At 42.0% G+C, this 71,321-nt stretch overlaps 4 protein-coding genes across 9 annotated transcripts; 2 read left to right on the top strand and 2 right to left on the bottom strand.

Moving 5' to 3' along the window:
* Window positions 1-34,396: 34,396 nt before the first annotated feature.
* cbx1a (chromobox homolog 1a (HP1 beta homolog Drosophila)) lies at window positions 34,397-39,304 on the top strand. Its single transcript, XM_053850686.1, has 5 exons — window positions 34,397-34,403; window positions 34,688-34,976; window positions 36,680-36,851; window positions 37,124-37,218; window positions 37,778-39,304. The coding sequence occupies exons 1-5, from the start codon at window positions 34,397-34,399 to the stop codon at window positions 37,926-37,928; spliced, it is 714 nt and encodes a 237-aa protein (XP_053706661.1). The 3' UTR covers window positions 37,929-39,304.
* Window positions 39,305-40,242: 938 nt separating this feature from the next.
* On the bottom strand, window positions 40,243-49,585 carry nfe2l1a (nfe2 like bZIP transcription factor 1a). 4 transcript variants are annotated; one of them, XM_053851689.1, is made up of 10 exons: window positions 49,458-49,585; window positions 46,990-47,352; window positions 46,764-46,925; window positions 45,088-45,198; window positions 43,385-43,447; window positions 43,179-43,316; window positions 42,485-42,557; window positions 41,798-42,265; window positions 41,502-41,719; window positions 40,243-41,417 (listed from the first exon to the last, which is right to left on the bottom strand). In XM_053851689.1, exons 2-10 carry the CDS (start codon window positions 47,257-47,259, stop codon window positions 40,797-40,799), a joined length of 2,124 nt encoding a protein of 707 aa, XP_053707664.1. In that variant the 5' UTR covers window positions 47,260-47,352; window positions 49,458-49,585; the 3' UTR covers window positions 40,243-40,796. The 4 variants fall into 4 exon arrangements, with proteins under 4 accessions (XP_053707664.1, XP_053707661.1, XP_053707660.1 ...); XM_053851686.1 differs by adding an exon at window positions 47,738-47,823 and having other exon boundaries at window positions 40,243-41,719; window positions 49,458-49,559; XM_053851685.1 differs by having other exon boundaries at window positions 40,243-41,719.
* A 949-nt stretch (window positions 49,586-50,534) lies between these two features.
* praf2 (PRA1 domain family, member 2) lies at window positions 50,535-53,122 on the bottom strand. Its single transcript, XM_053851693.1, has 3 exons — window positions 52,912-53,122; window positions 52,174-52,391; window positions 50,535-51,916 (listed from the first exon to the last, which is right to left on the bottom strand). The coding sequence occupies exons 1-3, from the start codon at window positions 53,088-53,090 to the stop codon at window positions 51,777-51,779; spliced, it is 537 nt and encodes a 178-aa protein (XP_053707668.1). The 5' UTR covers window positions 53,091-53,122; the 3' UTR covers window positions 50,535-51,776.
* Window positions 53,123-53,629: 507 nt separating this feature from the next.
* Window positions 53,630-62,002, top strand: copz2 (COPI coat complex subunit zeta 2). Of its 3 annotated transcripts, XM_053851691.1 has the most exons (11): window positions 53,696-53,757; window positions 54,357-54,414; window positions 55,236-55,304; window positions 56,295-56,379; window positions 56,775-56,866; window positions 57,163-57,218; window positions 58,101-58,178; window positions 58,399-58,450; window positions 59,654-59,692; window positions 60,379-60,411; window positions 61,532-62,002. In XM_053851691.1, exons 2-11 carry the CDS (start codon window positions 54,412-54,414, stop codon window positions 61,577-61,579), a joined length of 555 nt encoding a protein of 184 aa, XP_053707666.1. In that variant the 5' UTR covers window positions 53,696-53,757; window positions 54,357-54,411; the 3' UTR covers window positions 61,580-62,002. The 3 variants fall into 3 exon arrangements, with proteins under 3 accessions (XP_053707667.1, XP_053707665.1, XP_053707666.1); XM_053851690.1 differs by lacking the exon at window positions 54,357-54,414 and having other exon boundaries at window positions 53,632-53,757; window positions 61,532-62,001; XM_053851692.1 differs by lacking the exons at window positions 54,357-54,414; window positions 60,379-60,411 and having other exon boundaries at window positions 53,630-53,757; window positions 61,532-62,001.
* The last annotated feature ends 9,319 nt before the right edge of the window (window positions 62,003-71,321 follow it).

Genomic DNA, 71,321 nt, shown 5'->3' with positions numbered 1-71,321 from the left:
TTCTTCATTTTTGTACTAGATTAGATAAGTCATCATTTATGATTGCTGTTGTAACTAAGTGGGTATCAGGGTGCACTACAGCAGGTCCCCATCCTCTTCATCCCCTTCAGCCCCTTAAGTGCAGTTTCTTATTATATCAATAATTGTTTTGACACCACCTTCAATAAGTGTCGTTTGTGTAGAGTTAGATATATTGAGATGCTAGAATGTGAAACTGGCACAGACTGGCTTGACTTTCTTTTCACCTGCTGTCACTGGCCCAAGAGAAGGACAAAAAGGCTGAACTCAATCCTAAACAAGCAATCGCATCCTCATGAAGAGGCTGTCGGAGGTCAAAGGTTGTCCAGCACAAACACACACATTGCACTGTGGTGAGTGTGTCACTTGTCTGGCTGAAGATGGAGTCTGTCTGCTGTGTTTCATTAGACACTCATCAATATTTCAGTGAGGCTCTCACACATTCATCAGAGGCTGAAACCTTGTTAGAAAGGACCCCAGCTCTCCCCCTGCCTTTCCTACAACACTTATTAATTAAGCTTCCTTCCATCTCCGCTGCTTCACTTCTTCCACTACAGTTTGTTCTGCTGCCAAAGTGCTAAATCAAAAGTTCGGAGTTTAATGAGCATTCTTGCGCGTGTCTTCACGTTCACACACACGCGCAACACAAAAGTTGGACTTCATTTACATGAGCCATTATGGTAAAGGTAACGTTTGGAAACACAAATGTTTCATAAGAACTACAGGAGTTTACAGGGGTACTCCAGCACTTGGTCCTCACTGGCTGGGAACCCCTCAAGGTGACTCTATAGTATCAGTTGATGGCAAAGGTGGGTCCAACAAGGGGGAGCAGCAGTGGATCCCTCTAAACCCTAGCTGTCCGTGGTCGATTTCCTCTAGTGATCCGATGGAGTTGTGAAGAGGAACAGGGCAAACTGGGCCACATATATCAGGCAGTTAGGATCTACAGAGTGTGTGAAGAGTGTCAACGGCATTTAGGATGAAAAGAGCATCGGAGAGAAACATGGGCTATTTATCAATCTGAAGCATTGAAACGTATTAATACACAGAAATGTTGTTGACAATAATGTTCATGAAGAAGCTTCATCAGTCCAAACCTCATCGATCATGTCAGACAAATGCAGACATGTAATTACATTTTTATTTCTCTCTTGATACATGACTTTGATATTGCTGGAGGTAGGAAGGGACAGAAGCCATCTGGTCACAGACAGGTTACATTTCAGGAGGATTTCAGTCGGGATCACTAGATTGAGATTGAGAGTCCGCTGGAGGGTCAAGGCGAAGATGAGCAGCAGAACTTTTGTTCCGTGACACTCAGTCCCTCAGGTTATGACGGTCTGAGTCATGTGTCAGTAGGAGCAGCAGTTCTTCTTCTCTGTGGGAAAAATACAGCAGCGGCTCAGTGTTAATGCCTTCTGCTGTCAGAGATTGTGTGATTCCTATAAATAACCAGTCAATACTTTAAAACACAGCATGGGTGAGACAAAAAAAAAAAATCACACAAGAGAGGTTTTCTTTACGTGTTCAAAGATGTCTGTGCTTCAGCAACAGCAGAAAGCAGTGTGTGCCACACATTTTTACATGTGAAGAATGGAGGAGGTGTGTTCAGTATTAAGTTGTCCACGATTGGCTGCATCACAGATTTCCAGAGTCCTCCTCCTCCACCAAACTGCCTTTTAACCGGTGTAAATACTTAGCCACATAAGGTACTATAAATACAAAGTGAGAGCTAATGTTCAGTAGTAATGAGAACCCACCATTGTTGACCTGCACGTCCCAAGTCTTCACCCATGTGTCACTTTAGGCACAGATAGCGAACGCTGGACGCAAAAGTCTAATTGAGTCGCAAGTTGACACCTTGGGTGTGAAGTTGAAAATCCTGGTTTGGGGTTACAAAACCAGGAGTTGCAAGAGATCTGCAGACTGGATGGCAACATCACCAGTGGATATAAGTAGTACATGAAGGCAGAAGTACGCCTTTAAACTTGGGGGTCGTGATACAAAAAAACCTTCAGATGTTCTCCATTTTAAGGCTTTGGTTCAGTCCTTGGACGCAAATGTAGCAATTTTTTATTGTATTTATTTATATTTATTTTAATATACAACTTTCCGTGACACTCCAGCAACTTTCCAGGCCATCACCATGTTGAACAGGGACAAAGAAAACTCCTGTAGTGAAGTGAGAAAAAAAAACTTCACTTAAACAAAAGAGCTCCCCATTGCACAACATTGTGTAACTATTGTGCACTTCATTGATATGTTTAATTGGTTTTATTGGGCCATGAATGAGTCAGACTTGAAATAGAAAAGGTTGAGATCTCCTCCTGTGCCATGCTGCCGCCAGACATTATCGTTAAATATGAGCAAGTTCAAGTGCTTGTCTTGTAGAATTAGCTGTGGAGATAAAAACAGCTATAAAACTTGGGAACTGACTTCCGTGTGACTCTAAATGTACAAGGATGTCAGGCAACAGTGAGAAAAGCCTGGTCGTGAGCTTGTTGTTCAGGAAGAAAGGCAAATAATTTACATGGGGACACACTCCTCCAAGACACCACTGCTAAATTAAGACACATAAGTTTTTGTCACACACATTCTCGCAGTAAAATTCATACACACCAGCACACATTCAGTGTTTAATGCCGCTGTGGTTCTGCGGCGAAGGTGCTGAGGGGCAATAATGCTTGGTGTAATGCTCCTTAAGATGGCAATAACACTCACAATAATCACATTTCTCCATTTCTATCTGTCTCCATCTTGTTAAAAATCTCCTTCCTTTGCCTGCCGTCACGCTGGAAGTCGCTGTTGCGCAGCAGTTAGGGTTAGCGACCATTCACCGCTTCTTCACTAATGTTGTCAGTAATTACCTTGCAGCCTTCTTTTCCACGTCTCTGTGCCGTCTATTATGGTCTCCCCCAGCTTCTCTTGTTTTTGCTTGATGTGTGGAGTCCAAAGGAAACACTGGAGTTTCAGTTTAAGACAGCCATGAGGGATTTCTTCTGAAGAAGATTTTACTGGTGGAGGGGAAATATTTATACACTGTAACAGTTTCAAAGGGATTTCACAAGTGTTGCTACTGAGCATGCTCAACAGACTGCTACACAACTTCCCCCCCAGCCCACACCTGCGTTAAACAGTTTACGTGTCTGTTTAATGCGTGTTTTCTTTTGTTTATTTTTGCAGCTTGCTGTGCTATGACTCTCACGTATCAGTTGTGTGGAAATACGCTCTGAACACGCGATCACTTCAATGCCATCACATTTGTATCAGCGCTAGAACATGCATTACATGTATATTATATTTACAAGGTATTGGTAACCAGTGATGCCACTCACCCGTTACTTAGTAGCGTGTTACTTGTACATCCCAACCTTTTTCAGTAACTGGTAGTCTAACTTTAGCATTGCTATTCAAACAAAGTAATCAAATTAAAGTTACTTATCTAAGACACTGTGTGTTGCTATTGTTTCCATTGTCGGGAAGCAAAATATTGAAGTTCGCTTTCTACAACTGCGTTTTTGGGCGTGACGTCATGTGCGGGACACACCAGTCAGGGTTTCAACACGCGGGCAGCTCACGTGACAAGCTGCCGGCTACACTGCAGTAATTAACAGAGACGTGACGAGAGAGATGCACATTTCTGGCTGAAAATACAGCCACTACTTTGAATGAGTGTCTATATATGTGGCTATAGAGTGGCTATAGATGACAGTATTAATCCTGCAGGGTCCAGCAATGCGCAGAAATTATCCGGTTAAAAAGAGCGAAATAAAGTAGCCTTGCAAATGTGTGGAAAGTGTGGACTCCAAACTATGTACCAGTTTTTCTTTTAATCCTCTTGATAGGTCAAGTTAAATGACACTTATGATAGATTTGTATCGATTATTTTTCTTTGGTGTGATGTACTGATGTTGCATTTTGTAAAATAATCATAAAAATAATGGGGCATTCCTTACATTTTATTATATAAATGGCAATATATACATTTGTTTTGTTTTTCATTCTTGTTGCTTTTTGTGTGTGGTTTTCGCTCCAATGTGTTTGAGTGTGTCAAAGTAAAACCTTGACTGTACGTTCATATAACTGAGATTGCGCTAAAAAAAAAATGGAAAAACACTGGACCCCAAGAACTCCAACCTCAAAATTGACATAAAATATATTAGTTAGGCAGTGAGAGCTGCAGTCGGCTGCCAAATGTAACTTGACAAGTAACTTGTAATCTCACTTAGTTACTTTTGAATTCAAGTAATCTGTAAAGTAACGTTACTTTTTGAGGGAGTAATCAGTAGTAGTCGGTTTACTTTTTCAAAGTAACTGCGGCAATACTGTTGGTAACACAAATATTACTTGATGTGGAGACATTTCCCCTGACCGCCCTCGTAATATGACGTAATATGGTTGGGTCTACCGGCTTCACCAGCTGCAGGGCTTAAGTTTTCACAGACAGCATGTCTCATAAGTCCATTAAAAAAATAGCTATTTTTTATTACAGATATGGGAAAAATTGCCAAAAAACTTGAAAGATAAGCAGTGTTTCTAGTGGCCTGGATCAGGTCTGGCTCCGATGCTGCAGATGTGTAAAGGCAATGCGTCTCTCCACATCCCCAAGTTTGACCTCAACAATATGCCACAGCTTCAGGCAAGAGCTAGAGACCGCAGATGAGTGTTGTCGTGTCATGTAGGACACAAATGGAGTCATTCCAGGGTCTTCTGTTTCTGACTGGGTCTGGATTGCCTTTGCGTTGAAACAGACCAATGTTAGCATTTTTCCTCTTCAGTGCATATTCATTTCCTCACCGTCTTGCACATCTCACCTCTTGTCCTTTGTCTGCCTCCATCTCTCCCGCAATTGAATGTAGAACAAAAGTATTTGTAGTCACGGCAACAACAACATTATCGTTAATGGTCGCCACGGAGACGCTGGAGCTGTAATGGCCAACAGTGCTCTGTCGTTGTGGGTTACTTGCCTGGTCTTACAAAAACACCACACACACGCACACTGGGTGAAAGCCCTGTGTATGCCTTTCATTCAAATCCACTTTGCATTGATTTAGCAGTTTGGCTGAAAATGCAACAACTCTGCGTCGCTACCTCCCTGGCTCCACCTAAATCATCCTCACACACACACACGCACTTAGACTTTGTGTTTTGGATGAAGTGGTTTGTCTTGGGGACGCCAGACGTGCACGGATAGACAATTCAAGCGACGCCAGGCTGGTAGCAGAGTATTGGGTCAGTATTGAACGCAAACTCTAAGTAACCTTCTGATGGCCTGTCTGTCCATCTGCCTGTCTCCCTCGCTCTCCTCACCACTGCTGGTGCCTTTATTCATTCAAAACAATACACTTTAATGGAAGTGCTTTTGCTCTGGCGCAGATAACACCCTGGATCATATAGCTATCACATCAGCATAACATGCTGTCAAACATCATTTTCATTGTCAACCAGCCATAGAATTTCAGAATCAGAGGAAGCAGAATCAGAATCAGAATAGAATTTATTGCCATGGGGTCCCACCAATTAGGAAAGTGCTTCGAAATAAAGTGCTGTTAAATAAAATAAAATAAAACAAAACAAAAAAGATCAGTTGATGATCAGTCTTCACGTTCACATTGATGGAAACATGTTGTGGTACGGAGCATCTGTAATTAAAAAAAAAAAAAAAATTAAAAAAATAGGTTGGAGATAAAGAGCTACTGGTTATCCGAGTTAAGTAGTGTGCATTAGAACACAAAAACATTGTTCATGTGCGTGCAACTGTCATACATCCGGCTGCCAATGCTCACATTTGAAAAACCAGTTGGAGGGGTCTGTTCATTCATTTGTTCTTTTGTGTGCTCTGTAACATTACTGCTGCCTGTCGGATGGAGCTTGTTGCATTTAGTGGTGTTTTACGGGCAAATATATATATGTAGGGCAATCATACTGGGTAAAACAAATCACACCGTGGATGGAAATGTGCAGCTTAGTGGAGATATTTAACAAAATAGGCCTCAGCAGACTCTCAATGCTACACAATAACAACACGTGTATTTCCCGTCCCCAACAATTGCTGTGTTTAATATAATATCAACATTATACCAGAGAAAGAGCAACATGCATTGTCTCAGGGAAATATGTTACTACAAGTATAACCAGACTTACGACCAGGATCGGTTCAGATAAGACGTAAGTCGAATGCCATTCAATATAGTCGACGCGAGGGTTATAGGTGCTACTGTAGTGGTAGATGGCTGTGTGAGAGTGAGATGCTGGGATACTCTGCTGCTGTAACTGTCGTACATGATGCCGGGCTGCTATGTGCTGCGGTGCCAGACTTTGAATTTAAAAAAAAAAAAAAAGCATCTGCTGGTCGTGGTCGTAAATACGGGTGGACCTTAGTCGAGCAGGTTGTAAGTCGGATGTTACTTGTAGGGCTCCACAAAACTAACTATACTCCTGCCAAACAACAAACTTGGTGGTCAGAATTTAGGTGAAGGTCTGCTTTGGGAGATGATACAGAAATTAGCCCAAAATAGGTCAAAGAAGACAGAAAAAAAGAGGTAGGGTGAGAGTGTAGGGAGAAAAGGAAAAGCACAAGTGGTGATGTGACTTTAGGAATGCTAAAATAAAACAAGAGTGTTAGAAACCAAGTCAATGGGAAGTGAGGTTATGAGCAGTGGAGATGTATTCAAGGTCTTCTGTCATGTTTATTTTGAAGGAGGAGAGTGTGGACAATGGTGCGGACATGCAAAGGGATTCAGAGAGGGACATGAGCTCGAAGCTCAACATGGAAGGGTCCGGATGAACAAAGTCACTGCTTACGCCGCATGGGTAAGGTGTCAGCAGGAGGGGGACCAGGAGTTCAGGAGGTGATAGAGAGCGTCAGTCAGCGATCTTAATGAATGAGTCTAGTGAGCCGTGATGAGACAGAGAAAACTAAGCTGAAGATTCGGCCGTTGATGTTGAGGCAGTCTCCTTGATGAATTGCTACATAACTGCAGAAAGTGTATCTGTTTCTGCCTCATGGATCTAAACAGCAATGCCACTGGGCCCAGGCTGAGGACGGTAAACCCACTCTATGATCTCAGCAGCTCATGTCCGCTTAGCACTACAGGTAGATTCACTCCACATGGCAGTTCAAGTTGAGGATCTTTACAAACCAGCTGACTGAAATTCAGGCCTGACCAATCCCTCATCCTCATTATTTATGCAAGAGAAATACACGTGCGAGGCTGTCATCTATCCTCTGTCCTGGCATGAAATATTCTCGATTTGCAATGTCTCATTTTATGACTCCTCAAATATTTGGGAAGCGGTAAGGGCCCGCTGGGGTCCAGGCTGACTGGGACCTCCAGAAATATGCCCCCTAACACACACTAAAATATTGACAGCAATCTTTTTTTAATGGGGCGTACGACACTGAATATGACAGAGAGGGAGAGCGAGGATCACTCTGTTGTTTTTATGGCGAGGACTATTAATGTGTCAGTTGTAAATCTGCTGACTCGCATTTCACACACACACACTCACAGACACACTCGGAGAGAGCAAGATCCAAAGATTTCACTCCATTTATTTTTGGTATTCTGAGTTTCGCACTGGATGACAACTGCTTTGGAATCAAAGTCTAGTTTAAAAGGGATTCAATATTTATATTTATTTGTGGACTGTTTTTTTTTTTTTTTTTTTTTTTTTTTTTTTAGAGAAGGACCTCTTCCATCATCTAAGGATCTGGGGTGCAGCAACACCTGGCCCCAACAATAATAATGTAGAGACTGTACAACTGCTTTATATGTGTATTGTCGAACTAAATATTCCAATGCCAAAAATTTGGGACAATAAAATCATCTTTTATTCATTTTTTTTTTTTATGTCAGTGTGAGTGTGTGTGTGTGCATCAAAGCCTATCTGTTGTGGGGACCTCAAGCATTAGTGGGGCCCTTTTTCCCAGACCCCACAAGGTTAAGCCTCACTTAGAGGATAAGGACTTCAAACTAACTGGCTCATCATGATCAGGTTTACGTTTGGTTCAGAGTTCCGCTGAGGGGGAGAGGCTAGGGAAAGCATGGCAGTGAGCGGTCCCCACAAAGATGTGTGTGTGTGTGTGCGCGCCTGTGTCTGGTTGACTCCAGTCAGTGCACAAGGTGAGGAACTTTTCTCTACCGTGTAGTTGACCTGGAAGTTAAGTAGTTAAACACAAAACAGTCATAAATAAAATCCGTCTCCCCCTTATTTTCAATCATGTGCCTTGACATTACATTTTAAAGAGTGTCCAGTTTTCAGTATCACTTTCTTTTCCAGAAATTGGCTATTCATTACAATTTAAAAGTACCGACTGAACACATACAATCTGTCATGTATAAAAAAACATTTATGCCATGCAAATTATTATTTTTTGTAAATATTTAGTTTTTACATAGTAACAGTCGAGTAGAGTATTTGCAAAAAGATCAACAGCAAGTAAAGACAGTTAAATTGTTAAGAATATGTTTAAAAACTCTTTATTAACAATATTTTATTTATTTATTGTCTAGAATAACCTATGCTGCCGTGATTAGGATGTTGAGAAATGTACCGTTTTTGGAAGAGCTTGTAAATTGGAAGTGGATTAAGGAGTTTCAGTCTTATACAATGACGACAATGACTTAGTCTTTTCCTTTCAGTCAGGTTTTTGGATACGCCACATCCGTTCCCACTCGAAGAACAACTGCTGGATAAGTGGTGTCAGAGCGCCTCTCTGTGGTGAAAGTGGAACATCTAGTGAGCTTCACGTGTTTATAACCAGTCATTGTCTCCGCTGAATTGAAGTTTAAATGTCTGTCGTCACTGTATCCAAACACTCACGGAATATGTAGTTACACACCAGATTGACAGTCCGTCCGATGCCGGTTGGCAGCGTGTTGGAAGCAGGTTCCCTCGTTTAGACCTACGTTTGAGATGTGTTGAATGCAGGTATAGTTCATGATAAATAAAAATTAATAAATAAAAATTAATAAAAATTTTGTAGTGTTCTGCCAACTACGATTATTCCATTTTTAAAAACATTGCTATACACAGTATATCTAGCTATCTATCTATTTATCTATCTATAAAGAGAGAGAGATTGATTAAACATATATATATATATATATATATATATATATGTGTGTGTGTGTGTGTGTGTGTGTGTGTGTGTGTGTGTGTGTGTGTGTGTGTGTGTGTGGCAATGTTTTTAAAAAATTAATAATTGTAGTTGCCAACACTATCACCACCAAGATCCCTACATGCATGATGCCATCAGACACTTCAAGAGTTAGGACACCAACTCTTCAGTTCACTGCTGCATGCTCAGAAACACTAAACGTTCCTTTGAAACCTGCTGCTCTCTGATCATCTTCTGCTTTACTTCATCAGGTCCATGGGGGTCAAAGGTGGCAGGTTTATCAGTTAGGATGAGGTCAGTCATCCAGGTGTTCCAACTGAAACATGATTCTTCTTGTTACAGTCCTTGTCTACTCCATCTTTCCACGGTGAGACGCCTCTCACACTGACGCTGGCGTCTACTGAACCATCCCACGTTCACAGAGGACTCCCACATAACAAGATGGAAAAGACACCCAGAATACTGCACGGCACAGCTCCAGTCACGATGTAGACCTGGTATCACTCTGATAGCTTATTAAACTCAGATGCCATGTGTTTTACTTTAGAAGAGGACATGCTGTTGTCATGGCAATGACCCTGTTGATGCCTGGTGCTGATGCTAACACAGCATTGATGACAGTGTCCGCGGTTATTGATGAACAAACTGGCCACCAGGATGGCATTTTTATGATGACACAGATACAGTGAGGAAAATAAGTATTGAAGTATTTGCAAGTTCTTCCGTTTAGAAATGATGGAGGGGTCTGACATTTTCATTTTCTATTCATATCCACTGAGAGAGACATAATCTAAAAAAAATCCGGAATTCAGTATATTTATTTTTTTTATTTTTATGATATGCTGCAAATACATATTTGTACACCTCTCTGTTAGCAAGAATTGTGAGCCCTATTTGCCTTTAAAAAGTCCACCTCCACTCCACCTAAATTAGAAGCACCTGTTTGAGGTGGTCAGCTGCATAAAAACACCTGTCCACCGTGTACAACCAGTAAGACTCCAACTACTAACATGGCCAAGACCAAAGAGCTGTCCAAAGACACCAGAGAAAGAAATGTAGACCTCCACAGGGCTCAAAAGGGTTATGGTCCACCAAGCAGCTTGGTGAAAAAAGAGTCACTGTTGGAACAATTATTAGAAAATGGAAGAAGCTAAAGATGACTGTTCATCTCCCTCGGACTGGGGCTCCATGTAAGATCTCACAAACTGGTCAATGACCTGAGAAGAGCTGGAACCACCATTTTCAAGGTTACTGTTGGCAATACACATGGATTGGATGATCCAGAGGAGTCACGGGGGGAAGTCATGTGGTCAGGTGAGACCGAAATGGAACTTTTTGGTCTTAATTCCACTCGTCGTGTTTGGAGGAAGAAGAATGACAAGTACCATCCCAAGAACACCATCCCTACTGTGAAGCATGGGGGTCGTAGCATCATGCTTTGGGAGTCTCTTTTCTGCACATGGGACACGTTACAGTAACTGCAGCCCTCTGCCGTCTTCTCCTCATCATTGCCATATTTTGGCCATCATTGTCTCCAAATCTTAGGCTCCCTCCTCCACTGCGTAGATGCCTTGGCTCCAGAAGCCTGCTGCTGCAAAGTTGTCCTTTCAAGTGAGTAAAAGTACTCACTCAAGCGCCTCCGAAATATCTCAGATATAATTTGTTACCTCGTCCCCTAAGGCACAATGTGACTGTGGAGAACCGAGCTAAACAATGTGAATCAAACAACTCTACTACTTACCTTGATGTAATGTTGAGAATAGTGTGTTTCTGGGTTCAGTTTTTGCTTCACTTTTCAGTGCATTCCTCCAAACAAATTCATCCTGTTAGTCATTGCAGCCTCACACCTTTCAGTCAAACATTTTTTTTTCTTTTTCTTTGTTTGCACTCTGATCCTCTGTTGACTTCTTATGGGTTTTTGGGTTGTTTTTTTTTTTTTTTGGATCAGACCCTTCATCGTGACCATTAAGATGTTTCAGTCTGGAAGAGATAACATCTTGTTTGAAGATATTACTAGACCGACCCTCTAACCTTTCTCCATTATGCCTCTCCTCTCTTCTGTCTTTCAGCTGTCTTCGTTGGCTTGTGTTCAGCCTCATGTACCTCCTTCCTGTCTGACATTGACACTATAAAACTGTCATGATGCTCATAAGGTGGCTGCCGAGGGCCTCTTGGATCCTCTGCTTTTGGGGGAGTGGGATGGGAACCTGCTTAGACAGCTCAGAATGCGAGTAAAGCCACAGAACATTTTTCAAGTTCAGACATTTGCGCATGGTAACCTGCCTATACTGGTTGTGGTCAGTGGAAGTGACTTAAGAATAATGTGTCCCAAATACAGTGAAATTCTCTCTAAGATGTTCAAAATCATGCCTGCCATTAGAACAGCTATTTGTCTGTTCACAATGCTTTTGACTCACATCCAAACAAAGAGTTTGTGTCAGACACGCGACAAACTAATGTGGCTGACTGTGGACAAAGACTTTGGCTTGTTGACTGTCTTCCTCCAAACCAGACACCTATTCACAATCTTTCCACCCTCTTTTGTTTTCATTGCCTCATTTCCTCCTTCAAGTCTTTCTGTGTGAATGATAGTCAGCAGCAAAGGTCTTTTTTTCTTTTCAGCACTGTCCGCCTGGCTGAGTCTTGCTGGAAGAGTGCTCCACATGCGGATTCATCTAGGTACGAGCTACTGTAACTGCTATACTCACTGTCGTCTTCTATATGTCAACTTCTGTCCACTATGGCTACAGCAGCTCTGACCATCTCCCTTGTTCATCACCATGCTCTTCACTGCTGCCATCACTAACCACCAGTCCAGCCATTCTCCTGAACTGCCTGGTCAATCATTACGCTTCTTCCTATCCTCCTCACTTGCTGTCCGTGTTCTCACCATGTATCCGTTCCTCAAACTTCTCATCTTTCTGTCACACTCTCTTCTGTTGATATCACAAAGCGCCAGTCACTCCTGATCCGCCTCCCTGCCCAGTCATTTTTGAATACTTCAATGTAGGCATGCCTTCTAACAACCTCAGTCTACTGTGTCTATCTCCCCACCTATATTACATTTTCTGTGCCTCCTTTATCCAGTTGAAATAACAAACACCTTTGCTGTTTTCCTCGTATTTTCCCACTCCTGGGAGTGATTCCTTACCACCTGTGCATGTGAACTTCCTTCCTCTACCGCCACCATCTTCGGCTTTGTCTTTACTGCCTTTCCTGTTCACGAACCTCATCCTTTGTTAGCTGAGAACATCCTCTCCGGCACTCCCTTGTAGTCAGTAGCTTTCAGATTCACCATGCTGAACATGAGGCAATCTCTCTGTGAACTGTGTTGTTTCCCTGTGCTCCCCTCTCTTCTGGAGATACGTGCTCACCACAATACCCATCACCCTGTTAACTTAATCCACCACCCTGTGCATCTCTGCCCTTGACTCCCCAAGACCTCCTGATCTCCCCTGTAGCCTTCACTATCATCTACAGTGAAATCTGTTACTGTCAATATTTGCATTCTCAGGAGATTATCTTCCATCACCTCATCTAAGTTTACTCCATTAATCTCTGTTCCATCTCATCTAATAAGGATTTATGATTTGCCATCGTATTCATTCCAGTTTACATCCTTCGCTCGCCTCCACTAGTTCTCTACTGTACATTGTCTTGTTGATGCCAGTCTTATTCCTGTTCTCTTTTGTAAATTGTTATCCATTGGATACTGACACTTTTGTCTGTGACTCTGCCTCCAATTTATGCCATGCACCGAGAAATATCGGCCCAGACGTCATCTTTTCTGACATTGTCTTTGTTGTGTATGACTGTCATAAAGAACGAGACTTTTCTACTGTGAAGTCAGTTGCAGATGCATTTGTAAAAGGGGCAAATGGAGGACTTGAGAAGGTAGAAAAAGGAACAGAAGTTGAAGATGCCTCAGAAAAGAGTGAAGAAAAGTAGCAGAGCTGGAGAGCTGGGCCATGATAAAGCCCTCAGTAATAGTGAGAAAGCATATGGAATTGATGTGTACAAAACCATATTGGTCCACTTAAAGACAGTTAGAAGCACTTCAAAGTGAGTGACAGCTCAGCTTCAATGGTAGAGAACAATCTACAGTCAAAACTCAAGTATTTTGCAGGACAGTGGAACAGGCTTTAGTCTTATGGCAGCATGTGTGGATGACCAAAGAAAGTCAAGAGAGAGAGAGAGAGAGCTGGGTTAAGGTAGCTTTTATTGTCAATTCTGCCATATGCATTACATAGAGAGGATTGAAATGTCATTCAATGGCGGCCCGTGTGGAGACATGTACGACATTAAACCATGTATAAAATACAACATAAACAATGTATATGACCATTAGGTTAAGGCTACTTATCACTGTACATAGTGCAGTGATAAGGCTACTTGTGCACAGTGCAGTAGGATATGTATGTACATGAGTGAATGAATGAACACAAGTAAATCCCTGGGATTCTAAAGTCTGACTATCCATATTGTGGCACAGGTAGAGAGTTCAGCTTCCTGATGGTCTGGTGGATGAAGCTGCTCTTCAGTCAGATGGTTCTTGCCCATAGACTTCGCTGGCTCCTTCCAGATGGTAGCAGATTTCCAGGGAGCAGCGTCTCTATACTGAAACCCAGAAATTTCACCTCTAATACTGATAGATAAAGCGGTCCTGATCTTACTCACTGATTCAAACAGATGCTAATCCGAAATACATACTGTACATGGTAGTAAGTAATTGTACAAAGTAATTGTATCAGTTAAGTTTATAAAAACGACGAGGGGAACTACCCAGGGTCTCAAGCACTGCCATATTGCTCTGGTATACTTTTTGCCAGCAAGGCAAACATCATAATCTTCACATCTGCTGGAAAACGCACTGTGTAAATTCTCCATCCAACACACAGTTGGCTCCAACAAATTAACTTCGCAGCCTTCTCATATCAGACTGATGCAAAGGAGATCATTGGAGGACTGCGGGCAGGAAACATGCCGTTTTCCAGCTGATTAATTTTTCCAATTTCATCGAGACACGACTGCAACCTGCTACAATTAAAGCGCTACTCTGGAGACTGTCTCTTCATTCTGTGTGTGCATGTGGGTGCATCTATGTGCGTGTGTGTGTGTGTGTCTGAGCAAGCTGAGCTGATGGTTGTACTTTATTGAGTGGAAAATTGAATCAAATAGTTTGCTACAAACAGAGTGCTCCGCTCTTACGCGTCCCATGACATTTTCCTCTTCACTCTCTGCCCGCCCTCACACACCAGACATGCACTCCCACCCTTGCTCTCATTAGGACACTAAAAACAGCACCTTAATATGTAAAGAAAAACTACATCCTCTGCCAAAGCTTTCAAATGATAAACTTGAGTTGCGAAATTGGCGTATTTTTTTACATACATCAGAAAATACACAAGAAATGCAGTGGGTCTTAGCAGCCCCTTGTGAAATAAATTCAACAGTCACATACCTTGTATCCCACATCTGGAAAGTTATTAGTTCTAATTCATGTAGGAATGTATTTAAGCGTGTTTCAAACTTGCCGTGGCAAAAAAAAACATCTAAAAAATGACAATTGCAATGCAATTTCAAATCAGTTTTTAGTCTTAAGGTTATGAAGGCAAAACATTACATTTTGGCAGCGGCACCAGGGGCCTCCTGTTTCCCAGCTCGCCTACTGATCTGTTCTTGCAGTCAGATTTTTTATTATGATTGTGATTTTTAAATGCATTGACTCTGCCTTTGTTGAATGAACATCAGGATGCCCTCTGTATCTATTTGTCTATGTCTCTGTTGTACTGTTGTTTGCGCAGTCTCAGTTTCATATCAGAAAGACTCCAACCAGACGGCCACAGTTTGCCGACAGCAGCACAAGAAACATGTCAGAGTAGAATGACACTGCTGCGCCAGTGCGCACCCTTATTAACATGTTAAACGTGAACAAAATAAATATCTCTGGCTGGTTATCTCGCCGGTGTAGATGCCGGGGAAATCCAGGGGCAGAGAACAGCACGGTACGCGCTGGAATGTTACCAAACATCTGTGGCTTCATTGCTCTGAAGCTAGTCCTTAAAAATCTGTATATATGTTTAAGCCACGAGGTTCAGAGAGCGATATAAGAGGAGCGGTTACTCCGGTATGAGTATCCAATCGCAGGATGCATAAAAGTCATGTTCAGCGTGAGGCCACCTCGAAGGCCTCGCTGTCCCCAACTCATGATGTGCTTGGCTATCGCAACTATCAACTAATGTGTTCACTCTGAGCGCACCAGCGCCTGCACTGTTGCTGCTGAAGGCCTTGGACATGACCACACAAGCTAGCTGAATTCTGATTGGATGAAGACTCTGACCTGGAAAAACCACACTGGGATATACTCTGGCATGAGTATGGCTATTATATATACTATATATAATATGTTTTGGGAAGATAGATGAAAAAATAAATTCACTGTTGTCATAAATGTGCTCATGCTGTCTGGTTATGTTAGGCCAGCAGAGAAGCCCTTGCTGGCCTTGATGGTCCGCCACTGGTTTTGACGTTTTGACAAGCCACCTTCTTGTGAGGACATTTTGCTTTGTGAGGTCATTTTGGCCTGTCCTCACAAGGTTTAGAGGGTTAAAACATCTCTAAAAGTAGTTTATTATGACTGGGCTTCAGTTTGGTTCAGAGTCCTGGTTGAAGTTAGCCATCTGTTTTGGATGGTTAAGTTAAGGGTGAGAGGCTGGAGAAAGCATTAGGTCAATGAGAGGTCCTCACGAAAATAGCAAAACATACATGCGTGTCAAAGTGTGTGTGTGTTTGGGGCCTTTTAAGGTTTCACAGTGCTATTGGTATTCACTGGTGTAATTGAGTTGCTCAACAGACCGTCGACCAATTAGCTCTTCCACCGTCACATGCACGGAGTGACTAGTTGTGATCGAAGCTCAGCAATATCTGTCGCTTGCCTTTTTCACCAAAGCTCAGTCACACTTATACACATGAAGCATAGCCAACCATAATTGAACAGATTTTGCTTGTCATTTTACCTGCGTCACGTGCATCCAGCAGATATGTTTTGGGAACACACACGCGCTTCTTGCTAGACGCCTGCAAAATGCAAGGACAGTAAATGAAGGAGAGGCAGAGACAGAGAAGGCAGGATGTGTTCTCATCTCATTTTCAATCTCAACCCAATTAATTGGTCTGAATTAATTTCACAGTGGGCAGACAAGCTGTAACCAAGCGATGCCACACGCAACCACAAAGACACTGCAGTCACTTAAGGATTTACCGATACACACTTGAAGTACCTCGACACACAATTGTCATTATAATGTCTGCTTTCACACCAAAGTAAGTGTTTCAACAATGTGACATCTCTGCACACACACATACACACACACACACACACTCGCAGACGCCCAACTGTGACAGTGCTGGCAGATGGCGCAGTCGGACATGAAATATAGTCCAATTGAATCATCTATCTGTTTGCTTACAGCTGTCCTCGCAGGTCATTTCCTCCATCTCCACTATCTGACTCTCCATCCATCCATCTCTTTTGAGCTCACTCACAGGTTCTTTACCCACACTCTGTCCACACTGTACAGCCACCAGTAGGACAGGGTTTGGTTTACTTTTACCTTACAAACCACTTAAAGCAGTTCATCCGGGAAACACAGTGGCAATGGGTTTGGTGTCCTTCAATAGTGGGATGTAAGTATGCGCAGCTGTAGGGTGAAGGATTGTATTGAGGTTGTTTATGGTCTTTAGATTATTTTGGTGATAATTTATTTACAGATTCTTGTCTACCGTCCCTTGTAAATTCGACTTTTCTGAGGACATGAGACACCTCCATTTCTTCCAGTACAAACATGATTAGTATACATTCACATTCTTACATCACTTACATTATTTTTTCTTTTAAAATGTATTTTTGTTGTGATATTGTATCATAGTCTTATACTTTTTTTTTAAATGAAGATATTTTGCAGCATTTTGCAACAAGAGCTCTTCTTCTTCTGCGTGACTTTCACATTCACGTGCTGATAGGCTACTGGAAAAACATCTATCAATCTGTTTGGATTTCCTTTTTTATTTGTTTCTTTGTTTTTCAAATGAAATTTGAATTGTTTTGCGATGATTTGGTTCAACAGTTCAAGGAAGAGACAGGAAGAACAAGAAGGTGCAAAGAAAATTTTCATTATCATTAATTCATGTTTGTAACTCATGATAACTAAAAACTCAAATGTTCAAACCCAGGTGTCTCACGAGTTTTTAGGCATTGTTTATTTTGAAGAAATAGCTTGAAAGCTCTCCTAGTGCGCTGGTGTCTAAAAGCTTTTTGAATGTAAGCACTTAATGGTCGTGATATTTTAGATTGATTCATATTGTGCTTGAAAACACTCACTAATAACGTAAATTCGGAGCAATATGTTTTTATGTTGAGACTCACCAGTTTTTCACGCAGCCTTTTGAGAGAATGAGTAAAAAGATGAAGGGTCTTACAGTCATCCGAGCATTCAAACGGGAACAAAACAATTGTTCAATCTGCGTCATAAAATATGATTTCGCCAGCATTCAATCTAACGCAGCTCTCGAACGATGAGTTAAGGCCGAGTCTCAAGGGTTCTGATAATTTACATTTTCAATTATTGTGGGGCCTTGTTGCCTATTGTCATAAAGTCTGTTTAAATGTCATTGCCTTAATTAAACCCTATGCCCGTTCCCATTGTTGCCAGGCAACATGTTTTCAGAACGGGGCAATTATATCTGGAGAACCTAAATAAAACAGAGGAAAAACACGTGGCAAACACTGTAGGATGAAAAGACTAGCGCACACAGGGGTCTGGGAGAACTCCAGTTGACATTCCTTCTTCCAGTTCCCCTGCACACGACACCAGTTCAGCGCATCTCGTGACCGCTTATCTTTCATTGAAAAAGTTTTGCGGGGTCTCAGCAGCAAGGACACCTTTATTGTAATGTCTCAATAGCTCTCAGGGGATTAATAAGGCCAAACACACAAGGAGAAATAAGGTTTCTCAGGGCCAGATGCACGAAAGGTCCACGTGTGTAGAACACAAACTGTGCATGCTAGAATGGTAAGGTGCTCTTTACCAGGAGGGCGTGCTTCACCTGCAGTCAGATCAAATGCTGTTGTATTACTTTTAGGACTGGAACGCCGTCATTTTTTAATAATGAACTGCAGAAACAGATAATAAATCAACATAGCTATCACAGATGAATCATGAGTGAGAACCAATTGCGGGGTGAATTCCAGGTGCACCATGCAGATGGAATAGATGCAGATGATGGATGGTAAATTTATGTCGATCACATTTCAGGATAGATGCACAAAAAGTGCCGTTCAGTGCACTTTATGCAGCACTGACATCAACCAATACATAATGAGAAAGAAGAAAGACTGGGTTTACATTCCGAAAAATTCAATAGAATTGTGTTTCCTTATACTGCCATGAAAAACACTGTGATTCCCAAGAGCTTCTCATAAGTGGGTCAAATGCCGCCGCCATCTTGTGGCGTCACTGGAGGAACCAAACACTAGTGCGCTGTGCACTGAAGCAGTGAAAGTAGCAGCAATTTCAGCAAATAATGAGGGATTTGTCAACGGTTTTGGAGGAGGAAGAGCAGGTTCATGTGAATGAGTGACTTGTTTTTATTATGTCATTTATATATATATATATATATATATATATATATATATATATATATGAAGACATCTCCTGTTTATTTGCTTGTATTTAGGGTTTTATCAAACACCCACAAGAAAAACTGTTTAATATCCATGTCGAGGCCATCTGCGTTGTTATTACTCTGCATTATAACAGTAGTTTCTAAATCTTACATAATTCTAATTTTCTCTTGGAATTATGGCTATTTGCATTTATGATATTCATATTTTATCTATAGATTGGGATTTTTGATATTTAGAAAAGCCCCTACACCAGTTACGTCACAGGGATTTCAACGCATGACCAAATTCTCTCTATGGAGAGCAAGGCTGGTCCTCAATGCATCCTACAGCAGAATCATGCTCTCTGGAGCGCTTTCATCATGACCTTTGGCCCAAGTGCTTGAATCCTGCAGGAAGTGAGGGTTATTTACCAGTTGGACAGGACTCTGTGTCGCTGTTTGCCCACATGGACAAAGGGAGAGTTGTTCTGACCTTTGACCCTTTCAGTCATTTGTCTCACTCTTTGCAGCAGCTCCACATCTCATCAAAAATGAATATCATATCTGCATGTTTGACACAGTTCTCATGGCTGTGTGAGCGTGTGATGAAGACGTTTGAACTTTGATGAATGTGAGGTTGCCGTGGTGATTGTCATGTAACATGGCGCTGTTTCCTTTTCTTTGTTGGACTTTCCCTTTTTCTGGGTCTCTGTCCACTTCAGTCTCATGTCTGGGGACCATTTCACCTCTTGACCTGCAGCTAGTTTCACGTGCTCCACGAGCATCTCGACAAAACAAGAGCTGGTCACTCTTTGGTCATCTGACACACATATACATACACTATATAGCTTAAGGAGCCGTGACCTTTGCTAAAAGGTCAGTCTGGGGCTTTACAAGGTTTTCCCAGCAACCGTGAGAAGAGTCACATGGAGGTCAACCCACTGCTCAGGTCAACGGACGGTCAAATGCTCTGTGTGTGCGTGTGTCTGGTTGGTCCCCACTTGTGCCATTGTGGGGACCATTTGGCTGGACCCCACAAATCCAAGCCTCAATTTGAGAATGAAGCAGGTTTAGGTGCTGGTTAAGGTGAGCCATTTGTTTTGGATGGTTAGGTTCAGGGCGAGAGGCTGGGGAAAGTGTTATGGCACTGAGTGGACCCCACAAAGACAGAGTTTGTGCGCGCATGCACACGTGCGTGTGTTTGAAAAACATTACATACTAACTATTACTATAATAATCAAAAGAGGAAGTTTGCAAAATAACTCAATAGGTTAGAAATAAATGCTCAGGAAAGTGAATCCAGTTGACTCCCCTTGGCCTCTGGCATCTTGACCTCAGCGCAGCACGGATTTGTCTGACAATGTAAAATCGTATACAGAATCTATGGAACATTGACATGGATGAAAGTCTCATTATACAGTCTCACTGTATAGTGACAAGTATTGCTAAATAAACACACAAACACACAAACAATTTGAATGATTATTTCACCATTGGATGTCTATGGATGTTTATTGAGTGGACATGTTACTATTATAAAGACTTATCACAGAAGAAACTCTTGTTTCTGCTGTGTCTATATGTTATCACATCCTAATGTCGTCCTTTTTCAGGTATTGCATACGGGATCCTGCCACAGAAAATGACCTGACCTTCAACTCTGATCCTTAGTTAAGGCACTGTGACCCAGCCTTCAACCCTGACATCTGAACCTGCAAGGGGTTCAGTTTGGGGTCGACGCTCATGCTCCAGCAGAAACCCAATGGTGTTGAGGGGGCAGCTTCTGGAAACTTCAGCTACAAATACAGGAATATTCAACGATGATGAGGTGAGCGGGATTTGTTTTTCTTATCTATGTCTTTTGTGGTGTCATGTGACGCAACATGAGATTGCTTTTGTTTGCAGTGATCTGGCCTTTTTTTTCACTCTTGTCCTAAGATAATGACATTTTTCTTCTTCTTCTTCTTCTTCTTCTTCTTCTTCTTCTTCTTCTTCTTCTTCTTCTTCTTTTTATTATTATTATTATTATTATTATTATTATTATTATTATTATTATTATTATATGAAATTTTTCAGTCAACTATTTAGGTTTATTGAGGTTTAGAAACAACACAGTGGTAGAAAATCAATTACAAATGTCACACTATTCTAATCCATAATAAATAATAATAATAATATATATATACTGATCTCAAGAATTAAAACAATCCAATGATGAGATCAGACATACATCGGTTTTTGATACTCTTTAACAAGTATGGAGCAACAGTGAAAATTAAATTTAATACCATTGTCCGTGGTGCTACTAGTCATTTAATATTATACTTAGTGCCAGTGTTAAAATAAATGTGATACATGTTTTGGGTTTGTTGCATTCTGCTTTTATAGCAATAAAGTATTGTGTAGTTCATACATGAATTTTGTAAAATTAAAGATGAAATTGCAATTCTTTAAAAAAATAAATGTTTAAAAAAATGTCTGTTATCCAACAGTAATTTTGTCAGGTATTATATATATATATTTAATATACATTTTTGCACCATGTGGTGACATTGAATTATGCTGACAGTCATATTATAAACATGATGTTCAACCATGTTGTTTGTTTGGTTTTGAGTTGATGTGATATTATTATTATACGATTATATTATTTTCCATCTTTTCCTGTCAAATTTTCAAACACACCTCATTATTTTCTACTGTTCGCACTGTTTAAATTAGTTAAATTATTTATCAGAATTCATTGTTTGAGTCACATCATAGCATTTCATAAAATCTTTTTTTTTTTTTTTTTAGTTTTTCCATTTTTCTTTGTTTTTTTTTACACTTCCATGAAGGACATGAAATACAAGAATAGTTTCCTTTTTCAATTTGTACTATAGCAGACTATGCAGCAAAATGTTTTATACATTAGTTTTATATTAAATGTACAGAACTAAAATTTATTAACAACTGTGATTTGATATTTAAACTGAAAATTATTCATCTTCATGAGATTTTTTTAATTGCAACCAACATCAAACAAAGAGACAAACATTTCACTGAGTCTGTTAAGTCAGATTATTTTAAACTCCTTAAATACATTTTTTTTTTCCTTTTTTTGCATTAAGTTAAAAAAAAATAATGAGACATTAAAAGATTTATTTTTGGTCCACACATTGCATACATAATACACACATGCTAATAATGCATTAATGCATTAACTTGTGCGTGTTACAAAATCATCAGAACATATAGCATTTTGTATTTGATTTAAATGACACGTGATGAGTTTTATCCATTGAAATGATTTACAAAACAATTTGTTTCTGACATACATGTCACAATGAAATGAAACGATAAGATGAAGCGTAATCTAGAATTTTGCGTTGCTGCTCCTGCAGCTGAAACACAGATCGTGTGTGCAGTTGTAGACAGGTGATGGAGACATGCCGACTTAAACCACTGTTTTTACCAGGTCTGGTCGATTCAACAGCTATAAATGTGCCACATATCACACATTTAGAAACACATTTATTCCTCTCAAAGACTTCACCACACAAGTCTTCGTCACCAGCTGGACAGTGGAGGGGATCAGCTAGAGCACATCGGCCACATAGACCCTCTTATGGTGCTGCAGTAGAAGCACTGATACAGTGACCTTTTATTTACATTGGCATTGTTTTGAGGCAAGAAAATATTAATGACAGAAATCACTCAGCACTTAAAAATGTTATCCACTGACTTAGTGAAATACCATTCTCCAACACAGAGAGGGAGGGAAAGGTGGACGGCAAACATGCCGACCGATTACTGTCAATTCCAACGCATCCATGTGCATGTGTATAACGTGTGTGTGTGTGTGTGTGTGTGTGTGCATGTTTTGCTTGTGAGTAGTCTTGACCAGCTTCCTGTGAGGACATTGTGCGACAATTTGGCTTGTCCTCACAAGTTTTAATGGGTTAAAACGTGCAGTGTTTTAACCAGGTCTAGATTGTGTACTTCACATCTAGTTTTAGTGCAGATTGAAGATTTAAAAATGACCATTTAACCAGCTCTGTACAACAGTCAACATGGCGAACTTTGACCTCCAGTGGTGGTGAACTGAGTTCCACCTTTGCACTAACCCGGTGGTGACCCCACCAAACAGGAAGCAAAGCTGTTGTTAGAAAAGAAAGGGGTGGATTTCTATTGTGCCCGATACTTCATCAATACACCGCAGCTTTGTGTGGCGGCAGGAGGCGTCTGCGGCGGGACGCTTACACGCTGTCCCACCGGCATCTGTGTTGGTTTCTCTGTTTTGAAGGTGCCATCCTCCATCACAAGCATGATGGATTTCACTACCACAATTGCTGTACCTTCCTCTTAGTTATGCAGTGCCATGGAATACACTATTCCAAGCACCAAATCTCCATCCTCTGAATGTAGTCTTTGAAATATTGCTCAACCAGATGTTGGGATTTTGTATTTGACAAAAGCGACGCAGAAAGGAGATTGTTTATCGCATCACTTGCGTGTGCATTTAAATAATACCACTTTGTAAACACAAAACAAAACAAAGAAAAAATAAAGGGATGATTTCTCTGCCACTGAACTAGCAATGCCAAGACAAACCAATAAACAATAAGCAAATATGTCTGCTTTCTAAAGCATGTATGACAAATATTCTTAAAACAAAAAGAGTAATCATTTTTTCCCTCTGCATTTCTAAATTACACCTCAGAGAGTGGGAACATGTGATACTCTCCCTCACACTCTCCAGTGCGCCGTTCCACTGTGCCTGAGATGTACGGCCCACTTCCTGTTCGCTCCTGTTGTCAACCATCTGTTAAAAACTGTTTGACTAACCAGTAAGATATTGCTGGATAAGTTTCTGGAATTTTCAACTTTTATCTCTCTCTTCTTGCTTCTACAATGACCTTTCTATTGTACAATGACCCTTATAACGGTTCATTTTAGAATCTTTACAGAAACACAGAAGAGCTGGTTTGAAATCGAAGGATGTTTTCATGTCAAGGCTTAAGACTATAACATAGATGTGAGCATCCAGACGTTGCACACAATTGTATTATTGAACCAGCGTGGCAACAGCAGTTCCTCGGACAGAGACGACATTCTCTCGCAAAGAGCTGCGGGGTTTTATAGCCGCAGAATTGACTGGTTCACCACTGGGTCAGTGGTATCTGCCTCACTTAAGACTGCCATCTTAGTTTACAGTCCCAATTCACTGATCCTGTTGGAGGGGCTGGTTACAAACAAATCTTTAATAAGAACAAATAATAAAAAGCATGTGCAGGCACACACACACACAGACACACGTTTGTCTTCCTATCCTAGGGAGGACTGTCATTGACATACGTTGACATAACCCTATCCCCAGCCTCTCACCCTAAACCTAACCATCTAAAACAAATGGCTAAACTTATCCTTTACTCTTAACCAAACCCAATGATAATAACCCAAATATTTTGTAGTTTTAACCCTCAAAATGAGGGTTGACAAAGTGAGGACCACTTCGCATAAATGTCCTCACTCTGTTGACTAAAAACGCATACAGGATCTCACATAGACAGAAGCACACACACACACACACACACGTCGGTATTGCTATCCACACACTCGTATCCTTATGGCCCTCCTCTCATTGACATAATACGGCAGAAGACGCAGCAAAATCTTGTTTATTTATTTTTGTTCATTGGAAATGGTGATTTGAAATTGATATATATAGCTTCTGTGAGTGTCACAAAATATGTTTGGTATATTATATAAATATTTATACTACCATTTATGTCTCACTACAGTGAAACATAAAAATTATAAAATATAAATCAATATTTGTCCCAGTTTAAAATAAATATATAGTCTTAAAAATCATTATTACTTCAAACATGCTACATAAATCCTGGATTTCTTCTGAGTGTAAATTATATTTATTTATGTTCACTCTAGTTGCATTGTTTTGTTTGATCAGCAATTCAACTGCGTTGCTTGTTAACATCTTATTTTGCAACCTGACAAAATATTTCTGTATTTTACAGTTTTGCTTCTTACAGTTTGTCAGACGCATCGATTTTGATGCTGAGATGTTGAAATCTGCCAAATCCTAAAGCAATTCTGACGACATGGCTTCAGCTCTTGGTGCTAACTTGGGTTCAATCCAGGTTCAAATGTGGGTCAGGGCTCCGTTCACATGGTCTTACATTTGAGCAACATACCTGCTATAATATCAGTCAAATGAGTCGGCTTTTAGTGGCATGATAGGCATCAGTAGAGAGAAACTTTATCTGTGCACTACTGCTTTACTGATGACGAATGAGCAATTGAAACAAGCTTCACTTCAGATGAGGCTGGAGTTGGAGGATGACTAGTTCACCAACTCCAGCGAGACGATGGAAGCACTTGGGGTCAGATGTTGCACAGAGAACTGAAGTTAGTGGTTCATGCTGTGTATTTAATCGTATTTTTGGACCCGATATAAGTTCACCTGCTCAAGTGGTACGTAGCAGATCACACTCCCTGGATCCTGATGTGATACAGTGTATTGGTTGGTATAAATATTTTGTTAATTCTTGTGTCATGTTCAGTGATATGACTTAAAGGGATCTACTATCAAGCTTAAAAAAAGACGGTCTGGCAGGTTTTAACCAGGTTTCTCAGTATTCCAAATCACTTTTCACTACCAGAACTTGTTACATTGTTACAAGCCATGTCACAGGAAAAAGTTAGATGAGACCTCACTCCATGTGGATGTGAACCAAAACAACAAAGTAACAACTAAGTAAAAGTTTAGAAAGAAATACAACAGAAGACCTTAACACATCTGGTTATATTGAAAATAATCTGCAAACAACACTGTCTAACACCCAGAGTGTACATCTATGACTTCCCTCGACACACTGCTAATTGAATATATACATTTTTTTTTTAACTTGACAAATAAATTGGATTTGGAGCAGGTGAGCTTCACAAATGCCGCATATTTTGGGCATTATTTTCAAGTGCGCTAAAGATTTAATGTCATGTTTTTTTTGTTTTGTTTCTTTTAAGTGAAACTGCTGATAACTTGTAGGTTAAATGTGTACACTCATTGAAGGACGCCCCCTCAGTCTCAGAGATCGAGAGCCCAATCATTATTTTCACCCATTTGGGTTTTTTTTTCATGAGCAAAAGGGTTCTCAGACTTAAATCGTGCCGAAGCACATCATCTGACATGACAGAGAGATGGAAGAGGTGCAGAGAAATGCGCAGGGTTCAGCAGCAGGGCAACGACTCTTGTCTGATTCTTCATCACACATACACCAGCGTACACACTCACCCACACACCCCTGGGTTCCAGTCACAGCAGGCTGCGCCGCATTAAAGTGCCGTGTGGATGTGTGTTTGGGAGCCAAATGAGCACCTTATGGTGGCCGTGCTTCAGGACAAGAGGGAACGTGACAGAAAGATGCAAACGAGAGAGCAGAGAGCAGCTGATCACCACTGAGCGCTGACACATCTACAGCTCAGGTCAGATACTCAATAACCATTCGGAATAGAGTGGTGATACAAACACACTGATGGTATTGATAAGCTCGTACACGTGGTAAATGATGTAATAATGATCCAGCTCAACAGTTCATGAAGTGCTGGTTACGTTTGCTATTGAAAACGGAACCTATTTTCACTGCGTACGTGACATTTTTTACACAAGTCATCCCCATGACTGCCATTTTGGAGGCAGCAGAGTAGACCTGAGAGACACTGACAAACTCGCTCCCTCCATGGGGAATTTACTGCGGGAGGCACGCACCAAATCTGAGGCCACCTGCCCAAAGATAGAGGGCCTTTCACGTTCCCATTGCCAGTTACGGAGCAGCTCCTTCGGTGGCAAAATGGCCGCGCCATATTGCCCTGTGAAGGGATTTGGCTTGCCTCTGACCATCTGCCTCTCTCTCACTGCTCCCTGACGGGTACGGCCCTGGCTTTGGGTCGCATGCTTTTGCTAACAGCATGTATTCTTTGATAGCATCCCTTTTGAATTGTATAACCCCGGAGGAGATGAGGGCGGCACCGGTCGCAGCCATTCTGCGAGCGTATTTACAGGCAGACAGTGCAGTCATCAGCCCTGACATCACCACATCACTTGAGCATGTGGCGTCAGGATGAAAAGTTCGCAACAACAAGGTCCTCCTTCATCAACACACACACACACACACACACAACGATTGCATTATCAAAGGCCTGACAAGAGCGTAGCAACCAGCGTGGAGATGACTGACATCAGCCACATTGTCCAGGGCCAGCTAGGCCCAGTGCCTGACTTGGGAATCTTTCTTTTCTCCCTCCTTCCTCCCCACCAGCAGTGTTAGCCCAGGCTGCAGTTTGCTTCTCCCATGTGTGGTCTTCCACAGGTTCTACATTGATGTTCTATGTCAGCAGTGCCATGTCATATTGCCCACTACCTACATGGCCAAACAGAACTCAGAAATCCATATACTCTTCAGCATACATTACGCACAAAGAAACTTTGGTCTGGCTGTTTGTGTTTAGGAGCTGAAAATGGCAAGAGGGGTGGAGTGGGTGTGTCTGTAGGTCAGGTGACCCCACCTGATCCATGTGATCACCATGGAGACACACACACATGAAATAGCTGGTGTGAGTTGAATAGGATTCACAGCATTACTGTGACAGAAATAACAAAAATGAAGCAGAACAGTGTGCAGAGAAATGATCTAGTTGCAAGTCCAATTTTAACATTATACACAACATTTGTCAATGTATCCTCATAGACGATCATTAGGAAAGTGAATGGAGTTCAGTTGTGTGCCTTTTCACAACGTTTTGTTCATTTATTTAGTTTCAACTAAGCCGGTAAATAAATGAACATAAAGTTTACAATTCCACAGGGTAGTTGGGTTTTACGGGGATTATTGCAGACTCATGATTTTGGCCAAATTCCAGTGGTTCTGCCAGCAAAATAAACAAAGAAACACATGTTAATGCATTCAAGGTAACAAAGGAATGTCCACCACAAGCCTGAATCCGTGACATCTCTGCTGTTGTCATGGCAGCATAGTAAAAATGGACTCCATCCTGTCATCATTATTCCCATGCGCATTTAATACTTTCTTTCTTCTTCCTCCTTTGCCAGGTCACTGAGAGGTCAAGAGAAAGAATGAGCCTCCTCGCCTTGTGGGATGAACATTTTCATTTTATCATTTTTCCTCTCTTTTTTTTCACTATTTCAGGCTGTACATCTCATTATTCTTCTTTGCAGTCTTCTCATCTTTAACCATAAACACATCGTATACTGAGAGTTCATGTGACAACTGCAGTATTAATGTTAACCAGACCTTAATGACACTCACCATTATATCTACACCGATGTGCTGATGTAAGGAGATCTAAATGGTTTACTGCTCCTGCTGAAAAATGGAGCAACATCTGGGATGGATCAAACGTTTTCAGTTGTTGATGTTTTCGCGAACTTCTGTTTTAAAAAAGTCATTTGGATATGAAAGTACTTTTAATTGAACACAGTTTAATTCATTTGATACAACGTGATTCAATTTAAGGATTGTTTATTTGCAGCGAAAGGTCTTCTAGGTGGAAACCCAAACCCAGCAGAGCAGGTTCTCTTTGGTCTGTTTTGTAAGGAGCCAATGTTGAGAATTCAACTCGACTCCAAATGAGGAGAAATGAGAAATGTTAAAGGTCTTCTAAAAATGAGATCTTGCATATATTCTTGGCAAATTAATCTGTCAGGTCTTTTTTATTTTGCTTGGGATTGGGGAAGATGCTAATTTTCTCCCTCATCCATTTCTTATCTGAAGTTGCTTTTTTTTTTTTTTTTTTTTTTTTTCAATTTTTGACAATGAGTAATGCACAGAACATCCACATGGCGGCGCTGCGACCACCGAAGCCCACTGCAGCAACTGCAGCCTTCAGTGCGCCTCCACAGGAAATTAGCTGGACACTGAGTTATCAGGTAGGCGAGCACAGGAAATTAACAATAAAGACAATAACCAAATGGCATTAATTAAATAGTCACATTCTTTGCATTATATATGAATTAAATTAAAGTAGTAAATTAATTTAAAAAAATGAAAACTAAAATCACCAACTGTAATAAGGTGATACGTCCCTCACTTCTCAGGCATTAATATACTACACAAGTATTCTATCTATTCAAAAGCCTTTCATTTAAAACATGTAGATGACACAGTCACTTCATGACTTATCTAGACAACATCCATTCTTGTTTTATTGTTGCTAACACGAACATCCACCGTGAACGATGCAAGCAAAAATAATAATAAATTACTCTGAAGAGACATCTGGTGGCCGAAGTTAGTAGTGCATGTGCATTGTGTGTGTGTGTGTGTGTGTGTGTGTGTGTGTGTGTGTGTGTGTGTGTGTGTGTGTGTGTGTGGCTACTTTGTGGGAACCCATTCTTGACAAAACACTATCCTTGTGAGGACTATATGACTTTGTGGGGACATTTGGCCGGACCTTACGAGGTTAAGCCTCACTTTGAGGACGAGGATTTGAAAATGTCTGGACCATTAGGTTTGCGTTTGGTTCAGAGTCCTGGTTAAGATTAGCCGTCTGTATTGGATGGTTAGGTTTAGGGAAATATGCTGGGGAAAGCATTATGGCAATTAGAGGTCTTCACAAAAAAATAGCAAAATGTGTGTCTTTCATTTTGTTTTATTTTATTTTTTATTTTCCCCAAAATTGTGGGAAATTCAGAGTGTGAATTTCTTCAATGTCTGTGGAAAAGTGAGTGAAAAATACTGACTGCACTGCACTCTCAGAAACAATGTTTATAGGTCATACAAATGTCACATGTAACTGCAAGAGGAGACTGAAATATACATTGATTCTATAATCTTACATTTGTGCATGTTTACTTCAAACGATCAACGAACAAGCGCTTTGGAATGCAAATGAACAACCACGTGCACTGAGTTAAAGACGACGATGATGATATTACGATGATGAGGGTAACAGAACAAACAGACATTTAAAAGTAGAACATTAAACAACATGAATTTCGACATCAAAATATAGTCATCTTGTTCTTTTGAAAATTACGTTGGACTCTTCATAGTCGCACCAGGATGCTTCCAAGCACCATCTGGTGGCCAAAGACTGTAGTATGGAAATAATCGAAGAAAATCCATCAGGCATCAAATAGTTGTCCTAAATGTGTTCTACATTACATGGCAAGTCTCTATGAAGAAACACTTACGTGAGACAGACTGCAAGAATTAGGAGCAACGTGTGACATTTTTCAGGCGCCATAGTGGCAACTCCAATGCGTTTCAGCCGAATCAAAGGCTTGCGTGAAAAAATACATTATTATTATTATTATTATTATTATTATTACTTACTTACTTACTTACTTACTTACTTACTTACTTACTTACTGTGACGAATGCAGTGGGAAAATTCAACATCAAAGGAAAGAGCAGTTGACCTCCATGATAGTAGGAGATCCTGTTGTCTAGTAGGAGATGGATCTATTTTTATTTTAGTGCGCTTCCATAACAGTAAACAATTCTTCCTCAGGTGCGCAGAACAAGTGCCGCAGAATGGCGTTTGGCGCATGTGCAGTCAAGGCCTGCTGGCCTAACTGTTATACGACGCACTGACCTATATTTTCTACCTCATTTTTAATGTTTGTGCCAGGAGAACTGCGTGAGTTTATTCCCTATCGTCACTCCTCGAGTGCCCGTCATTTCTCTCAGCCGCTTCCGATGAATTTGTGTGTTTATTTATTTGCTTGTGTATGACCAAAATCAGCCTCGTTGTGTCGCTATTCCTCCTAGGCCTTTCATAATCAATTTCGCTTCTTTGGAACATTAAAAAGGCGTGTTCATATTGAAAAGTCGTTCTTACTGTGTGAGCTAGTATCGAGCTGATATTTATCTATTGCGCTGTACTGGGAAAGTTGAACGTGTGACGGCCGGGAGACACTCACGTCAACGGCAAAAGAAGACTTTGTCCAGTTTTGGGTGCCATGGATGAGAATAATGATGGCTGTACAGTAACCATACATTACATCCATTAGTTATATGGTAGAGATGTAAGAAAAGGAACACCTTCATTATCTCATTTTCGAGCGGGGCGCTATAAAGGTACACGATAATAAATGTGCGCTTGTTTTTTTTTTTTTTTTTTTTTAGTATGTGGGTAAGTGGGTCAATGGGGCACTGCACAGACTCAGTACATGAATTGTCCGTATCTATCATTTGTAATACAAAGAAGGAATCCCCGAAGGTGTGAGGCTGTGAAACATAGCTTTCTCCAGTAGATGGCAGCGTAGGATTCTTTTAAATTCCTTTTATACTCTAAACTAGTTTGTCATTAAATGTAATTCGAGGGTTGTCGCTAGCGATGATACGTCATTCACATTATATCCCGCAAGCGGGCTCTTAGACAGTGAAGTTTTTGTTTAACTAGATGTTTGTTAGACATCTAGTTTTTTGTTTTTGGAAACCAGAGGCATCAGACCGAAATTTCATTGCCATAATACAGTCATATGTTTTTGTGCAATGACAATAAAGAAAGTCTAAGTCTAAGTCTAATGATCATTTATAATACTTTACATCATTTAACCCTAAAGTGCTCATGACACAATGTTGACGTCCATTAGCATGTAATATGACACACAAAGAAAACACAAAATCATTCTTTATTATCTATGTAATGGTTACAAGCAAGGGATTTTGTTTTACTTATTGACACTTTGATAACCCTGTTTACTTTAATTTCCTATTTCCATCGAATCAGCTCACGTTTTCTCTACAGCTTAGCTCCATCACCTTCACAAGGTTCATCTTTTGTGGACGTAAACGTTTCTTGTGTTGAAAAATATCTTTTCAAAATGTTTTAGAAGTTTTAGTAAATCTCAAAAAAAGTCAAAGAACTATTATCACATGGCGAGATGTTATTGACGGGTGCTGCCGTACGATGTTTTGTTTTATTATGTCCTTTTCTCCTCATGCCGTTTTGTTCCAAAACTGCAACATATATGGAAATTGCAACATATATGGAACTTTATGTGCAGTGTATCCCAGGAGGCGACAGGCTTTGGTTTCAATATTATGCAGGCTCCAGGACTCCCTGCAACACTGTATGTAAATGCTTTTTTTAAATACATTTTTTAATATCTGTACCAACCTGTGCTTCCCTCTGTTTTCAGCTGTTGCACTAGACCTATCTACCTGGCCACATCAGGTTCTGGACCTTGCTTACTAAGCGCAACGCGCCCTGATTCCTCCCACCGCTTGTCTGAACTGGAACCAACTAATTCCAGACTAGATGGGCCTGCACCACATACTTGGAAGCTATGATGTGCAGTCGATCACTATTTTCTGTCAGCTGGGCATCCTGACACGCTTTTAAAATGGGATTCAAGAGTGGGAACTGATGGCCTGCAGCGTGCAGACTTTGGAAACCAAAGCAGCTGTCACCTTCCTCAAACACACGGTCAGAATCATAAGATACAGTGGCGTATAAATCAAGCTCCCTCGTGTCATTCACAACGCTGCACTCAACCCTTGACAGACTTCACAAAGAACACCTGTTTGTAATGGATTCTTCATGATCAGAAGATGCATCTTTAAGGTTGAATTCTGGAGCAAAATATTTGTTTTGCAGCTCCTTGGAACACTGAAATGATGAAATGTCTCATCTATCACTTGAAATACTAATGCACTAAATGCACTCCTGTTATCATTGCTAGGGGCCCTAATGTGTGTCCGGAAACAGTGATTTGGGATTCATTCTCGAAATATAACTCGAAGAAATGTGAAAATGTACACAAAGGATGTTGGATGTTTGCCGCTTTCGGGCGAAGCAAGTGTCCTAAACATTCCTCATGGAGCCACAAGGACCAACTTGGCTCAGTGTGGACTCATTGGAAAAAATTCATTTTCAATCCAGTGGTCAGGGATGTAACATTGGGATGTAACAACAATGGGATGTAACATTAACGTGTAGTGTCTCAAATGTGACAAATATTTGCTAAATCTGTGAAAATATTGCCAAAGATTTCTGCTAAATCAGGAAAAAAAATGCGTTGATAATGTCTTCCTAGATCAGACACAAAATGTCTGACTAATTTATCTCATCTTTAGTGCGACTAATGGAGAATAATCCTGACATCCCTCATTTAAACACTGCTCTACTGCCTCACATGGCTCCATCTCAAATACTACAATACCCGCCATGCTTTTCCTCCCTGACGTCACGTCCGGTGGCGCTGTTGGCGGGCAGAATGGGTGCTTGCTAGTTGTCTCTAGCCATTGTGTTATTCAGCGGACGGGTAACGAATTCATATCCTCCCGTGTGTGTGCATCCTCCTCCGCGTTCCAGTCTGCAACTGGCGCACACGGCTCCAAACTCCTGGAGCTTCATTTGGGCCTGCGGCATCCCAGTGACAGCGCTTCGCAGTTTTCTCCTTTGGTAAGATTTCGTTCCGATAGCTGCAGAGTAGCTGCGCGCCGGCCATGTTAGACGCTGCTGCTGCTGCCGCTGCAGGCCGCCCGGCATGTGGCGACGTGGTACCATGCAGAGGAATGCACATTCTCGACATTGGAGTCACCTAAACGGGGGTTCCATTGTTGCACCCGCGACTTTGGTTGATTTACCACTGCAAATCAAGAGTTGGCCCTCGAGTCGTGTGAAGGCGCGAGTCCTGCTCGGTGCCCTGTGGTGTGGGAAGTGGGTTCTATGTAGCTAACCATCTGTTGGAATGGTAGGTCCTAAATACGATGAAGGCAGGAATGTATATTTAGTGGATCAGTGGTGCAGGAAAGACATCTGAGCATTTTACCGTTTAGCCGTTTCTCTTCGTGTGGTACCTAAACGCAACACTTTGCCACAGTCATTCGTTATCGTCACGCCCCTAAACCTTCCAGTTGTTTAAAATGCTCTGTTCTAACCAGCAAAAGGTGACCAAAAGTAGTTGTACCGCTCTTCTTGTTTCATTTGTTTAAAAGCCCAACTGTTGCTGGGGGAAATGGCCAAGTTGATATTCCAGTATTAACTACAGGTTTCTGAATAGATGTTTTGAGGAGCAGCCAGGGGTCGAAGGGGATCCGGTTCGGGAACCACAGAATTTCATCTCTGCTATTTGCGGACGATGTTGTTCTGCTGGCCTCATCAGACCGGGACCTTCAGCATGCACTGTAACTGCGGTATATAAAATTGGAAGGTTGTTTGACGACAGACATATGTTACCCCTTGAATCAACCTTTTTCGTTACGTGTGTCAGTTGTGACCCAAAATGTGTGTAAATCATGGATGCTCTGATCAGGATTTTTGCTGGTCTCAGGTATCGATCACATGGATTGATTTTGAATTTGTATTCAAAATGATGAGGCCTTCTGCGTACGATGTCAGTGAACCATTAAATCATTTTAATTCAGACGTGTTCTATATGCCTCTTAAAATAAAAAGAAAACCTAGTTGAATGCAGCTGCTTTTAATTCAGTGTGAGATGTCACTGTTTGGTGAATCTCCTGAGACTTTGCTATGTCTGAAATGTTTCCATACTGGCTGCTAGTAGCGGGACTCAGCCGGAGCACTCGGCGTGTTACACAGCTTTTGTGATCAGCAATGACAAGTAGTGATCGACATTTAACAATCACCCTGAGACTGGCCGATCACGATCGGTGGCCGATCAATTGGAGCATCCCTAGTGTAAACTTTGTTTTCACGCAGCACTGTGGTACTGTCAGCCATATTTAAGCCATGTATATAGTACACACTGCACATCCCCATTTGCTAATGCTTTTGTTCCATTTGTTGGCTCACCAGACAGTGATCGTTCAGGTTTTTTTTTAAACAGTGCATCAAACAGTGTTGGGAGTGTGCTTTTTTAACATTGATATTTTTATGGTTTATCAGAGACCTTCTCACCACCTGTCAAGCTGGCAGCTGTAGTAGCACCAAAGAAGGCCAAGAAAGCCGACGAGGAAGAGCAGCCACGTGCAGTTCCAGATGCTGCTGTTGCTGCCACAACTGCCTCTGACGCTGAAACTTCGGCCCCTGCACCTGACGCTGCAGATGCTGCCCCTGCTCCACCGCCACCCCCAGAGGAAGAGGAGGAGGAAGAGTATGTTGTAGAGAAGGTCTTGGAACGCAGAGTGGTGAAGGGCAAAGTGGAGTTTTTACTGAAGTGGAAAGGTTTCTCAAAGTAAGTTCAAATCTTCAGATACTTGAGTCTGCATGACAAGGTCAAGTAAGCTTGAAGCTGCTTGGAAATGTTATTCTTTTCCAATTAGAGTCACAATACTAAAATTGCAAACTTGATATTGATACCCGGGAAAATACTTGACGGTTTTCTTACGCCGTCGTCTGTCTTGGTTCATTTCAACATGTGTAGAGTCACCCGCATTAGTTCTTCACTTCTTCCTCATTTCTTCACTTAGTTAGCTATTATATTTAAACATAAACAAATACTGATGTTGGAGTCAAACACCACTAATAAGTTTCATCATAAAACTCTTTCAAGAGGTACTGTCGTGTGTCCAACACATGGAACAGAATGAAAATGTATTTGATCGTGATTATTATTGTTATTGCTGTCATTTTTTTTGTCCATATCGCCCATCCCTAATTCACACTATCCTCACAGCATGTTGAACACGGTGAGAGAGATTACTGACGATTAGGAAGATTTTTATCAGTGAAGAACAGTGTGTTCACATCAGACTTCTGAGCCAAATGTGTGAAAAGCCCCTTAAGTAATAATTAAAAATAAAATTAAATAATGACCGGACTAACACAAGGAACATATTCATGTATGTTTCACATCTTCCAAATATGGACTTTTTTAATAACGTGTGCAGAATACGGCTGCTCTGATCAATCGCCCACCGATCATCATCCGTCGATATTGTGGTAGTTGAATGCCAATCAATACCTGTCATTGCCAGTCACAAAAACAGTCACCTGTGACATCCGGCTCTCTGATGTAGCCCCGCTGGGTGTGATTCGTCCGTTCCTCCCTACTCACTCTTTCAATCTGTCATGTAAAGTTTGCATTGAGTGTGACATTCGGGAAGGCTGAGCAAAGCATCACTATGGCTGATCGGTATCTGTGGTCGGCAGCAAAAATCCTGATCACACCAGAAAGATGTATATTTTTTAGTGGTGGGAGTTAATAATGATTAATTACAACATTATTACAATTAATTACAACCAAAAAAAGAATTACATTTAATAGAACAGTTATATAACTCTCCAGACAACACAGAGCCTTTAAGTGCAGGAGTCCCTGGTCCGCTGATCCCACTGATGCACAAGACACGTTGCAGCTAGGATGATAACAACAACAACAACAACAAACATGGAGGAATCCCTGAACAAAAGCAAAAAAAGCGGTTTACTTTTGTTCAGGGATGTTTTCCGCTACACAATTGCCAGGGTTTCCACTACTCTGAATGGACTTGAAATTCTTATACAAATATAGTGGTACTTTTCCTGTGACTTCAAAAACGTCGATGAGTTGGCTGTGTTGTTGTTCTTTTGCTTCTCCTGGTCACGGTCAACCTCAGACTGAAAACATAAATTCTGCTGTATAACAAATGACAAGCCAAGACAGAGAGCATCTGATATTGTCTGTGTTGCGTGACAGTATGTCACACTGCGTTGGAGGGTCACCAACCTTTTAGCAAGCGTACGCTACTCAAGGTAATGTGTGACCTACGATTGGGACAGTACATGGTTATTACATGGAAGTTGTAATTATGGTCTCTGCAGGATACCTGGTGCCCCTGTGTACTATATTGATAATTGTTATTCTCCTCTTTTCATTATTTTTTTGTAACTTCTGTTGAACGTTGTCTTCACTTTGAAAGTATTCAGGCCATAATAAGTCGGCATGTATGTTTCTAGTGAGGACAACACATGGGAGCCGGAAGAGAACCTTGACTGTCCGGACCTGATTGCAGAATTTATGCAGAAATATAAAGAGAAGGAGGAGAAGAAGAAGGAGGCCAAGAGAAAAGCTTCCAGCGATGCTTCGGGAGACTCTGAGGACAGAGGCAGCAAGAGGAGGAAGGATGAGGTATGTTGTTCAAGTTCAAGTTGAATATTAATTCAGAGGTTGACGGTATCAAATGAGGATGAAACATACTCAACAATATTGCTATTTGTCTTAAAATTTGTCCACACAAACCATGTGGGGGACAAGCTTCTTTAGCCTCAACCCAACAGGTCCATCCTCAACACAGAAACTCTTACAAGAAAATGATTTTGTCACCTATTTCAACACATATTTTCAAGCAGTTGAAGCAGAAGGTGGATGTTGTACATTGATCTTGATGTCCTTGACTTCAGGGTGAAAAGGCACGAGGGTTTGGACGGGGCCTGCAGCCGGAGAGAATCATTGGCGCCACAGACTCGAGTGGAGAGCTGATGTTCCTCATGAAGTGGTGGGTCTGTTTTTCCATTGTCAATCTGCTCTTCATTCATCTCGCCTTAAGGCTCATATGTCGGAATAAGAACTTATTTCCTTGTTTCCTCAAGGTAACAAAATCTTGATGTAACAATCTAGTTTCACAAAGATTTTCTCGTGATAAGGTATAAACTATCATAGTCCAGCCAATATCTGCGCCTCTCAGCACTGTTCTGTTGCACAACCCTGGCCACAGTCACTCTTGAATCCCATTGTACCCTGGAAGCACATCATGGATATAGCAAGTGAATAGGAAAGGAGCTCCGCTCCACTTCAGGTGGGCATCTCAGTCTGGCGTGGTCCTGGTCAGCTCTGCAGAGCGTAGATTTGACTCACTCTAAAGACAAGGAGATCCCAGGGTTTGTAACATCTGCTGTAAAGCATGTATGTGTAGCGACTAATAAATGCTATGAGTCAGCTTTGTTGACTGGGATCTGGGCATAAACCAGGTCAGATTGTCCCACTGTGCTACATTCTGTAGGCATGTGGCCGACCAAACAAGCTTTGATTGTTGATCCACCTCTGTACATGCGCAGGAAAAACTCGGATGAGGCCGACCTCGTACCTGCAAAGGAAGCCAATGTCAAGTGTCCCCAGGTGGTTATCTCCTTTTATGAGGAGCGTCTGACCTGGCACTCATACCCCACAGAGGAGGAAGAGAAGAAGGAGGAGGAGAAAAAAGACTAAAGGGAAAGTGTTGGAAAAGGTGCACCGAGATGAGGGTGTGGCCGTGAGATGTGGAGCACCAAATCCAGATTTGTCAGAAACCCATCAGTGTTCCAGGATGTCACGTGAGAGCTGCAAATGTAGCTGATGGAGTTGGGTGTGCTACAGGCAAGGAAATAAACAGGTTTGAAAAGGTGCTCCATCCAGTATCCTGACAAGGTCCATTTGAGTTTTTTTTTTGTTTTTTTTTAAGCCCTGATTAAATTTGCCATTGTCTGCGACTCTGGTAAATTTATTCTGCCATTGCTCCGCAGCAGTGCCCTGTTCAATCTCTGTTCAGTGGTGGTACCTAGCTGCCCCATCAGGATGGGCTGGCCTTCCTCTGAACCTGCTGCCCACTGTTGAGGGGGCCAACCGTTCACTGGTCAGGACACACAGGACGGACCATCTTTTACCATCAGCATCTTCTCCTCCTCCTCCTGCTGCACAAGGCCTCCCCGCCAGCCAAAACACGCCTCACCTCAGAGGGGTTGCACCAGAATGACGTCATTCCTGTCTCGGACGCTGCTTCTGCTTCTTCAATCATGTTCCCCTCATTCTAAAACGGTGACCGTTCCACTTGCGGTTTAGTCCTCAGATTGTCAAAACTCTGCTCCAACCTGGACTCAGAGCTCCAAGGCATCTACGCTAGCTGGTGATATTTTTAGAAGACACTGTTTTGATTTGTATTTCATTTAGTGGAGATGTATATTCCGTGTGCGGTGATTGCAGCTCAGCCTGAATAAACTCAGTCTTCACAACTGCATGGTCTTCTACAGTAATATACTGTCTTCTGTCAGATCAATGTCTCGCTGCGCCAACGTTCGCTTCTTTATTTTGAATAGTATATTCCTTTTGGACAAATAATTTTCTTGTTGGCCATAGGTGTTTCCTGTCAATTATATACTGATCTATTTTATATTTTGCTCACCAATCATGTGACTCAACTAGGCAACAGTCAAGACTGCTTTTTTTTGTTTGTTTTTTTTTCTTTTTCTTTTTTATTTTTCTTTCTCCTGTCTAATTGAATGTAGCCCAGTGTGACTGTTGTGTTGCTGACCCCAACAGAGCAGATGTCTCCGCATTTGGAGAGAGTCTTTCCAAGTGGGTGGCAGTTTCTGATTCTCAGTTTCCTCATGACGTTCCTGTGATCATCACTGGTTACCTAGTTAGCTTTTCTATCTCTGGATCACTCTCTGTTTAGCAAACTAGCTTGTGTTGTCCTGTTGCATGTTTATCTTGAACTGTCACTGTTGTGGCTGGTCTTTTAATTTTCTTTTTTTCTGACAATAAAGTTGTCATTTTCATAACTGGTGATTTTTCTAGAGATTTTTTTTTCTAAGGTAAACACTGTCTGGGACTAAACTCATGCCACAATAAAATGTGCTATGAATCTGGCTCTGAAGGTTTCAACTTGGGTTTAAAAAAAGCTTCTGGTTTGCCTACAATTCCCCACAGTGTCCTCTAAAGGCTATCGCTCAGTCCTTCATCCTTGGAAAAGTCATGATGACAATGGGTGACTTCCAGGGCGTCTCTAGTTTGAGACTTGCAACCGGGATCGGTTCCGACCAACCGGCCGCAAGTCAGATTGGACCTAAGTCAATACCATTCAAAATAGCCGATGAAAGGGTTATAGGTACTACTGTGTGGGAGTGAGATGCTGGGATACTGTGCCGCTGTAACTGTCGTACACAGGCTGCTACGCGCTGCGGTGCCAGACATTGAATGAAAAAAATAAGCATCTACTGGCCCTGGTCATAAGTACAGGTGGACGTCTAAATCATTCTTAGAGTCAAAATGTTTTCCACAAACCACATGTGACGTTGAACTTGTGTTGTCTATATTTAAGCCAATGTTTAATCTCACGTTTGATGCCTAGCTAACTTGGGGTGGGTCACAAAGACCTGAGGAATCCACTCACTTATACAGAGGTTAAGTTCAGACGCAGGAAAGTCAAAAGGCTTATTGAAGAACTTCAACCTTTTTAAGTCTTTCCAACTAGTGACCTTCAAGAGGGCTAGTGTGGAGTCAGAACATGGAGCCTGCCGACTGAAGAGGTGATCGATAACCTGTTGTCCACACCAAACCACTGAGCTGTCCACTGATGCAGGTGGCTCCCTTGCAGGAAGTAGGGTTGAATGTTCGGCGCTATCTTGACCCTATTCAGACACCATTCCTGCTCACACTCTACACCTCAGACGTACTCCAGAGGTGTCTTTGGCCTCACCGAAGCACCTGTAGTGAGCATAATAGAGCACCACGAAAGCCACAGAGACATAGTTTTCAAGGCAATAAATGACAATAACAATTTAAAAAATTTATTCAACATTTTAACACCTTGGCAGCTTGAATATTCAACGTTTAAACCATTAGTAATAGCAGACAGGACAAACAAAATGATTCCTCACAGGTTCTCTGAAGCATGAGCACATTTCCAAATACAAATACAAAGATAAAAAACACAGTTTTAGATGTGGATGAAGTCACCAAGTCCTGAAATATTGCTGATCCACTCGGACCACAGTAGGACGTGGCTGCCATTGCTTGACCATGCGATGTACCTGTTCAGAACACCCCTGAGGTACTGAGGCATGTGACCCTCACGACTGCTGCACGGCGTCATGTTGACTTCTGTTTGAGCTCCATCTGATCTCCAGACGCGAATGCAGACATTAGAAATCAACCCAATTCATATGAACTGTCCTGTAATCAAGCTGACACATGTCAAACTCAAGTACCTGGCACTTTCTCATTCAAAAAAGTGGATGACCAACATACAACTGTAGCAGAACTGGGACTCTCCCGATTCCACCGGAAGGAGGTATAAGTACATGAACGACTGAGAATAATTCACGTTCTCTTTTCCCTTCGCTTCTTGCGTGTTTTTCCAAACGCACTCGACTGCTCGTGCGTGTGTGACTCCACGCCAACAGTCGCGTCTGGCCCGACATGAATCTGGAACTGTGTGGAATCCAGTGGTCGCCCCAACTCATCTCTTAAACTGGAGGACACCTCCCAGTACAGGGTTCTCAGTTCCCGCTTCATCTCTTTGAGGCTCCTCAAGGCTTCCTGTCTCTCTCTGAGCAGCCGAAGACGACGGTGCCTGAGGGCCGACACCTCAACCTCGAGGCCCCGCAGGACACCAAGCTTCCTCTGTCTACAGTTCTGAGCAGCGATCTTGTTCTTGCCACGACGCCGGATGTCCCTGACCATGGTGAGCTGGTCCTCAGTCAGCTGGTACTCAGCCAACAGGTCATTGAACTCCTCCACAGGCAGGTGAACTATCAGCTCATTCGAGAAAGGGATCTTCAGGGCTCGGGCTCGCCGCTCATCCCGGCTACGCATCTCTGAATCCGAGTGCCGCCTGGAGAAAGGAAGCTTCCTGTGGACATGTGATCTGGTGGATCTGCTAGGTTTGATGGGGGAGGAAGGTCTCCAGGGCTGGTGGTAGGTGTGGTCGTGGCTGACCTCCTGGGTACAGCATGGGGTCAGGATCTTATTGTCACCAAAGTTAGGCGAAAAGAATTTCACATCTTCTGGACAGTGCCCACCCACCGCTCCGAGCTCTTCTTCTTCCTGCTCCTGTTTAATGGTCACCCCAGCTTCCATGTCTGGGGAATCGAACCCTACCTCAGAGCCATTATCCCCATTAGAAACGCCTCCCTCTGAAGTAGAAGGGGAGGAGGTGGAGATGCTTGACACACATGGAGATGAAGGACTGTAGCTGAAGTCCAGCGAGAGACCAGAGTCAGAGTCCACTTCACTCTCAGCTTCTGTGAGGATGAACACCATGAAGTCACCAACACAAATCGTAGAATGTTTTCCTTACTCTATTCCTTTAAAAACCTCACCTTGCTGAGGTCCACTAGCCAGCCGCTGCTCATGTGTTGCTGAGGACTGGGAGAGGACATCATCCTTCATCTCAGAACTGAAGCCTTCTTCCAGAGCCAGGTCCAGAAATTCCATCTCACCCAAGACGGCAGCTTCCTGCAGGAGTTCATCAAACTCCGCCTCATCCTCAACATCTAGCGCACATGAGGGAGATGAGGAAGAAGACAAACTGGAGTCTGGCTGCAAAGCTGATGTAAAGGCAGGATCCACATTTTCATGCAGCTCTCCAGGGAGCAGATGCATGTCAAAGGAGTTGAAGGAGTCTTCAAGGCTCAGTCCCAAGTCTACGCTCAGCAACCCGCTGTGGTCAGGAGGAGTGTCTGTGCGACTCGGGCGGCTGTGTTGTCTGTCACAGGAGGAACTGTGGTCATCTAACTGAGCACTGGGAATGAGTGGAAGTAGACCTGACTCCAGTTCACGCTCCAATCCTGAGGAGGAATAATGAAGATCATCAGAGAAACAAAACACACCAGGTCATTGTTGTTAAAGTCAACACATACACCTCAGGAGGAGTGGGAGATGTTGACAATGACCAAACACAGAGATGTTTCAGTTAGCAGTGAAAGTTGTTGTGGACTGCAGGATCACTTTTTATGCTACTTTAAACTGACATTGTTTATGAACCATGTCTGGGAAATTCTACTCACCCTGTGTTCCAGGAGCTTCCCCATGACTGAAGAGGGGATCTCCAGAATCCAGGCCAAATGAAGCGGGAATGTTCTGGAAGAGAGGACCTTCATTGACTCTTCATTTCCACTTATATTCTCATCTCCCGCTGCTTATCTGGCTCGCAGAGACCCAGACTCTCCGCTCCCCAAACACCCCTCCAGCTACAGCTGGGCCAATACAGCAGTGTTCTAGGCCAACCATGTGACATGGCCTCGGTCTGCCCAAATTAGACATGGCCACAGTACCTCTCCCAAGTCACCTCAACTAGCTTCTCTTAAATGTAGTCGTTGTTCTCCTTTCGTCATGAAGAGCTCCTCGCCTTATCCCGTCCACATGACTGATGATGCAGCAGCAATCTGTATGTCAGTCTGTCCCTCACTGGTGAACTGGACCCTAAGATACTTGAACTCCTACACTCGGGGAATGAGCTCTTCTCCAACCTGGACAGAGCATTCAATCTTTTTTTCCTCCTGAGGACCATGGTCTCAAATTTAGAGGAGCTGATAGTCAAGGTCCAATGACCAGACGGATCATCCTCCACCGGGACCCTGAGTAGACCTGACCGCAGAGACATGTCGGCGTGACACAGGGTTTTTATCTAATTTATAGATAACTGCCATTCATTTCATGTCATTGTTGTATGTATTCAACAACAAAAGGATGTTATTCTACCTGTGGTGTCAAGATAGTTAGCAGGTCCTGCCACTGGAGGTCCATCTCAGAGGTGGACGAGTCGATGTGAGTGATGGGGCCGTGGTACCTCTCAGTAGGACCCTTGTCCATGTCTTCTTCTGCAGCCACATCTTGGAACTGTGGAGAAAGCCCATGAAGTAAATCTCGAGCGACTGTTCAGCAGAGCCACATAGGCAGACAAGTACCTCGACCTCCTGTGAGAGTGGAAAGGTCACCTCCAACAGTCTGAAACACTCCAGGAGGGAGCTCTGGAAAAGAGTCAGACAGAGGAGACAGTTCAGGAGGAAAGCAGAGACAAGATGGTGCGTTGTTTTTCTTGTGTATCATTTCTTTCGTTCTGTCGAGTCAAAGCCCAAACATTGTTAGCTGGACAATGGTGGCACACACTTAAATTTCAGTTTTGGTTTAGGCTTCCTGCTGCTTAACAGAACAGAAATTTTAAAAAATGACAATCCACACACACATATGTTTGTATTGTTATCCCTGTGGTTCCTCATTGCCACACACACACTCACGTATTTTTGGGAGGACCTCTCGCTTTCTCCAGCCTCTCACCGTAAGCTTGACCATCCAAAACAAATGGATAACCTTAACCAGGACTCAGAACCAAACTGAAATCTAGCTGTAATGACCCCACAAGTTTGAAGTTTTAATCCTCAAATTGATGCTTAACCGAGTGGGGAGCTTCAAAGGTTCCCCACAAGGATGTGTGCTTTTTAACAACTGGTCCGCACAAGTGTTCAAACAAATGGCTAAACTTAACCATTTTGTAGTTTTAACCCTCAAAATGAGGCCTCACTCTGTTGATTAAAAACTCATACAGGTTCTCACAACAACAGAAGTACAAGAAAACAAGACACAGACACACAAGGTGCAGCTGTTCAAGTTTGTCACTCCTGTTTCTCTATTCTGCTGAGCCAGCAGCGGTTTTGCTTTTAAACATGAAGCGTCCAGCTCTGATTCCAAGCCCGGCAGATGCTTCACGTATGGCTTGTCAGGCAGGTTGAGTCAATTTTAACACAGTTACTGGTAAGAGGACACTGCAGACTTTTAAAACACTGCTCTGCACGAAGGCGAGGCTGAAACCAAAGTTCATCAAACAAGGGGTTTCACTAGTTTTATCAGGACACTTTTATAATGTATGAACACCTTACAGACGTCAAGTCAAGGACTAACCCAATACATGTTTTAATTGACAAACTCTTGACTTGAAAGGATTGGAAACACCTCAAAAAACACATTTTACCACTAAGTAATACCACAGTGTTTTCCCAATAAACAGTTATAGAAATTATATTTCAACGCATTGTATCACAAGTCTGCGTGTTCAGAGTCGCACAGTTATCGTGTCATTGCCATCCAAATCTCGACAGCGCCCTGACATCAGGAGTCAGGAGCCAGGTGCCTTGCAGTTGCTTCTGATTCACTGACTGCCTGGCTCCTGGGGCATGCTGGGATAGAGAGGACTGAGACACCTGAATGGCTCAGAGGTTCGTCCACAACTTTGTGAGTGGAAGTGGAAGAGGTTTGACTGATGAGAGAAGAAGCTCACACACCCACTGTTACATGTCTTTCACATGATTCTCTTTCTATGATCACCTTTCTCCGATCATGGAGTCAAGGGTCATGTGAGATCATCTGCAGGGTTTCCGTCCCTCTAATCTAAATCTAAATATTATTCACTTCAGTTTATTTTGTTGCCTAGTTCTTTTGGAGTTGGGGTTATATATATATATACATATATACATATATATATATATATATATATATATATATATATATATATATATATATATATATATATATATATATATATATATATATATATATATATATATATATATATATATATATGCACATATATATATATATATGCACACACATTTACCTGGTTCACCTCCTCCTGGTTGGACTGTGCATGTGCCACTGCACTTTCACCTCCATCTCTTCTGACATACTCTTCACCCACTGCTCTTTGTTGATTTGACACACTGCTTTCCTGGATGCAGAGAAAACAACAGGATCAATCAATGTCTTCACAGAAGAATGAGGTCAGAGAGAGTTGTGTTTTGGAAACCTATTTCACTGCGTGGAACCCTGTGAGCTGGAATGTATACCCAGAGACAGACAGCCACGTTTAGAATAACTTTAACCTTCTCCTGACATGTCTGGGAGCTTACAGCTGAACCCAGAGCCCCACAGCAGCTGGTCAGGACTGGCATGTAGGCGGCATTCAACACATTAGGACCATGCATGTGACCCCAGTTGCCACTAAATCATGCAAAATGTGGCTTCAATTGTAATCATTGGGAATAACAACTTCAGTCACTCAAGCTAATATTCAGGTGAGACTGGTTCAGCCTCAACCACCACTACACCCACATTTAATCTATGTTTGTCATGGATTGTTGAAGCCAATTCAGGCTGGTGAAAGAAGGAGCTTCTCCTTCTCTGTATCAGGTCCTTCCTTATGTTTGAGAGTCAATATGAGCTGTGTTCCGCCTTTGACGTGTTCCATTTGAATCTAAATGAGCCGGCTGCAAGTGAAAGTAAAAGTAGTTTTAGGCTGATATGAACAAACCAAAATCATTATTGACTTGAAAAAAATGTTCATGATTTACCATGCAGTGAGACATGTAAACAGGCAGGATTGCAAAACCAGCAAAGCAAATGTGTGTCAGAACGTGGTGCACCAGGAGTCAGGTTTCAAAACAAGTACGGCAGTCACAAGGGCAAGAAGAGTTCCTCTCGTGTGTTTGTCAATGATCTCAGTTTAGCCGGTGGTTCTCCTGTGCTGTGGAAGTCAAAAACACTCCGGTGCTTATGGCAAACAATCATTCTTTAGTTGGGCAATGTTTCACTAGTCTGTAATGTGATAATGAAGTAGCACCATAAGACGTGGCAAACAGGAGATGCACGTAAATGTGACAATTCTTTGTTCAATGGTATCGAACGCAAAGAATGATGCGCGATAAGACGGCTATGCTATTGGGACACATGCTGGCCCTCCGCCTACTGAAGTGACCTCTCTCTTCCTCCCACAAAATCCTCCATCTAAACATGATGGCATGAAAAGCAATAAGACACACTGAATATGGAGGTCAGAGCATGACCAGAAGCTCACACTCACTAAGCGGTGAAAAGGCCGGGACAGACAACTGTGTGTGCTGGTTTCAAAAAGGTGTGTACTCCTAACCAGCCGTCTCCACTGCAAGTTTCACCATGTCTCATCACCAGTCCTTCTGACACAACAGCTAACTCAAGGCATGTGCTGCCGTAGGTAACTGCGTCTCAACAATCACTATTGAGATCGCTTCGACGTACTGGACATGGACAACCCTCCACAGGTAACACAGTTGGAAGGTTGTTGGTTGAGTTCAGCCCAATTGTTGCACCACAATGTTTATGTGGACACGCATGTCTGACTCATATTTTATCTCTATTATTCATACAGCTTGAAATAGCTCTTGCTCATACAAGCAAATGAATAACATATTTTACATTCAACTACTGAAGTGTGTACACCTATTGCAGGGTCATTGTGTATCTGATGCTGCAGCGTACCTCATTCTGCATCTCTTCCTCCACATCTTGGTCTCCTGCTACCCACAGGCTCTGGTTTCTCTCAGTGGCAGCAACACCTCTGGACGTGTGGGTTGTCTGCTCTGGAAACGCAGGATCCGGCTCTTGCTGGACCAGCCATGACACCACCTCCTGTTGAGGAATCTGGAGGGAAATGTTTCTGTTTCAGAAGCCGGAACCTTTTCACAACCTCCACAATCCCTCTCACCTGCAGTCTGTCCGGCGAGCAGATCCAGCTCAGCAGCGTCTGAGTCCAGAAGTACCGGTCCAGATCCACACTCTTGGGGTGCAGGCCCTGCCCGCCCGCCAGCCGGTTGCAGAAGTTGTGGAAGGGAGTGTGGGTTAGCAGTGAGGTCGGGCCAAGGATCATCTCGTGCAGGTAAGATTCCAAACCGACATCCACTCTGACGCCGCACAGACTGAGCAGAATGGCCATCTGCATCAGACTATCAGTGAAGTACTTCTTGAGTGACAGCATGCTCTTCTGGCAGTGTGTGAGAACAATCACACCACCATCGACACAAATAAAATCAAATCCAACTGCGTTTTTTTTCAGTCTGAAGGGTTCAATCTGTAACAACAAAGAGAAATATATCGGGTGACATTTTGCCTTGAACTTATACGTATTTGATAGATAAATGAATACATAGATGAATAGATGAATACAAAAACTGGTCATTGTTCAAAATGAAATAGCAAGACACAAATAAATGGAGACTTCTATACTTTCACAAAGACAGCGGCATTAAATGCCCTCACTTCTGGTTTTAGCTTGCTGTTTCTTTTGCCATTTTGGGGGGGTTTCTCCCAGCTTTTGCTATAGCTATATTGTCATTGGTCCCTTTTTTCTCCCAAAAACTTGCTGCGTCTTGTCTCAGAAAGAAATTACTACATGAACCAGTTTCACTCAGTCCAAAGTCCTGTTTTAATTATTTTCAATGTGGTTAATTTGTTACCTTTTATCAACACATCTTTGGGGGAAAGGATGATGATTGTAAATGACTGTGACAGCCGATGCTGGGTCGGTCACAAACACCAAGCGCTAAAAGAGCAAATGCACAGTAGAAGTGGAGCAAAACAAAACATAAAAAGGTAGTTCTGATCACTTTGTTTTTCATAATGTTGAAGATGAGCATGTTATTTAAAGCCAGCAGAAAACCATTGTGTGACAGAGAAATCCATTTTCAGTCTCTTGCTCTCTGTTGACAGACAGTATATTCCCATCATCGTGCAGTAACACCATACAAACATCTGTCAGCTTGAAGCCTGCCAACAGCTAAGTGTCACTACAAAAGCAGCCCAAAAACATTTGAACTGTTGTTACGCCGTACCTCCTCTGAGGGACTAACAATAAGGCACTCTGGTCCATAATCTTTCTATTGTCATTGTCAAGTCGCACTTGTGTGCAACGATAAAGCAGAAACTTCGACCTACTTTCACAGATTGTTGGGTAACCACCTGCTCGCCCTGCAGCCCCACACTTACTCACTGTTGCTAGTGATGTAACTGCCCGTGTCTGGTGGAAACTCCCTTCAATGCCTCCCTCCCTAGACTGCTGGTCTGCCTGTTATGAAGTTTGGCAGCATTGCTTATCTTCACTTACATTTTTAGTCGCTGCCTACTGAGCAGGAGATCAACCGGAATATTCATATCCATTCCAGTTAATAGTTAAGCCGGAGAAGGTTAAAAGTCATTAGAATGGACTTTCAGTTGTCGATAGCTGCAAAATGATTCAGGATGTCAATTGAATATGCACCTATTTTTAAGTGAAGAAAGCTGGAGAAACAAGTGGGGACTGTGCTGGCTTCAGTATTGACCAGAACTGAATTGGTCAGCCTTCCTTCCTCTGAACCAAGTTTCATCACATGTCCAAAAAATAATAATTTAATTTGATGATAAATACATTAAATTAATGGTATCAACGTTGGATTTAATTTTTAAGAAATGTCACCAGTCTGGTGCAACCTGAATATTAAAGTTATGAATGAGTTCTGATACAAAGACAAGACGGCAAGTTAGAATTGAGTAGATCATCGGGACATATCAGCGGGACATGCTCATGTAGAAAGTAGACAGAGTTATAAGAATCTGGAGGTTTAGAGACCCACAGAGGCAACATGTTGGACAAAAATGTCACACAGTATCTAAGCAAAGTAGAGGAAGACAACGACTGAGGTTGACAGTTGTGACACAGGAGGAGGAGAAGTGGATGGGTGGAAATAGGGAGGAAGCAAAAGACTAGGAAGTTTGGCATCACACGCTCTACAGGTGAAGTCATTTCAAACACACTACGAATACTTAACAGGCCAATCCATGACCACAGTAGGATTATGCTATCTCGATGTACCAAAAACTGATGACACATTTGATCAGTTTGTGAGTGATGGACGACACTTGTATTGTTGCCACTGACCAATGCACTGTCAGAGGCTGCCCAAATGCTGACAGAAGACGCAACATTCGCATAGATACACTCTTATTTCGGCACTTATTAAATGTCTTGGTGTCCCAACATAACAAAACGCGACAAAAAAAACTTTCGATATTAAGTCATATCTTGTGTTCCGGTTCCACAATAACACACAGACCCACACACACACTTCAACACCGACTCATACAACTGACTAGGAATTATTCCTCTAACATACTCCCCCTCAGAGAGGTCCGATTACTTACTTAAAACGCACAGACAGAGAGTAAAAGAATCTCTGACGGAAGCCGCCTCGACAATATCGCTTCTTTGATCCAGTTATTTAGAACGTTCCGGTTTCAGTTGAGATCTTTAAAGCGAGAGCCCATCGTGACGTCGGCTGCAGGCCCCGCCCACCGGCGACACGTCACGGTCAACAGACTGGAGTGAGGCAACGTGTTGTCATCGTTGGCTCGTCTTGTCCCATGCGTGTGTATTTATACGCGCATGTGCCGCAGTAAAGCATCACTAGTTTAAAAGTGTAAATCACACAGCATCAACCATGAACCACTGTGGTTGATCCAGTGCACGATTTCTGGTAGATTTGATACAGTCGCAGGAACAATCGGAGGTTATTCAAATGGTTTATGTAAATTGCGTTTTTGTTTTTTGTTTGTTTTTATTCCGGTAAACAGTTGCAGTTAAATAAACAAAAACGGCATCAACTTGCAAAGGAGCGCTGTTTATTCTAGAAAAATCCTCCATACAATGAGCACAACTTCCCAAGGAGTTGTGACTAGTTTAAAAAGAATATTTTTTCGCTAGTCAAGTCGTCAGATCGCCAGTCTTGCGCCACCTCGTACCCACTGACATGTCGATGACAGGTCGATGAAGTCCTGTATTCCCCTTTTGACACGAGCCCTCTGTCTGGTTGTTTTGTGGCAGTACTTATGATTTATTCACGTAAGATTCACGACCGATATTTTTTTGTCTGCTGTCGCAAGTCCCATGTTGCCATCGCGTTAATCGAACCCTACGCACATTGTTTTGCCATTAAAATAACGACATTTAACGATTTCCTTATTCTTGTTTACTATCTGGGAAATAACCATCATATGGATTGATGCGCTGGTGTGAAGTATTAGAGCCACCTACTGGCAAGAGCCTCAAACACGACCCTCACTGGATTTACAGCGATGCCGATAAATAACCCATTGAGAATATTCATCAGAGCCCTCGTTTTGATCATCCTAACTGTAATAAAACTGTATCTTTATTTTGAACTGTGCGTGTGAGAGTGTGATTTTGATACACTCAAAATAAATTTTATCAGGAACAGTCAAGAAAATCATTTTTTCATTTATTTTTAAAAATGTAAACAAATAAAAAACAAACATTTAACAAAGTTTGGGATAATTTTTCATTGTGGGAATGAATAAAATACATCAAATCAATCAAATAAAACCAAGCTTGAGCAGAATGAAAGGCAGCAATGTGAGTTGCAAACTGCATTGTGCACTTGTGCACAAACATGAATACCACTATTAACAGACAAACATCTGGCACTCAGCAATAAGTCAGCTGGTCACGTGTTTGACACATTGAATAAAAAGCATGAGCAAAAAGCAAAGAATGTGAAATCAAACTTCATTTCACCATTTTCACAAAATATCTGATGAACTCTGAGAGTTCACCTCAACACATTTGAGAAAATAAAAGAGTTGTGTACATCAGATCATCCAAAAGGATTTGAAACCTCAGGAGTAAACATTAGTACATTAAAAAGAAAATGGTCAGAACTTCATCACTGTGTTTCTGCACTATACATAGCACAGGCCTTATAGAATGAGTTAACATATTGGTTCTGAAAGAGAGAATACTGTAAACAATGTCCTTCTCTACGGCTACTGCTCCTCTATTTTTTATTAAATAGAAAAAAATACAGATTCACTCCAAACCAAATGCTCTATTCTCGATGACCACTTTAGATCTCAGTATAAACAGATACATTGGCCTCCATTCAGATACTGTCATTAAAAAGCCACTGCTGTTCGGTAAATAAGGACATGACTAGACCAAATGAAAACCTCTTTTATATTCAACGCAATATGTCAGTTTCCTACAAGACAGATCCCGAAAGCAAAATCAGGTTCCGACTGTGCACTCCCTAATCTCAGACTAGTAGGGAAACGAAGAAGCCGAGCTGAGCATAGATGAAACATGGATAAGTGAAGGGCTTGATAAGTCGGGAGCAAAACAGATAACTGAGAAGAAAGAAGCAACACTGATAAAGTGTCCAGCAAGCATGATGAAGACCATCTTACTTTATCAGGTTTTCAAGTTAAACTAAGTGCTAGGGTCTGGTTGGAGACTTTTGTCTTTAATATGGCAGATGAAGTCACATAGTTCATAACACTTTGGAATACAATCGAGTGTCATGAGTGTCATGTTTTCTAGATGACACTTATCTCAGACGTTGGTCAAACAAACTTTCCTTAGTGTCCCTGGAGCCACGTTCTTGTTTTTAGTTGTGAGAATCGTAATAATTTCATCTTCAGACCGAGTCTATACAAACAGCGTTTCCTTTAGGAGCCAGCCTCCTGCTCCTGCCCCAGGGCCTCCAGCAGAAGTCCCATAGGTGTCCTCTTCAGGCCGATGCTCTCCAGCTTGTTCTCCAGCTTGTTCTTCAGGCTGCGTAGTCTCACGGAGGCATGGATCAGAACAACTGAGAGGAAAGAAGACCCACACATCAAGGGTGCTACACTGTGTTCCAAGCCGTTTACATTGACAAATGACTATAAAGACATTATCATAATCTTCAGTCTTTTTCAGTGAAGAAGAGGGTGTTCCTTGGATTAAAATACTGTACATCAAGAACCACCTGTATGTGATAAAACTACGCCACACTCGGCATAGCATGTGTAGAACAACACTTAAATGACAAACCATACAAACTGAATGAAAAGTGTGTTGACCACTTACTTAGAAGTGGAAAGAAAATCCCGAACAAGAACACAGCCACAGCACCGAGCACTGACAACATGAAATAGCTGGCCAGAAGAATAGCCGCAAGACAAACAGAGGGGTAGTTTCGACGGAAGCGGCGCACAGGCGCCTGGTTTTCAGCAGCCCATGTGAAGCCTAGGAACAAGAGGGTGACAACAACAGCACCAACTAACAACTGGAATGGTTGGAAGTACCTGCCAGGGAGGAAAGAGGAAACTTAGTACACCATGGGAGATGAAGAGGAAAATTAAACCAGCATCTCTATGCATTTTTTATTTAGTTTGGGGCGCACATTATTACTGCCAATATTCTTCCTGAATGTCATGATGAACTGATTTTTTATATTTTTATATAATGTAACCCAGCCTGAATAAAGGGATGAGATGAAACACATCAACATCAATGTCAGTGGATCTGAAAAACTATTTACTAGACTCTTAAGAGAGCCGTTTCATGACTTGAACGGAAGTTAATGTCACTCTCCTCACACACATTGCACATGCCTTACATGACCAATATAGGATAGTAGTGTGCCACTTCTAGGTGGGTTGTCAGAGAAACGAGTGGTCGAAGGTGGGGTTAAATGACCACGGTAAAATCCGACATTACGTATGTCATCTTTGCCACTACTCATCAATAAAGCCCCGTATGAGATCTGACCATTTCCCAGGATCTGCCCTCATTCTCCAAACAGGAAGAACAGACGGGGCTCACCCCAGCAGCAGCAGCAGGACCAACGCGCTCACAAAGTAGTTGCTCTGGTAGTAGAGGAGGTTGTTAATGATTCGGTTGTTCCAACGGTCCAAGTTCCGGACATCAGGGACGGCGAACCTGGCCGAACCCAGCAGGAAATCGTCCAGGCTACGGAGAGGTGGCGGCTTGATGTCTGTCATTTCTGTAGTTTTCAGTTGCCAAAAAAAAAACAGTTACCAGAATGCAACGCGGCAAGGGGCGGTACCTATTCTGGCTCACGTGACACGGCGTCTCTGTTGCGACAGACGTGTTAATGGAGACTTTTATTTATAGCGTTATCTAAAGTTGAACAACCATTACACGCTAAATATTATATACATATATATATAACAAATATATACTACATAGTAATGATTAATTTCTATTTGCTAGTCGTGAAAAATAAACTTGTCGTGTCTTCTTTTTTGTCGTTGTCTTAAAAAGCAGGCGAAAAGAAACAAACAGCGTGGCAGTGCTTGCAGCTACAGATACGAGGGATAACCAAATGTTCACTTGTTGAACTGTGGGGTATTTGTGACATTGCGGAGCAATGTTTGGACCCAACCGTTTGAGCCTCAATTCGATTCGTTTGAATGTCTCATAAATCGTCACCATGGTCGCTACATATTTTACATGTGTGTAAATACACATTTGAAAACACAACAGTTTAAGTGTGAAAAGTAGGATATGGATGGACTGAGCGCGCGCTGCATCCGGCCGGCGGGCGCGCTCCCGAGAGAAGGAACACCGAGCTGAGCTGTGCGTGACAGCTCACAAGTGTCCACGTCAACACAGCTGAAGACGGCGGCGATGGACTCCGTGTCGCTGGTGAGTCGGACCAACCGTTGGAGAGCAGCTACATGCTGCTGTCTACTCGAGTCGTCGCTTTCGCTACATTTCCCGCAGTTTTACGCGTTGCACTGTCGGGCAGTACTTTTGTGTGTGTTGGTGAGAAGCGCTCCACGGTCCATTTGTCCGAGCCAGCATCAGGTTCTGAGCGCTGTTTTTAAGTACCATGGAGCAGGTCGGTGCCACTGCACACACTTCTGGAACTTAGGAAGGTGTTAACTTAACGCCATGACAGCGTCCGTGGTTCTCCGTGATCCACTTAGACGCACTGTTAAGTGGCGCTGGGGACATAGAGATCAGCTTTGTTCTGTCGAGGAACCAGTCTGATCCAGACTGTCGCACTGTGTGTCGGAGTAGACCTTTAATTCTGGTGTGCGTTTACTCGGCAGATGTTTGGTGAGCAGCTGACGTGTAGCGTGAATGTGCCACGTCCACCCCTCGCTCTGCTTCTGCCTCTCTCTACCTCCCTCCAACCTGCTGTCTGGTGCTCTGCCTTTTCTCTCTGTGTTAGTGCCAAACTTGACCGTTATGGTGTCTCCCTCTACCTGGCTCATAACTCTGCAATGGTGTCCTCGTAGCTCACTGGAAGTCGAGGTCCAAGGTTCCATTTGTGAGTGAGACTCAGCCAGGATCATGGTTAGTATTTGGAAAAGCCACAATCATGTAGCTTTTCCAAATTTTGGTACTCTTCTTAATGAGTGATCCATTATCAGATACCTACATTTACCAAAACAAGCTTTTCTACACTTCTACCCTTCATTGTGCAGTTCAGTGCAAAAAAAAAAAAGATATTGAATTGTTTTATTGTGGTATTGTTTATGATATACTGGACTTCAGAATAATCTGAGGTTGAATGTCAAACCCTGCATATTATATATACATATATATTATTATATTATCGTGCTGTGACGTGACAAACTGAGCTTCAGTTTTCTCAAATGACGTGTCCTCACCATGACAACTGCAGACAGCTCGACTTCAGTTTTGTTAACCTGGAGACATACATGTTTGGGAAGCCATTGCAAAGTGATCTGTCATGTCAAACTGTTGAATTTGATGGAAGATGTTCAGACATCTGAAATGTATGACAGAAATATTATTATATTTTTGACAGTGAAATGCAAATGATGATGAAACTTTCATCCTATGAATATTATGAGACAAGAAAGTAACCCTAACCAATTACAATGTGAGTGATGGGTTCAGTTCTGTGTTATTATGTCATTTTCCACCCCACTAAAGATGAGCAGGAAAGCAGGCCTGCTGCATGAGCTTTTAGAGTGTGGTCTAAGTTCTGTGATACACTCTGACTGGGGATCTATACAAGTCAGTGCATAACAGAACTTTGACCCGGCTCTGGACCACTTCACGCTGACTTGGACAGAACAATTTATTTATTTATTTTAGTTAGACAATAAATGTTGATGTTTGTTCATGGTGTTTTTCGTGTCTGGCAGGAACCTTCACTCTACACAGTGAAAGCTTTATTCATCTTGGACAACGATGGCAACAGACTCCTGTCAAAGGTTTGATCACTGAATTATTTTGTTCATATTTTCTACAGTTGGGCAACTAAGTCCTGATCCTGGCTCAAATCTAGAATTTTCATTATGTGTTCATCAATAATGTAAAAACTGAACATGCAATACATGCAACAACTTCATAACCTGGCACGTGTCCTTCTGGTTGGGGAGGGAGGGATATTTTTTTGTTTGTTTTTCTTTCCTGCTTTGGTGACTTTTGTAATTAAAAACCATGAGACCTAAAGAGCTGTGTCGAGGACCTGAACAATAAGAAAAAGTTGGTCAAAATGCTGAGCTTGATTGTCTCCCGGCAGTGTGGAAGTTAAAGACTTAACCCTTTGGTTGCCAAAAAAATTTCAGCAGGCAACATGGCGGCAGATAGACAAGCTCATCTGTGAAAATGGTGCCCGATGAAGTTACTACTTTACACAAGCAGATGTCGGACACCAGTAAGTTCTGTCTAGGCAACACTAGAGGGCATGTTTAAATAAATGTTTTGGAGTAAAAAAAAGTTTGAATACAGACCTGGGTCGCAGAGACAAGAGCAGTTTTAGTCACATAGTAGCAACAAAATAGAGCAAAAGAGCGATTTAGATGGTATCAGATTCAGATTCACGCTCTGAAGGAGAATACTGAGGGATTGTTATTGTTATTGTCAACACAAAGTTATGCACTTGCATTCCCAACTTTATGTTATGCCGAAGATCTATTTCAGCTGACGCTAATGTTCTGGTGGATCGTGGTGGTGTGAGTGTGATGTTGTGGGCGTTTGCTGTGGACACACGTCTTTCATTGATGGCTACCAGTATGGGCCACATTTGCGAGATGGAATCCTCGGACCAACTGTTGTGCCCTTATGTTGAACTACATCATCTGACCTAACGTCTTGTTGTTTGATGAAGTTGTACTGTTATTTTTGGACAGTTGCGTATTTCTTTATGTTCTTATTGACTGTATGAGTTGGTCGTGAGCTTTGCTTTATGTGTGTTTCAGTACTATGACAAGGACTTGTACCCATCCATGAAGGAGCAGAAGAACTTTGAAACCAACATTTTCAACAAGACTCACAAAGCAGACAGTAAGCAGTCTTTGGCTATCAACCCCTCCTGTTTGTGTCCCACCCTGTTCATTGTGTCCCTGCACTCTCACCCGTCTCTAGTGTCGTCTGTTTAGACCAGCAAATGCCAGCCTGGGGCAATTTTACATTCTGCTTTAAAACACGCTCTGTGGTAGTTCACACCAAAGATCATTCTGTCCTGAATGATTCTGCTCATTTAACTCGACAGAACATCCTCACTTTTCTGTAGTTTCAGTGTGGAGAGCAGTTTCACCCTGTGACATCCGAATCCAGACTTCCATTGTGGCTTTTTTAACTTTCTGTTGGGCTACATCTCGCCACTCCCACCTCACCCCTCCTGTTGCATTGCGATTTCCCCGTCCTTTAGGTGCAATCTTTTCCTTTTTGTTTTGCAGATGAGATTGCTTTCCTGGAGGGGATGACCATCATTTACAAGAGTAGCATAGATCTTTTCTTCTATGTTGTTGGAAGTGCACAGGAGAATGAGGTAACCCCTCTACATGGTACCATTTATGTCTAATATAAAGTGCTACCTAAGCCAAATGACAACCAGATTGGAACCATATAGAAAACTACTTCATGCCTTCGCCCTCCTATTTTTTGTGTTTGCATTGATCTGTCTAGTGGCTACATTGAAGCTCACACAGCTTCAATGTTTTCAAGCAAAGTAGTTTGGAAATTACAGTTTTCTTGTTGTTAAACAATGAAATGTTGATGATAACTGCTTGAAATAAGCAGTACAAGATTAATGCTGATGATTGCTGTTCTTTTTTTGTTCTGCAGCTGATGTTGATGTCGGTGTTGAACTGCTTGTTTGATTCCCTGACTCAGATTCTGAGGTAAGCTAACGCTCAACCTTCAAGGCATGTATCACATCGTGTGAGCATTTGTACATGTTTGTTGTGTTTTTTCAATCCATTTTGCATCAATAATAGTGTACTTCTGAACCTGGTTTTAATGGTTTCATTGGCAATGCTTCTAAGTCAGTCGATCCTGCATCTGTTTGATTTAACTTTTTTTTTTCCTGAAGGGCGACAATAAAACATGTAGAGAGGAAAGCTTGCTGTCTTGTTGAGAGTACTGTGCAAGATTGAGATTCCAACTGTGGCCCTTACTGAGACCGTTGTTGGGCACCAGCTTGGAACTTGCCTATAAAACACACACACACACACACACAGGAGGTTTCTCATTGATATAACACTTTCTCCAGCCTCTCACCCTAAACCTAACCATCCAAAACAAATGGCTCACCTTAACCATGACTCTGAACCAAACTTAAACCAAGTTATAATGAAGTTATCATACTGAACATGAGATTTGGACCCTCCCCAGGAGGACGTAAGGTCCCCACAACGATAGTGTGTTGTCAGGAATTGGTCCTCACGAGGCAGTATAAACAAGCCCACACATACACGTCTTCCTGTCTTATAACTGTACTCGAAATTTCCACGAAGGTGTAAGACACTTTCCCTGCAGCACCTTAAGAAGGTCCATTCTATGCAGTTAGACTCAGGTTTCATGCTGCTCTATTGCCGCTCGGCTTTTCTGGGACATGTCCCTGGTGATAATTGAGAGACTGTTTTTCATTACATGTGGACTTGTTTCCTCAGTTAAGGTGAAGGACGGTTGGGGTGTCCCCGTTAAATCAATTTCCTCTTCAATGTACATTGATGATGATGGTACATGCCTGCCCGTCTTCATCACACTCTTTTTGTTCCCAGGAAAAATGTTGAGCGCAGGTGTTTGCTGGACAATATGGATGGAGTTTTCCTTGTTGTTGATGAGATCATTGACGGAGGGTAAGTTAAGATGCGTCCCACCCTTTATCTACACTGTGTCTTCCAAGTCACAGTGAAATGTAACTTGATAAATAGAAATAGACCCATAAACAGCCATCGACAAATATGTTTATTTGATTTCTATAACTATCCCGGCCACAGATTTGTGTGTGTGAATTCATATTTCCCTGAAATACCCAAGTGCTGGTGTGTACTTCTGACAGATGTTGTCTTCTCTCAGGGTGATTCTGGAGAGCGACCCTCAGCAGGTGCTGCAGAAGGTCAACTACAGAGTGAGTGATGCTCCTTCAGTCACTCACACCTGATCGTGACTTGTCTATCTGGTTGTGCCTGCTCAACCTGCCTTGTCTCTCTGCCTTCCCCTCCCACCCTTGTTTTCACCGGTCAGCTCATGGCTGATCAAGCCTATGGTTTTGTCCTCTTTGATTACATCACTGGTAACCTTGAGGGTCAAGCAGACAGGTCTCAGCTGCTGTAGAGTCTCAGAGATTTTAGGTAAACAGTGTGAATTGAGTGGAAGAGTTCAGAGTCTGGAAAAGACTGTTGACTAAGTGCATGAGTTTGAGTGTCGTCTACTCAGAAACTGAAGGAAGTGTTTGCCCATCACTTGTTAAATCAAGCCTTAATCTTCATTCTGCTCTTTGACTCCCGTCAGTGGAAAAGAGTTTTAATTATTTAACTGATAATTAAACACATTTTTGTTGATGTTGACACCAGTAATGGAGAGAAGTTACAGGCTGTGACCTGGAAACCCCAGGATATTCGAAATGTCTAGTGAGACGAACACCTGTAATTTGTAATTTGCGTGTATTTATCTTGTTTTTTTCCCTTCATTTTATCACCAGAATGACAATTTATGGGGATATTTCTTTGAGCCTATATCACCAAACACCAGCACTTTTTTTAAATCTGATCTTTCACATCTTTCATAGTCATTGTACTTCCTTTTTTAGCTTCAAGACAACAAATCATGGCCTGCTTCATAGGAACAATTTAAGAAAATAAAAGAGCAGTAAATTCATACAAGTAAATCCTTGACTCTTGGAGCCTAGTTGGAGTTAGAGGTTTAGCATATATCTGTGGTTCTGAGGAGATCAAGTGAAAATGAGCAATAGAGGAGAAGATTGGTTGGATCAACTCATCTTGGCCAACCACCTGCGCCATATTTGTCCAATCTCTCTCAAGTTATTCAGTGTATCCTCATCCATTGAGTTTGAATGAATTTGTGCTCAAAGACTGATGCTGTAGCGTTTGAATATTCAACCCAGTCACAGTGTTTTGGCTGATGCACTGAGCAGGCTGAATTTACCATCGCGTTTTCTGTCACAAATGTCCACAAATGATTGATATTGTCACTTAGTGAAGTGTGTCTGAAGTTTTCTCAATGAAAATGTGTTGTTCTAACACGTGCATGACAAACTGCCATTGTACTCCAAGTGTGTAACAACTGGTGACAACACTTTGCTCTCTCACAGGCGGACGAGAATCCTTTATCAGAACAGAGTGTAGCCCAGGTAACTTCTACACTTCATACACTTCTTCCTTGTTGTGTCACACTACTGTGGATTCCTGGGAACGGGAAGCTGTTCTGACTGCATTGTTGCTTTATAGCTCCACTAATCCAACCACACATTAGCATTTATGAGGTGCATCTGCTGATAATTGTGAACATCATCTTGTTAAAATTCCAACAATCTGCTTTTCCAACCAAACCAGAGGAGGAACCATAAACCAACAACGTGGTCTCCAGTTATCTTTCTGTGGTTGTCCACCCCCGGTGATATAGGCAACAGGGTCACGCAACTGTCGCTCTCCTGTCTCATGTAAAGTGAAACAAATTCACACTAGTCACTTCTATTTCCAAATTTCACACAAAATCATCATCTGCACTTTCAATGTGGAGCTGACAGTGTGTTCAGTCCGTAAACATTTATCAGCAAAATAGTTTCCCTGCATCAAAATGGCTGCCAGATGCACACTTTTCTGTCAACTTTCTAACAGAAAACTGAGCCTGGATGTGTCAGGTGATGATCTTAGCCACTGTATTTAGAAGCCATCTCTTTGGGTGGATTAACTTCTGCCATCTTGAAATGCTAGCAGAAACACAGCGGCTCTTCATCCACTAATTCTCCACTAATGCTATTGTGCTTGGCCTGTGCTCCTCTAATTTCCTCTTCTTCTCATGCTTTGACCCTTCCAGCACATAAGTGAGAAACTGGCTCTGACCTCTAATGTAAGTTCTCCTGACACCAGAAGGCACCATCATGTCACACACGCACCCACTACCAACTGCATGTTCATGACTGTTGACCGTCTATACTTGAGCAGCATCACCGCTGCTGGTGAGATCTGGATCCTTCCGTGTCAAACACAAATGATCTTTACAGAAAAGTCTTTGAATCCTCTGAGGCTATGTTTGGCTGACTTCGATAAGCTCCATGCATTGCATTAGAAACACACAGTGTTTGGCTCCAGAGCCTTGAGTTTGACTCTAGGTTTATTACTAACCATTAACCCCCATCTGACACTGAATACTCTAACCAGCTTTGGTTAGCCGGCTTCCTGAATCGTGCCACAGCTCCTTAAATGTTTTCATGTCTCCCTCTGCTGAACGTTGGTCTCTGATCTGTGCTATGTCATAATTGCTCCAGATTTGAAACCATCCATCTTTTCTTCCTGGAGAAAGATATTTGTTTGCCCTATTTCTCCATATAAAGTTGTTAAATAATGTGCCGAATATTCCACATGGTATATATGGGAAAATATACCGCATTTTAGGTAGTGTATAATTCTCCCAATCTGTGGAGTGATGTCCATTTTTGTTCTTTTAGCCTGAGATTTTCTATTTTATCAATTATTATGTTGTATCAGGCCTGTGTTTATACCTGAGATCCGACTATAATTTCTGATGACAGAAGTATTGTCACTACTTCTGCATAAGATCCTTTATGACGTGTTACAAAATTGCAATTCAAACATAAATCTCTACTCCATTCTGACGAAAGCTTTTACAGCAGTTCTCTATGTGAGTGAAGATCAACATGAACGTTTCTGTTAATGGACATTTTGCAACCCGAGGCGCCTTGTATTGGACAAGACTGCCATCTAGTGGTGCAATGATTTAATGGTGTAGAAAAGACCCCAAACATTTGAACAACTGCTTATGATGTGTTTTATTCATTCACTCATTCCCAAACTTTTATTCGCTAGCTGTAAATATCACCATAATAATCACCATAAAATCACACTTTATGTCTAGACTGATTTATTGATGTTGTTTTGGTATTTGTTTTACATTTGTTCTTTTCTGCTGATAAAATCAGCCTGCTCAGACTTCTGTCTGTTGGTTTCAGGTTCTACAGTCGGCCAAGGAGCAGATCAAATGGTCAATACTGAAATGATTCTTGAAGAGGAGTTTTTGCATCACGTTTTAACTCGATGTCCATTCATGTCACGCATTCATAGTTCTTATTTAAGATAAGCCCTCATTGCATTAAAAAAAGTTTTTATTGGCTTTAATGGAGAAGGTGTGAGCTTAAACTTTAAATATAAATGCTTGATTTAACACGATGCTAATTGTGTTCATGCTGCAGTTGTAAATATGCATTTTATTTCATGTGTATGTGTTGGTTAAAGAAGGGATCTGTTACCTTTGCACTGCCCGAATTCCTTAAAGATGTTCATGACGTGTTGTCTCAGCTCCATTAAGCTGTATTGGGCATCACAATATGAGATGATGGGAAAATGTGGAATACATTTTACTGTATTTCAACGTAAAAATAAATAAACAAGCGCTATGTCTGGCTGCTCCTTTTATGGTGTGGAGTTAATAGATGAAAAAAAAATTCTACGTTTTGCTAAATAAGAAACAAATCTAAATCTATAAATCTATCGCCATGTTTATGGTATTTATGGTTTTACCTTGCAAATTCAGGTCCCACTTCCCGTTCCTTATTTATTTGTTTAATGGCATTGTGTGTTTGTTTAAATGAGTGGGAGTGATCTACTCTCAAACCATGTCTACTTGGTCATTTAGTGGACTTTCTTTTATTATGATGAATATGCATTACGGAAAGATATTATGGGGAGCAACGGACCAATCACATTTCAAAGCGTGTGACCTTATGAATATGAATGCGCACTTCCGCGGAAGCGCTCGGAGTGGGCGTGGCTACATAGCTGACTGGCTCCATATGGTGACGTCACACAGGCTGCGTGTCTCGGTGGCCAATTGTTCGTTCGGATTTGGTTTCCTGCATTCTGATTGGTTTGGTCCATGAACGTACTGCGTTCCTGGCTTCTCGCATTTCACCCTGACGTCATTCTTGACACCAGCTAGTGGAGAAACCGAGTACAGCGTCTGGGCATTTTAACTTGGATAACGTCACTCGGCTCTTCGTTTCTTTATGTTAGGACATCGTTCGTTTCATGAAAATTAATGTTATGAGAATGACTACATTTGCCAGTTGAACAGAATTGAAACGCACAAACATTGCTCAGCAAAATTCCCTTCTTATCAAATAAACCTGTCTCGTTTTGTTGGAAATGCAGTCTTAACAAAGTTTTAATGTCTTTTATGGTACACTTTGTGAACTAAAACAGATTTTTCCTTGTGATGAACAAATCGTACTGTTCTTTCTGACTGCTATTTTAAATCGATTACAAATTCGTTTGAGAAAAAAAAAAAAAGAAGAAGAACACTGCCTCCCATCTCAGTGGTGATTGTTGGTCATTTTTCAATTTGTTTACCCATGGAGCAAATCCTTATTGACCATATCCACATGGCTCTGGCGATTTGGTCCCAATGGTCCTTCGATCCTTCCTGGTCCTTCCTAGATATTGCAGGTCTTGGCTTACACAATTGTGCAACATCATATATCTGTGATCAGTTTAATCGACAGGAGTGACTCTCCTTTTCATTCGGGTCATGGCACAATGGACAGTGGAGTTTATGTTGAACACCCTCAGCTGGATCTTCTCAGGCGCAGACAAGTTTTCTCAACTCGTTCATACGTGTAGACCTGGAGTGGACCTTTGACTATGGTGTCACAGGCTGGGTCCCTCTCTGCTGGAAGGGGTACGGGCGGTTATTCCAATTTCATAAGGCTTTCAAAGTCGCTACCTGTGCTGTAGGTCCACTGGCGACACTCAGTGGCGATCCTGGGGTTTGCACGTCGGAGAAACGTGAACAAACAACACTGATAAACTTTTAACAGGGAGCTCAACACAAGACCATATTGAGCATCATGTTACTCAAGACTGGCCCCATGAGTGCGATGCACATAGACAGTCAACTTTGTTACACATGTGTGGGTCTGTGGTCTTCACCTTCCAGTGGTTTGCATTGCCACACAAGTGGACTTCACAATAACTGCATTTCTAATGCAAATAAGTCCTGCAATGTTTATTATACTTTTAATTAAATGGTAAACAGTGCAAAATGACAAAGGATGAGTAGCAAAAACCACAAGACAACTCACTCTCTGCTTCTCGCGGCCCCACAGTCTGTTAAACTACAGCTTTAGATCTTTCCAACAAGCTCCTGATCGTCTGTGCAAGACAGCCGCGTGTCTCAAGTGTCTTCATGAGGCCCATTTCACCCTCCAGAGTCACTGTGCTGATAGTTTGTGATCCGTAAAAGCAGTGAGCAAAATGAACAAAAGGAAATAAAGTAAATGAATTCAACTCCAACTCTCGATCAGTGAAGCACTTTTTGCCCGGCTTACTCATTCCATTTGGATTTTATGATGGTGCAGAGAGGGGAATCTCAGAGTCATGCAAAGTTCAGGAGTGTCTTCATGTTGGCTGTGATACCGTGGAAATGAGCACGGATTTAGGGTGCTTTCTTGATCTGAGAGGATGACTTCTCCATTGCATTTAACATCTGAGGAGTATATGGCTCTGTTTACGTCTGTTGTGTAGCTGAAGCTTGCGCAGCTGCGCGTCACCCGGTCCGATCACAGTCCAGGCTATGGAGAGTTATTAAGCACATTTGAATAGATATTTGTGGTTACATTTTTCTCCCATAGTCGAACTATGGTATTTACATGCATTTTAAAAATTCTGATCTTAGCCAGTTGAACACAATAGTGTCATGTAAACATGCTCGCAGATTAGCAGGTTCACTGCAAGTTAGACAAATGTGCTGTGTTAAAGCAACGCCAGGGCCTGAGGTCGCACATATGCTTCTTCGTCAGCTTCTGAGTCTCAGTTGTAGGCACTTAGTGTTTACCGTCACTGTCTCAGATGAGTCTTTTTTCTGCTCAATCAACACTTTACAGCAGGACTGCGCACATTAAGACTGTTTGTTTTTGGCGGCGCCACTGGTGAAAACATGTCATTGCAACAATCTGGAAACATGGCGTCACAAATGGAAATATACTATCAACCATCTACTTACTTGTATAAGTATATACAAAATAAATACTTCTGATATAAAGCAGAAGTTTTCACCACAAGCTACTACCAGATAGATTTTTGTGATCGTGTACCAGTCTCGATTCATAGAGCAAATTGTATTTAACATTTAACAACTGGATTTCACGTTCAGATTTCACGCAGATACTCTGCTAATGTTACTATAAATACAATATTGCAAAAGTGGTTGACAATTGGCGACTATTTGATGTAAAGTGACAAGTTCTTAGCAACAATAATGCTTCCATTAATAATAACATGACAATTATTTTGGGGGCAAAAACAACTGCAATAACTTTTGTAAAAAAAAATAACTTTGTAAAAATAAGAGAATGTTGTTTCTAACTTGAGTTAGTCAGTTGCAGGCCTTTACCACATGGTGGCAGTGTAGTGAGTGTGCTCTATTTAGTTTATGCCAAATTAAATGGTATAAAACATGATATTCATCCGATTCTTTTTTATCACTTCCATAACTGTTGTATGGCACAATATACTTGTCCTCAACTTGTGAATGGTGTCTGTGAGAATGCTTGGTAAATCCAGTCAATGGCAGTGATGGCTTCCTGGTAATGGCAGTTCCCATGTCTTTCTTTGAAGGGTGTTTCAGTCCACACATCCCACTTACCAGTTCAGCCCATAGATGAGAAGGAGATCAATATGTCTGATCTGATACTGTTGGGCACATCATACACGGCTCAAGACAATGTGGCTGGGCCTCCTCCGCGTTATATAACCCCCCAGACAAGGGCCACGGTTGCCATTGGAACACAGGGATTTGAATTTCACAGATGATTGGTCTGTGGCTTGACAGTGATGGATTGGGATCCTGGTCATTGGTCCATCAATGCGTGATGTCACTGTATGCTCATTGGAGGAAAGAAAGGGCGAGAGAGGGAGTGACAGAGAGGGAGAGAGAGAGGGAGAGAGAGAGAGTTCTGTACTTTATTTAATAGAAAAATGATAACATTATTGTGCTGGCTTTGATTCTATTCATTTCATATGTTCAGCAGCTATCAACAGTACATTATTTAAGTTCTTTTTCAGGTTGAGAAATCTGTTAGAGTTAAAATAGATGGAGTTCAACGGAGGCCACAGAAGTCTTGACCCAGGATTGGACACTGTCAAAAGTCAGCTTCCATGTCAAAACTGAACACGGATGGCTCTTTGAACATAAGTCAGAAGAGTTGAGATATGCAGGACGGTGCCAAAGACCAGTTGCACGGGTTCTAAAAGAGCCAATATGAAGAACGGCATATGCCCTTTCTGAGAAACTGCTTGAGTCAGTAAAGTGGGATAGATGATGTGGAAAGCATTAGGCTACATTTTTTAAATCCAAAAAGCCAAACCGCTCAAAGCCACTCCTTCAGAGCAGCGCAGTTTGTGATTCGCAAGCTGGTGCAGAGAGAGGGAGGGGCTAGAGAAATGACTGTTGGGTTAGATAGACATATCATCCATATCCAGTCATTTCAAAAATGCTGCTGCAATATTTTAGAGTTTATTCACGTGTTTTATTTTTGTGTCAGAGCATTTAATCCAGGGTTTTTTTTTAAGCAATTTAGTTAAAAATGCTCCAGCTAGAAAAAAAAACAACTACCCCTGTAAATACATTTTAGACTCTTTTTTTTCTAAACAGAAATAATAATTTCAGCGCAGAGGAAGTGTGGCAACTTATCCAACACTTTCCCCATCCATCCTCATTAAATCACACGCACGTGCAGGTATTACAAACGATCCGTTGGGCTTGAGAAAACACAGGATCTCCACTGTGATTGGAAAATCACACAAGCAGCCAGCAGGAAAACATGGTGGTGCAATTACCAGGCGAATAACCATTTATCCTGGTGTAAAGATAAACATCCAGAGACAGGTTAATGAAAATAGATGAGACGGAGGTGGATGGACTGAGGCCCGGGGTGGTGTGCAGATGGCTGTTCACTGTAGCTCTGCCTCGGCTGCATGAAGAAATACTCTTTGCTGGAAATAGAGATCATGTCGGTGAGTATCACGCCACATGACGCGTTGTTTGTTTTGCCTCTTGTGCTTTCTCAAAATGTTGATTTAGTTTTACAAACATGGCTCAAGAACTTTGGGGAATATACATAATATAATATAACAATATAGGTCGCTAAACATACTGTTCTACTGGGTTCAGATCTTCCTAAAAACTCTTCGTAAAAGCGTGTTCATTGTGTTGTGCTGACAACCTTTGGCCACCAGGTGGCGGTGAAACTTTTTCATATATCTTTTGCTGCGAAATAATTCCAATATCAAAATGTCATAAACTGAAAATGTATTTTAAATTTTAAGATTTCAAATTCAAAAACATTTGTGTGCTCTAGCTAGCTTGTTTCTTTGCCCAGCACTGTGCTTGACAGTGTAACATTCTTTACTTGTACCGTTAATAGATTGGATTTTTCAGGTGTTCCATGCACGTGGAGAACATGTTCAGTCAGAAATGAGTGTGTAGTTCTGCTGGTTCTGTCAACAGATGTAAGGCATTAGAACCAGACTCGTGAGTGGGGTAATCATGACCTGGCGTTCAGGCACAGCAATGTGATTGATAGATTCCGAATCCACTTTTTTCTGTTTATTTAGATCTACTGTCAAAAATCGGAGATGAATTATAAGCGACTCGTGATTAGCTTGAACGTGATGTGTGTGTCAATCTAGTGGTTCCTATTACCTCTGTTACGACTGAATAAATACACAAATACAGTCACAGAAACAAACGTTAAAAAACATGTGAGGTGCAGTCATTTAAAGGGAAACAGTTTCTATGTGTCGGCACATGAAAAAGGAGGGCTGCTTAATATATTCACGTGTAGCACAATGTTTATATGGAAACACATACATTTGAAGGCTTCTATTCATGCCAAGTCATGCATGCGCTCACATGACAGCACACATGCATAAACCAGACCGCCAGTGAAGCGAAGCTCCGCCCACATACTCCACCCAGCTGCCATCAAACGCCAATCTCATCTGCCATGACCAATCACAGGCTTTTGTGGCGACGACACCATGTTTGTCGAGACAGGAGAAAAAAGACCATTCACTGTGTGTGTGTGTGTGTGTGTGTGTCTGTGTGTGTCAGTCACCCAGAGATCAAAGATGTCTCAGTTTTCTCACAGTGATGTGCAAAAAAAAACATCCATATATCAATATAAATGTCCTCCGTTTGTGGCCTATTGATTTGAGCAGGAGTACGTTTGGCAGTTCAAGCTCACTTAAACCCATGTATTGTCCAGATGTGAAACCTTCAGCTTTAATGTGACCTGAAACGGAGAAGAATGGAGCACAGATTAAACACACCGGCCAAAATGTCCTCACTCTGCTGATGAGAAACTCATACAGGTTCCCACAAAGATAGAAGTACAAGAACACACACACCCCACACACACACCTCACACACACACACAGGGGGACGTGGGTCTGCCAGCTGCCCTCCTTTTGTGTGGGGAATTGAATGCACTTCTACCACCAGCTGAGCTCCGGCAGAGAGAAGAGAGAAACAGCATCTGTCCAGGATCGGTGTCCAGTCGTCTGTGTGTGCACGTGTGTGTGTCCAAGTGTGTGTGGATGCTGTTTCAATGTTATACAGGCTGTTTGAAACTTGTGTTTCTGTTCACTCGCTTATGTCCTGCGAGTGTCACTGGCGTATGTGTTCAGTTGTGGTGGGCTTGTTTACTAAATGCACCCCCACTCTCAATCCACCTTACACAAAGAGAGAGACCGAGATCAAAAGTCTCTCTCTCTCTCTCTCTTTCTTTCTCGCTCTCTCATTCTCTCTCCCACACTGTGATTGGACAGCCATGTCCTGAGAGAGGAAAGGTTGGGTGTGAGTTATCAATCCAATGCGCTGGCAGAATACACCTCTATTCACCAATGAGAGCGAGGCTTGTCAAAGGAGTGTGGGTGGAGCTTGGTCGCCAGTGGTCAACGTAAACAAAAAGAGAGAGAGAGAGAGAGAGATGTCTTTTGTTATTCAATTCACTAGTTATTTTCTCATGCATATGTCAGTTGTGTGTGTGTGTGTGTGTGTGTGTGTGTGTCTCATGGCATGACTTCTGATGATAACATCATAGAAGACCAAAAAAGTGTGATAATAAACTGCATGTTTGTCATTGTCAACTTGTCAATGACAGGTCTGCGTGACAGATAATATTAGAAATTGTACACGTGGGCAGATCATATGACCACAGACTGATAGTCCATTGAAAGATTTCAGGTGCGTGGTTATTTTGCTTCATCAGAATGTTGCTGTGAAGCTGGTCAAAGTCATAAAATAAGTCACTAAACGTTTCCGTTCCCTCCCTTTCTTCACAGCAACAAGGCTCAAGAGCAAAAACTGTGACTCTTAAAGGTTTAAAAAAGAAACCCAAGTGTTTCCAAAAAATAAAATCACTACTTTGATGTAGTCAATGAATTCAATGAAAGAATCGGAGACTTCAGTTTAATACCCCAACTAAAATGTATTTTATGACAGGAAACTGCCATTAATGATATCAGTGCTTTCTGAGACTTTTACTCAATCGAGCCACATGTCGGACACAGTGAGGGACCAGCGTCTCTTTGAACTGGAGGGTGTGCGGTTGTGTGTAAGTGTGTGTATAGAGAGCAGTAGCACCGCACGAGGGCCCCACACTGAGGGGGAGGAGAGAGACGGTGGACATTTGTCCATATTAATGACAAAACCATGGCGCTACTGGAGGCACTGCGACTAAAACAAGTTGGAAATTCCCTGCATGGCACCTGAGCTCTAGCTGTCTGGTGGCGCCAAGAAACAGCTGACATGGCTCGACATCGCTGCTAGTCTTATGCTGCCACATGGCATCCTGGTCCACTGATCCCACTGATGCACAAGACACGTGGCAGCTAGGACGATAACAACAACAACAAACATGGAGGAATCCCTGAACAAAAGCAAACAAAAGCATCTGTTTGCTTTTGTTCAGGGAGGTTTTTCACTAGACGATGTTCCAGGGTTTCCACTACTCTGAATGGACTTGAAATTCTTATCAAATTGAAATTCTTATACAAATATTTTCAAGACATTAAAAGAGCTTTAGTTGAAATAAGGTGATATAAAAACTTGAATATAGCCGCCATCGTGATTTATTGTGCTATTGTCAAACTGATGCAAAATAACCAATAGTTTGTTGTTTAAATGTGTGCGTGGGTCCATCATTTGATTCAGTAATATACCAAATTCATTGAAGTCTGCTTTCAGCGCCGCCGTTGATCCACCCACCAGCGTAACTGGAGGCTCCGGACGTACAACTCTGTCCAACTCTTAACCTGTCACAGAAACAACGCTTAACTCCTGTAGTGCCTGACAGTCAGTCAGATCTAGGGACATTTTTAGACCTATAAACATCAGCATTTTCCCACCCAGGATTTAAGTAGGTGCCACTTCTGCCCCATTACATTTCAGTCTATTTCTGATCCAGATATGATAATGATAACTCTGTTTATGCACTGTGAAGCATTTGGACGCTGTTGTTTGTGGCAGGTGCATTATCAATCAAATTACTGGTAGCAACTAGCCAGAATCAAATGAGCACACACAGCCCGATCACGCGCGCACACACACACTGCTGCCATATTGTAATTGAGTTAGCTGAGAAGAACACATGGTGAAGGCCCTCCTGCAGACGAGAGAGAGCTGTTGAGTCAGTGGCACCACAGGCACTGCACCACAATGTGACGTGAATAAAAGAGTGTTTCACTACTGCACACAATTACGTGCTTAGCTGAAAGGTTTTACCTGAGACCATCGTAAAGGTTATTATTGTGACCCTGTGATAGGTGAGAGGTAAAAAGAATAATAATAATTGATTCAAGTGGTGAGCAACCTGACTGGACTTGCTGTACACGTCAGTTTTTAATGTTGAACTTGCATATCTATTGAATGTGTCCCGTCATTCACATCACCACTGTTCCACTTGCTCCTCTCCACATGGAAGAATCACTTTACACTGTTGTGAGACCGAAAGGCTGAAGGACGGGAGAACAGCCCCATGAATTTAACTTTACGCTTGTTCCGTAGATATTACAAAACATGGAGGAAAATTGAAACATGCACTAAACTACATTTTATTGTCATTATGGATCATCAATACTGGCAACTCTTTTGCAGTGTAAATATATATTCATTCGTTATGTTTAGGTCTTTATTTTCAAACTCAAAAAATATATAATGGCTTCGACTTGGCAGAAACAATTTTGCTCTAACCAAACACTGAGGGAAGAGAACACCACAGGGTGTGAGGTGGTTATCTGTGTTGCAACACAGCGCACCAGGCACATAAAGATCCTGCTCTAACACTAATGTAGAAGCTCATGATCACACAGGATGAAACAAAGTGGCACTATAAAACACAACAGGTCATGCAATGTCAGCTCCTTTCTTCCACCTCACAGTTCAAGCGGAGCAAAATCGACTCTCCCCACATGCATAAAGTAAATATTCAGCATTGGGTAACATTGCCGATGATCAGGATAAAGTCAAAGTCAAACTCTCTTATAGGATCATCTTAGAAGAGTCAGGGTCATTGGGTGTTTACCATCCTTGGTCAGGAAGGAGTAAAGTCAGGGCAAAGGCAGCCAACTACCATGATGTGTGTTGCTCCTTTAGGAAGAGCCTGTTGGACAGAAGAACTAGGATTAAGATCGGTGCGTGTGGACGACCTTGAGGGGCTGCATTACCAACCACCGAAAATGCAT

Source organism: Synchiropus splendidus, chromosome 19 (assembly GCF_027744825.2).
Source record: "Synchiropus splendidus isolate RoL2022-P1 chromosome 19, RoL_Sspl_1.0, whole genome shotgun sequence".
Taxonomy (NCBI): Eukaryota; Metazoa; Chordata; class Actinopteri; order Syngnathiformes; family Callionymidae; genus Synchiropus; species Synchiropus splendidus.
This window is presented reverse-complemented; position numbering and strand designations above follow the sequence as displayed.

Excerpts from the sequence above, each read along its gene's own strand:
- copz2 (XM_053851690.1), top strand. Across the intron at positions 56,867-57,162 it reads GAAGTGCACAGGAGAATGAG|CTGATGTTGATGTCGGTGTT; the intron begins GTAACCCCTCTA and ends TTTGTTCTGCAG. Across the intron at positions 57,219-58,100 it reads TCCCTGACTCAGATTCTGAG|GAAAAATGTTGAGCGCAGGT; the intron begins GTAAGCTAACGC and ends TTTTGTTCCCAG.
- praf2 (XM_053851693.1), bottom strand. The coding sequence starts at position 53,090 with ATGACAGACATCAAGCCGCCACCTCTCCGTAGCCTGGACGATTTCCTG. Across the intron at positions 52,392-52,911 it reads GTCCTGCTGCTGCTGCTGGG|GTACTTCCAACCATTCCAGT; the intron begins GTGAGCCCCGTC and ends CCTCCCTGGCAG. Across the intron at positions 51,917-52,173 it reads GATTTTCTTTCCACTTCTAA|TTGTTCTGATCCATGCCTCC; the intron begins GTAAGTGGTCAA and ends CTTTCCTCTCAG.
- nfe2l1a (XM_053851685.1), bottom strand. The coding sequence starts at position 47,259 with ATGCTGTCACTCAAGAAGTACTTCACTGATAGTCTGATGCAGATGGCC. Across the intron at positions 45,199-46,763 it reads AGGAAGAGATGCAGAATGAG|GAAAGCAGTGTGTCAAATCA; the intron begins GTACGCTGCAGC and ends CTCTGCATCCAG. Across the intron at positions 41,720-41,797 it reads GGCTAGTGGACCTCAGCAAG|AAGCTGAGAGTGAAGTGGAC; the intron begins GTGAGGTTTTTA and ends TCATCCTCACAG.
- cbx1a (XM_053850686.1), top strand. Across the intron at positions 36,852-37,123 it reads GCAAGAGGAGGAAGGATGAG|GGTGAAAAGGCACGAGGGTT; the intron begins GTATGTTGTTCA and ends CCTTGACTTCAG. Across the intron at positions 37,219-37,777 it reads CTGATGTTCCTCATGAAGTG|GAAAAACTCGGATGAGGCCG; the intron begins GTGGGTCTGTTT and ends GTACATGCGCAG.